Below are 72,089 nucleotides of genomic sequence, written 5' to 3'. Positions count from 1 at the left end.
AAAACGGGTCTCCCCTTCAATCTTTTCAACGATTAGCCACGGGACTTGTCCCTTCCACTCGTTCAATGTTTTTTTGTGTGTGTTTAAGTTTGGACCCGACGTGTCGCGTTTTTGTTTAGCTTTTCCGACTGTGTCGGCAACTGAACATACAACATCGTATTAGATCTTTTCTATAATGTCTTTCTAAACATTTAACTTCGGCTCACTTTGCGTACAATATGTTAAAAGCGTGTTTTTGGACGCTTTGCAGTTTTTTAGGACGTTCTCTGGGCGCCGCAATTGTTTTTTGACAGATAGACTGTATACGCCGCTTTTATTGGAGAAAAAAAAACTCCGATAACCATCCTATATAAGCACAGCAAAGATCTTTAATACGCGAAAAGAACTCAATAAAAATCGATACGAACCGATGTTAAAATAATATTCGTAACTTGATTTTGTAATTCTTAATGGTATGACAAGATTTTCAAATAAATACGTAACGGACTTGAAAATAATTCGTAATTACGAAAATACGACCCTTATCAGCTCTGGCAATATATTGCTTACTTGTACCAAAATTATAACTCGCCAATTACCCGATAATCCCTTATATTCCAGTTTTAAAGCAAATTCTGGTAAATGTTGAAGAATAACACAAAACACAAACATTCACCAATATTCTTAAATATCAAATACATTTTGGCATTTGTTACTATTTAAAGATGTGATGAAATAACTTCCAATCGAGCGTTTTTTTCCCCACTGAACATGCGTAAATCGCCTGATGTGATGTTCCCGTTTTATACAACACAAATACACCCACACTTTGCACGCGACATTCTACATGTCTGTATAATTTTCGCGCGCTTTTTATTGAGAAAAAGAATAAAGCACTTTTTTTATTGTCGCGTTAGCATTACATTTCGGAAGCGTGTTTCCGAAATTCGGATAACAAATTTAATAATGCTCATTTCAGAATCGAACGAAACATTTAGTTGTGCGAAATTAATTCAACGATTATTGGTTTAAAAGCATAGAATGAATGCTCCCATGTAACAACGCTACTCTGTATAATAGACTTTTTAGTATGCCATTTTTACGTAACAATTTATTCTTACAAAATACCGCTTTGTTTTGTTTACCTTGATATCATTATTGTGGATGGCTTTTCTGAACGAAATGTAGATGTATGTTTGTAAAATTTTCGTACCGGTATGACGAAAATCGTATCGCAATACAATATGCGGATTGCGTATTGCGATATATACCGATATACCGGTATATTGTTGCAGCACTATCACCAACCATTTACAACACCACCAACACCACCCACCACTAACCACCACCCACCACCAACACTACCCACCACCACTGCCACTCACCGTTACCACCACCACCACCACCACACACCACAACCGCCATCACCCACCACCCACCACTAACCACCACCCACCACTAACCACCACCCACCACCACCACCACCCACCATCACCACCACCATCACCAACCACCAACCCCACCACCGCTACCACCACCACCACCACCACCCACCATAACCACCACCCACCACCACCAACCATCACCACCACCACCGCCATCACCAACCACCACCACCACCACCCACCACAACCGCCATCACCCACCACCACCCACCACTAACCACCACCCACCACCAGCCACCCTCACCACCGCCATCACCAACCACCACCACCACCACTAACCAACACCCACCACCACCACCACCGACCACCACTGCCAATCACCGATACAACCACCAAAGCCACCCACCATCACATCTGCCACCCACCACCTACCAACTTACACCCACCACCAACCATCACCACCACCTACCACCACCACCAACAACCCCTGCCACCCACCACCAAAACACACACCACCACCCACCACAACCACCAACCACCACTGCCACACACAGCCACCACTGCCACTCATCACCACCACCCACCACCGCCACCCACCGCCACCACCACAATCCACCACCACCACCAACACCCACCACCACCACCACCCACCACCAACACTACACACCGTCCACAACTACCACCACCATATTTGACATTGCTTCTGTCTGGTCCAAAATAAGACTAAAGAAGAAATAATTTCATCGAGGGATTATATAGAAATCATTCTTGTTGATAATTAGTTTCGTTTGAAGTTATACCAAATTTTTTTTTAAATCGCTGAGGTAAACATTGGCACTCCACTGAGGTTCACTTGCTTGTCTTACATGTATAAGTTTAGAGCAAACACTTAAACAATTATTCTTTGAAACTCTAAGGCAGAGGGTTATGGCTTTTGGCCTGGATCATTGTATTGTGTACCAAGTTTCTTCAAAAATCTTCCTTTAAGTAAAGACTGGCCATACCCAAGGGTGAATAAATGTATATAGACTTACATATTTAAAAAACAATTGGTACTTTTCACTCAAACATTAATGCTTGGAGTATATATTTGTTGTTGAACATTGTATAGTGGTCCTCTTAACAACTTTGTTAAAATCATGCGTCTGGGGTTAAAATGATCCCTTCCCTCGGGGCAACCTGTTTAATTATGTGAATGTAGTGAAAACTTTGAAAATATTTTCTGAAAAATTAAAGCCCTGTGGCTTGTTGTTTGGCATGTAACGTCTTATAGTAGGCCTCTGCTACAGCTGTTGAAATCATGCCCATTGGGTCAACACTTACCACGCTCCAGAGATCAAACATATTTAAAATAACTTGTATAGTAATTATTGATAATTTTTCTACTTTTAACTGCAATAGTCAGGGGTTTTATGTTTGGTGCGCCGGTCAAAGTCACAAATGATACTTGAAGTTTGTGAGTATCGCACCTTTGTTTTCTCAATGTCTTATATTTAAATTCAGATGTTAATCTTACCTTACTGCCAGTTAATGTGTGTGCCAATTGGAGGTTGCTTGGGTACAAAATCAAATTAGGTGGTAAACAGCACTATTACATGAAATGTGGTATTTCCCTAGCAACCAGACAGTCTTGGGTCATACTTAATTTTGGCAGCTTCTTCCAAAGACACCAAGTACAGTTTTTCTTCTTTACAGGAAACAGACCTTAGAGTGTCTTAATTAAGCATTGGGCTTTTCAGCAATCAAGCTAAAATATAGACACACTCAACATTATAAATATATATGTTAAAAAGGTCAAAGAAAAAGACTAGATGGTGTTTTAACTTCTAGAATCATTAAATAATTAGAGAAAGGGTAAAAGTGGTAATGGTAAGAAAATGTCAAGTTATAACTTTAGCCAATCTCTTGGAAAAATGACATTTCTGCTAGCCAAATAATTATGGTCAGTCTTTGTCTGCTTTAAATTGTTATACATTTTCTGAATTATTTAATTGTTATACATTTTCTGAATTATTTTAAGCAGCATATTCAGAAGATCTTTGGAATACGTCTCAGGCTTACATGCACCCTGCTTAACAAAGAAAACTAGTGTGTTTTTAATACATTAGCTAGACTGGCTCATTCAAATGTATTAAATGTTGCATCACACAGATGTGTTGTCATTTAATGTGTCTATAACATTATCTCTAAACATCTTTCATTTATCTTAATATAAACAATATGAAAACAAAGAAAATCAAATCTTAATACTGTTCAGTTCATATGTGTTTATACTTGTATGATGTCCTATATTGGGAACATTTGTTCCAATTAGCATAAGGTTTTCATAGGTAAGATAACACTTTGTATTTAAATTACTAAGCATAACATTAAAAACAGTTCTTTGCTTAAGCAACATTACTTTTAATCTGTGTTAGACATTTAGTCTCCTTCACTTAAACATAAAATTGCAGCCCATGTATCAATATACACTAAAACTCACTCCATTTGGTCTTGCTCATCAATCTGTTTAACATTATCTAAATGTCAACTTTGTATCTTCCTTGCCACAGTTTGACAGATAATACAGTACAAACTCTTTAAAGGACCACCCATCATAACGACCAACTGGCTATTTCGACAACCGTTTTAAATCCCAAAGTGTTCCTTCTATATTTGATTGGTTGATACACTCACTTATTGAACCAACCTGCTTACATCTTTTATGACCACTTTAATCAGAACCAATCAAAATGTTTTATCATAATTGACACCTACCAAGCAACTAGTTACTTTCACTAAATTTGGGGTTTTGGTTCAATAGGAATTGTATACGACGTCATTGTGACCCAATTAACAAGAACAGTATTGAATTTACTGTAAGGTGTTAGATTTTTCGGCCCTTCCCCTGCGAAAAATTCAAGAACTGTTCTTGATTCAGTTCTTGAACATGTTCCAGAACAGTTCAAGAACATTAAATGGCCGTTCTTGAATTATGATTTCCAGAACTAAGTTCAAGAACTTGTTCTAGAACAGAATTTATTCTGGAACGAGTTCTTGAACATGTTCCAGAATGAGTTCTTGAACATGTTCCAGAACGCATTCTAGAAAAGTTCATGAACCAATTCCAGAACTTATAATTTTTGAACTTCGTTCAAGAACTTGTTCTAGAACAGAAATCAAAAGACCTCAGGGAGCTCAAATTTCTTAAACAATAATCAATTAGTTAGTTCTTGAATTTGTTTCAGACCAGTTTTGGAACATTAAATTGAACTTCTTTGGTTCATTTTTTTAGCCGGATTTTTTTCGAAAAAATCTCGGCTTATAGATTGATGTTGTCGGGCGGGCGGGGGGGCGGGCGGGCGGGCGGGGTGGCGGCATGCTCGAAAATGTTAAAGTTCTTATTTCATGGTATAACTTTGGTATGCTTGGACCTAGAGTCTTCAAACTTGACATGAAGGTTGGCCAGGATTAACAGATGACCACTGGTCATTTCAAGGTCATTCATTTGAAGGTCAAGGTCACTGTGACCTTCAATATAAAAAATGTTAAAGTTGTTATAACTTTGGTATGCTTGGACCTAGAGTCTTGAAACTTGACATGAAGGTTGGCCATAACTAGTTAGTAACCACTGGTCATTTCAAGGTCATTCATTTGAAGGTCAAGGTCACTGTGACCTTGAATGTAAAAATGTTAAAGTTCTTATTTCATGGTATAACTTTGGTATGCTTGGACCTAGAGTCTTCAAACTTGACATGAAGGTTGGCCAGGATTAACAGATGACCACTGGTCATTTCAAGGTCATTCATTTGAAGGTCAAGGTCACTGTGACCTTCAATATAAAAATGTTAAAGTTGTTATAACTTTGGTATGCTTGGACCTAGAGTCTTGAAACTTGACATGAAGGTTGGCCAAAACTAGTAAGTAACCACTGGACATTTCAAGGTCATTCATTTGAAGGTCAAGGTCACTGTGACCTTGAATGTAAAAATGTTAAAGTTGTTATAACTTTGGTATGCTTGGACCTAGAGTCTTGAAACTTGACATGAAGGTTGGCCAGAACTATTAAGTAACCACTGGACATTTCAAGGTCATTCATTTGAAGGTCAAGGTCACTGTGACCTTGAATGTAAAAATGTTAAAGTTCTTATAACTTTGGTAGGTAAAAATGTTAAAGTTCTTATTCCATGTTATAACTTTGGTATGCTTGTACCTAGAGTCTTCAAACTTGACATAAAGGTTGGGCAGTACTAGAAGATCACCACTGCTCATTTCAATGTCATTCATTTGAAGGTCAAGGTCACTGTGACCTTCAATGTTAAAATGTTAAAATTGTTATAACTTTGGTATGCTTGGACCTAGAATCTCAAACTTGACGTAAAGGTTTGCAAGCACACTTAGATGACCACTGGTCATTTCAAGGTCATTCATTTCAATGTCATTCATTTGAAGGTCAAGGTCACTGTGAACTTAAATGTTAAAATGTTAAAATTGTTGTAACTTTGGTATGCTTGGACCTAGAATCTCAAACTTGACGTAAAGGTTTGCAAGCACACTTAGATGACCACTGGTCATTTCAAGGTCATTCATTTCAAGCTTGGATCATATTTATGTGTCCAATCTATCTGCTAGAACTGGTGTGATAGAAACCTTTTGGAGTGATCATAAGGCTGTCTGGATTTCTGTGTAGGTATGTGAAAGCAAAACAATAAATAGTATTATTTCATCTAAGTTTATTTTCTTACATTTGATAATGAAATTGATGGAAACTTCAAACAATATGTTACTAATTTGCTAATAAAAAAATTGAGATCAAACTTTCCTAATTGTCAATTCAAGTTCATATTTGTGACCTTAAATGTTATTGTTGTTCATGTATATGCATGCATTCAAAACATAACACAAGGTTTGCTCATGCCTTGAAAAGTACTTACATTTCATTTTGACCTTTGAACAATATTTCAGTAATTTAAGTATTGCATTGACAAAAACACGAAAGGTACTTTCCTGTCATTTAAATCAAAAATCCGGCTTCAATGCGGTCATCTCCGACCGCGGAACTCTTGTTTTAACTATAGCCCATATAAAAAAACACTGCTTTTCTAGTGCAAATCTTAAATCCCCTTTGACCCAAAATGGATGTGGCAGGTAGAATTCATATACATATGAATTTTGTCGGTTAGCATTTTCATTGAAGAGCAAATGTATTACAGTAAGTTAAAGACAGCAAGCAGGCTATTATATTACGATCCAAGTTAAAAATTATGACAGATGGACAGAATGACATACCAAATCCAATGATTTTTATATGTTGCTTTATTCAAAAGGCTTATAGGTCAAGTCAGACTGCTCCATTTTTCTCTCTTCTAAGAACTTTCTGTAAGTTTTCAATTTTTTTTTGAAACTTTGCTTATCATATGAAGTGTATTTTAATACTAATGTTTCCAGTTCCTTAAATTTGGTGTGATCTAACTGGGGTTTCACATTGTCCATACATTTGATAGTTCGCTTCCCTGTTCGGGTGCAAGACACCAATTCTTCCTGAGTGAACTTGTATAAACATAAATTTTTGAATTTGTTCTGATCCCCAATAGCCTTGCCTACAATGGCTTCAACATCTTGTTCACAGATTGCCTGGCACGGCTTAGTTTCAAGTATCGAATCAGCCTCCTTTTTTGACACACTTCCCTGTCCCTCTTTCTTCTTTGCCAACTGCCCCGTCCTGTCCGCTTTTTCCACCACTTGTTCCGCCTAAGAGTTAGATGCTTTATCCTTATCCAACTCTGAGACGCTATCCTCGAGTTTCCCTAATTTTCTTCGAAGGCTACGAACATCTTCCTCCAGTCGTTTCATTTTATTTCTGAAAACATAAATTATTATCTGCAATAAGTTTGATTTTAATGATTTTATTCCTTACTCAATAATGTAAGTTGCACATGTGTTTGGTCAAAATCAGTACAAGTGCTGTCAATAAGGCTCGATGGGTCATTGTCAGCTCGGGTACTACTTACATGTACACGGAGTACTCTTAAGTATACTTACATGTACCCCGGGTATGGTAAATATACTTAAACGTACCCGGGAAATTAAACGCTGAATCGGTGGTTGTTGGCTATTTTATTGAATTAATAATATTCACATTTATGTTCCCGTCAGATACAGCGCATAGGGGGAACCGAGTTATCTCGGTTCCCGCGCATTGAGGGTTAATGGATGTTTTTCCTTCAAACTGCTACCAATTTTGTACATCAACGTATCATAACATCCACAAAATCAATCAAAATACAAAGCGATTTTAACACTAAAATATACATTATTTTCAAAAATCTGAATCATGTTTATGCCACGTATTTCGGCGGATAATTATATAACTAGTGAATAATATCGACATTGACGAAGGCAAGTTACGCTTAAATAGTAAAAAAAGTTTGCATATCTAGAAATATCAAAACTCGAACACATGTCATTTCATCACCATGGGGGCAGCCATTTTAAAATTAATAAAATAGAAAGAAACATGCTAAAAACTCACTCATCGCCTAATTGACATTCCAAACGGTTGACGATGACAAATGCATTGGATTGTAATCTCGCCGTTGATGATTGCAAACTGCACGATCAGACCTCATAAACACTCAAAAGAATAACTATGTAAGGAGCATTTCACCAATGTTTACAATCGTTGTCGAATCACATGTACTTTATTAATGCGAATAAAATAGTACGCTTACAGACTGACAGAAAGATCGATACGTTACTCCGTTCAATTCATCACGGTATACTATTCTATTGATAATATATAATAATACATCGCTTTAACAATCTAAAAGTAGAAACAATTCTTTTAAACAGAGTTTTTAATAACGAAAGTGAAAACAACGGAAGTTGGATGGATATTCTGTGAGATGCACTTCGGCTCCAGAAAAACAATACAAATTAACTAAAAAAAATCGTGTGGGGGACAATTTTCAGCTGGAAAATATTTGAAATAGGGTAAGTGATGATATCTCTACGTGGTCATTTGTGTTATTTAGTGCGATCTCTTGCTGATTAATGTTAATAGTTGTTTTACTAGATGCCACCCAACTGTCAAAATAAGTATGTGTTATCTCAAGTGTGTATACACATACCCCGTTTTCTCACCACTGCACGTGGTTTCGACCGATTTGTTTTGCACGTCTTTCTAAGGATCATAGCGAAGGCCATGCTTGCAAATGGGTAGAAGGAATCGAAATATAAAATCAATCGTTTTGCCAATTTCTTTATATTCCTTTACAATTTTATATGATTGAAATGGTTTAAAATTTGCAATTTGGTTGAGAGGTAAATAACAAAATTGTTAAGCCTTTGAAATAAAATTGTGACTCTTATTATCCACCATACCTGGATTTTTAAAAAGCAGTTACGTTTTAGTTATTTTTAGAACTATGTTTAGGATATTTATCCAAAAAAGGCAGTTGAATAAAAACTCATTTGTTGTTTTATGACAATAATTTTCTGTGAAATGTTGCTAACTTGACCTTGTATATGTATATAGCTTTGTATTTATTCAACTTAAGGTAGTGCATATCCTTCCTAGCTTTAAATTGAGATTTTGTAAATTAATGTAAAAAAGTTTTGGTTTTAAACCAAAATATGAATAAAGAACACAAAAATTGAATGTCAAAAATGTGTTTATGTTATTCTATCCGTCTTTAGCTTTAAAATGATATATAGTTTGACCATATTGTACCACATTCAATGAAGAAAAACCAAAGCGAAGTTTTAATGAATTTTATCTCCCCCCCCCCCATGAACCTTAAGCCAGGTACTCTTAAAATAAGCTTGACAATATTTGAGACATTTAGGCTAGATCACTATGTACAAATAACACTTTTGAAATCATAGCTATGGACATTTTTGTTAGATGTTTAACACTAGGGCAAACTAAACAATGAGCTTGAATAATGTATTGAAAACTCATTGTAGTTTTATATTTATCAGGCCCTGTTGACTCATATAATCTAATTCAGTGACACCGATTTCTTATTTTATTTTGAGATGAGGGAAAATGTGAAAAATCCTTAAAGAACAAAATGTAATGGGAAATTTTTTAATCAATCAATGAGACAATTTGATTGCATGTATGAATATTTTATAAACATGATATTATTTGTTCTATTTTACTCATTAGACCACTATAAATACTATTTTCATCAATTACATTTGTAATACTGACTGATTGAACAATTAAATACATGGTTTACTTAAACCAGTGAGATACTTCCAATTTACTTCTACACAGCGTTCAATTTACTTGCATAATTAAGTGCGGTCTAACAATTTGGTTTACTCTTACCGTCAAAGTCATGCGGTGTTTTACATAGTTACTGTTAGTTAAGTGAATGTAAACCTTGAAGGATATTGATTGAGCTTGAACTTTATTTGAATGCATCTGTGTTTTAGTTTTCATGTAAACTTCTTGAGCTGAACAACTTTTAAAGGTAGCTAAATGCCAGTATTTTGTGGACTTGTTAAAAAGAAAAATACTTAAACTATTTAAACAAATAGGTTTTACTTGAAACACAGAATAATAAAATGGGCGTATGTAATTCTTCTACTTTTGCTGAACGTTCGTCGACGGTTGGACACTTTTGTTGCACATCTTGTGAGGAACATAATCTTCAGAATTTGGCGGTCATTTATTGTGAGGAATGCTCAAGGTTTTTTTGTAATAAATGTATCAAACCTCATAAAAAATTGTTTATGAAACATCTAACATGTGGAAGGGGAGATATTAAGAAATGGCCAGTTTCAAAGGAGGATGCTTCTCTTTTACATAAGGGAGGAGATTTTCTTTCAAATACAGAGGATGATTTTCTTTCGAAGGAGGAGGGAGATTTTCTTTCAAATAAAGAGGATGATTTTCTTTCGAAGGAGGAGGGGAATTTTATTTCAAAGGAGTTGGAGGATTTTCTTTGGAAGTGTGACGAGCATGTGGATAAAAAACTGTCACAGTTTTGCCATGACCACAGTCAGCTGTGCTGCTCTGATTGTGTTGTAAAAATTCACAGGTATCTGACACATTTATTTCTTTAGTCATTACTGTAATAATCAAGATACATGATTTATGCATTAATTGTTTTCAAAATAACATAACTTTAAGCTCAACTTATACATCATGTACTTTCAAAAAATGGTGAAAGCGATTTTTTATAAATACTTGAGCACATGTAATTTCAATATTGGCCGGATTTTGCTTTTGAAATAATAAGTTGTGACTTGAGTGTTTTTTTGATAGAATGGATAGAATTATATGTATTAATAAAAATATGATTACAGTTCGGATTAATATCTTTTGCTGGTATCATGTATTAGAATAAAAAATCAAATTGCCATTTTAGACAGCACATCTTTGCAAGAAAGATTATTATTGTGATAATAGGAATAAAAGCCGCTCACTATTATGTTCAAATAATAAACAGAAATATTTAAGTCGTGCCCTGTCACAGGAATGATCCTTTGGTTGGTAAGAGTTGTGTTGAATCAACCATAAGGCAAACTGCAGTGTTTTGTTTTTTTTCCATTTCGGGAATGGGGCAAGGTCCCTTTGGATTGGGAAAAACTAATATGGAAGGGAGTTGAACGAAATATTGAAATTTGAAAAAAAAAAACGCCTTCCATTTGGAATTTTTGGCTCCTATTTGGGAAAAATATACACTTTTTTCCATTGGAAATGGGGAAAAGTTCCAGACCCAATTTTGAATGAAAACCCCCACTGCAAATCATTTTAAAAAGCAAAGTAAATAACACTATTAAATGCTATAATAATTCTGAATACATTTGATTTTACAGTGAGTGACTTTCAGAGCTCCAGATAAGGATTTGTGAAATTAGTAACGGTACTGCCACTGACAGAAAGAAAAGGAGTAACGCTGAAAATCAATTAGTACCTGTACTACCATATCCAAGAATACAGGTAGTAATGTACTACCCGTATTCTTGCATATTAAAGGGTGTATAACTGACTACATAAACATTTGCAGCAATTATAATAAATATATTTAGCTTCTTAAACAGTTACTTTATTAGGTTTTCCATTCTGAATTATGATGCAAATACAACAATTACTACACATAAAAACACATAACTAATACTGTTTCTTCATTTTTCTTGACAAGAAAACACAAACCAACTAGAAAGCTAAGTTTAATAAGTAAATGAACACTTATAATAATGTCACTGTCTCATCCGTTTCCCATCGTGTTTTCTAACGTTTTTAGCCACCGATGCAATGAAATCGTTTAATATCGGGGCGACAATGTCTTTTTCTGGATTTACAGATTGAATGTCAGGATGGTTAGACGACACTGTATGTAGCCATTATATGACAACAAAGTGTTGTTTTAAACCGCTTTCGGTTAAGCTGACCTTCCATTGCGCGCAGACATATTGATTTTGACGGGTTTACGAGTTAGCGGAAGTCACACGACAGAAAAGAGAATAATATCGGAACCCAGTATACAACTTTTCGGTAATTTAAATTTACGAAAAGTGACGTTAGGTTACAGACCAACAAATCACACTGAGCTGATGCGGACGTATCGGTACGGCCAGAGTGTTTTCGTAAATGCGTAAAAGGGGTATTAAAATCGTAATTGTATGTCCAGTTTATAAAAATAAATACGTACACCTTCATGAAAAAGCCGTATTTACGGCTGTACGGCCCTTATCTGGAGCTCTGACTTTAATGAAGAATTATTATTATACAAATGGGAAAAACAACATGTGTGGTGCAAATTAATCTGTCTATGTATATATATTGAAATCTCTTAATAAGTGATTACGAGTGATAAATTAAATATACAGCATTGTATGTCATATATCCTAATTGTTTTGATTTTTTGAAACATTATTTAATGTGGACAAACACAAATTCTTGATTAAATATGTTTTCCTTACACTACCAATTACTCTGTGTCTTTGTGGGGATCTTAAAAGTACTCCTACATTTGTGATTAAACCCATAAATTGCCTTCAACAACCATGTCTTTTAAGTCCTTGGTAAAAGTCACAAATGACACATTGTGATAGACAATCACACCAGCGTTACTCAAGTTCTTGCTCTTCAAACGCAGATGTTCACTATGCAAAACTAGGCATGGTTGTTACGGAACAGCATTTATTACTGACAGTGAATGTGTGTCATTCTAGTGATATTTTCAGAACACAGAGAGTGCTCTTCTATAAGCAAGTGTACATGTTTCTATAGCTTTTTTACATTTATTATCCGCTGCCATAGGCGGACGGATATTGTTTTGGCGTTGTCCGTCCGTCTTTCTGTCCGTCAGGAGCCATATCTTGGAAGTGCTTTTGCGGATTTCATTCAAACTTGGTATGAGTATATATAGGGATAACAGAATGATGTACGCCAAATTGCATTGTACACCATCCGTTAATAACGGAGTTATGGCCTTTTTTATCTTGAAAAAAATTCTTTTTTTGTGTGTCCAGAGCCATATCTTGGAAGTGCTTTGGCAGATTTCATTGAAACTTGGTATGAGTATATATATGGATAAGAAGATGATGCACGCGTAGGCATTGTACACCATCTGTTAATAACGGAGTTATGACCCTTTGTATCTTGAAAAAAAAAATTTTTAGTGTCAAATAAAACACTTTTGTGTCCAGAAACATATTGGCAGGGGATATCAATTCAACGAATTTGCTCGTTACATTATCAAATTATGTAGAAAATAGCAATAAGGTCCTAATTGTATTGGATGTGGTACCTAGTTATTAGGCAGTCTTGTGTCGACCTTTACTCTGGAAGCCTTTCTATTATCTACTTGGATGACACAGACATCTAGGATGTCTTAAACTTGGGCGTTTTCAGCAATCAAGCTAAAATATAATATGTTGTCATGTACATATAATGGGTGTTTAACATAATTTCTAACCGTCTTTTATTGTCCCCTACCGGTGATACCGGAGGGGACTTATGGTTTGCGCTCTGTGTGCCCGTCAGTAAGTCAGTTTGTCAGTCAGTCTGTCACACTTTTCTGGATCCTGCGATAACTTTAAAAAGTTCTTAAAAAGTTTTTCATGAAACTTGCAACAGGGATAGATGGCAATATGGAGATTATGCACATCATTTAATTTTGTTCCTATGTCAAAGATTATGGTTGCTATGGCAACAAATATATATATATATATATATAAAATAATTATGACAATGGTGGAGTTTCAACGGTAGGGGACCCTATTGCTTGACAATAGTCGTGTTTATCTTAATATATCTAAAGTGAAAGGCTTTTACCTCAAAGTAAACACCTAAGTTGTGGTAGTCCCCTACCAGGATCTATATTACAGGAATGCCCATCGTCCCTCTGCAATAAGTCACTCCATCAGTCTGTCTGTTATAGTTGTGTAAAACTTTCCTCAAATGATGTGCAGAAGCCATGAGTCATTGATGCTGACTCAATGTCAGGGTCGTACTTTAAGGTTAAAGGTGTGCGCCTACATTTCTTTTCGGCTCAGTATCTCCTATACTTCTGGTATATTTTCATGAAGCTTATTGGCTTAAATGTTTATGTCTTATATGATGTGCAGAAGGCATTAGTTATTGGCTTCAATCATTTAGGTTTTACAATAATGTCAAAAGTTTGAGCTTCTATTTTCATGTCTGGTCAATATCTCCTATACCCATGGAAGGATTTTTAGATGGGCGCTTTAGCGCCCGTCTAAAGTGCTTAGTGTGAAATTCAGGTCGATACGACTAGGTATGATTAACCCAATACCCGCTTGCGTATCCGCGCAAGAAAGAGTTGTATAATTTATGCAAGAGGTTTGAGTTCTCCAATTATGTGTATTCACAAATGGCAACATTATATTAATATCGTGTTACATTCAATATTTTCGAACAATGTTTTATAGAAAAGAATCAATAAACAATGATCGTATTGTACGTGTCGCGGAGGAGATTGTTTATGAATGATTAAAATAGTCCACTTTCTGCTGCGTGTGCGTGACGTAGTATTTTCGCTCAGCTCATTCATAAATCTGAGGCTGGCGATAAACAAAGGGGAGTCCGTGTGAGAATAACGCAGTAGTATAAGGTTACGCTTGTTTATATTCACAGGTCTCAATTAATAATACGTTGACCACGAGTTCAACAATTATTACAGGGATACGATAGACAACATAAAAAAATGTTTCATTATCGCTGAAACTGTTAAAAAAACATTTAAATATAACAATAATATTCTCTAAATAACTTAATTCAAAACAAAAGTTTAATTATAGTGTTTTTTACTTGTTAGTCGCATATTTACCGCATTATAATGTGTGTTATAATAGGCAAACCATACATTAGTAAAATTCAATCTGCCTTTGCACATAGAAGGAATGGGTCAATTAGGTGCTGCGTTTCCTTTGCTTACTTCAGTTAGAGGTCAATTATTTAAGTAATAGCATTCACAAGGCTCCGACTTCAAAGGAATTGCGGAGCTTTCTTACATAATAAAAGTCGTAGTCGCATGGTATTTGCGTTTTGCATCCTATTTGGTCACGTGGTTTTTTTTCCCGGTTGTTTTGGCATTCATGATATATGAGGCTATTAATAGATGCGTCTGTCGATAAACAAAGGAAAGTTTACGGGTTATAACAACGCAATAGGTTACGCTCTCGCATACAACTCAATGACGTAGTACAGGTCGTAAAATGAGAGATTCGGGAAAAAGTTGACGCTTATTTATATCAAAGACCCATATTATCTATAGGTCTTTGTTTATATTCTCAATAACTTCAGCGATACGATAGACAAAAAAAAGTTTCATAATTGCTAAACCCGAATATAACAATTTATAATAATAATACGAATGCAATAGCAGAAGGTTAGTAGAAGGTTAAGCTTGTTTATATTCACAGTTCTCAATACATAGACAGTTGGATATGAGTTCATGAATTACTACAGGCATACTATAGGCAACCTCGAAAATGCTTTTTAATCGCTAAAACCGAAAACAACCTAATATATTATATTAAATATATTTATAACAATAAATGTCTTTTAAAAATGTAGTCGGCGTATACGCTGACTTTGAAATAAAGTTAGCAATTTACTTTTCTAAATAATTAAATACAATTAAACAAAAGTTTAACTATTGTGTTGTGTTTTTCACTTGTAAGCTGCATATTCACCGCATGAAATGTGTGTTAGCATTGTCAAACCACACATTAGTGTGAGTAAAATAAAAAATATACTACGGGAGAGCACTTCATATGTGTCCTCATATGCCTTGTTATGAGTATCTTTCTTCACTATCGAAATATATCGTATGTTTATATTTGATTTAAACGCAGTTTTCTTTCGACACATTTAAATCACACGTCAATAGCGCCGTCATGCGAAAATGGGTCTTATGCGTTTCGGCAAGTGTTTGTTAAACCCAACATGTGCTTTTGCGCAGTCAGGCCATAGGCGACGCTGTTCGCTTTAAAATCACTCAATATGTTATGTTTCTCCTTACCAGAAGGAGTGATAGCTGAGTGGGCTATTTATATGATGGGCGCATATGGAATAAGACCCATTTTCACATGACGAGGGTCATTACAAATCTCATTGCGAATTGAAAATGCCACATTTAAGGACAATGCTTTTTGATACAAAATTGAATTGAAAATAGCAAACTTGTTAATAATGGCAGCCTATCCACACATTAAGGAATGATTTCCAGACGTGCTGACCAAGTACGGCAAACATTGTGGTATGATAATTAAACGATTTTCTCTTATCGTGACACTATACTATTTCGCTAATGATTGTTTTCTCATCTTGGAGGCGAAAGTGAAATTCTGCGAGATGGATTGTAACGCGTAATTGTAACAGGGCCACAATTTGTGTCGTTTGCGCATACAGAGAGTAGTCCGGAATTCCTTACACTGAACAGTGCTACATCCTTTGAATTGAGCACCTACGCAGTGATGTAGCAAAAATTCAGAGGTTGTATCTCGAATCAGCTTATTAAATATTCGAAAATATTCATGCGTGTCTGTTGGCGTTATGTAAAAGTCACACAGATGAAAACTGAAACAGCTACGCCTAAAAGCGCATGAGTGCTCTATACCTATGTTTATGTTAGCGTTGTTGACACCGTGTGAACTGCTCGGGTAATAAGTAAAGCATAAACAGCAATGTTTATATACGTTTATTCCTCCATATACAAGATACGAAGATTGTTGTATATTTTGAATTTGTATATGGTGTCAAAAATCAAAAGTTTTGTACACGGAACTTTCATTATGAATTTATATTCTTGGTGAGATAGTCATTTGATATTAGAAAAAAATATTCCTTTAATATGATGGTGACTGCAAATTTTCTTTATATTAAGTTATCTTTACCATTTTCATCATACTTTCTATGCTTTCAGAACTTCCAAAAAGCATGTTGTTTTTATTTTGTCTTAGTTATTTCTATGAAATAATAAGGATGATAAAAAATGCACACAAAACTCGACCAGTGCGCTATGACACACACTTTATAAAGTTGAATGGCGTGTGTTCATTTCAAACTTGCGATTGATTTTCAAAAATGAATTGCGTGTTAAATTATGCAATAGCGAACATCTTCAGTGCCTTCAGCGCTTTGATAATAACTTGGCTACAATTTTTAGGTCATTAAGATGATGCGAAGGCGGAATGAGTCAGTCACGCCTGTATAAGGTTAAGGTTATACTGCAAGGTCAACAGTTTTAGCTTCTATATTTGAGCCTGGTCTGTATCTCCTATACCCAAGATGCTCAATTAACTTGACTAAAATGTTTAGGCCATAGAGACAATGTGCAGAAGAAATGGTAGAGTCCCAACAGCTGAAGGTCAAGGTTGTACTTTTAAGATACAAAGTTTTAGTATTGTTTACATGTTCATTCTATAACTACTTTACCCATTGAAGGATTTTTATCAAGTTTTGCAACAAGAATTAGGTTATTCGGACAATATACAAAAGGCATGCGTTAATAACACTTTCTCAAAACAAAGGTCACTACTTCAAGGTCATAACAATCGTTGTGGAGGATATTGCTGTCTCTTGGGCTGCCTTTTTTATGCCCCAGGTAGGGTGGCATATAGCCGTTGAACTGTCCGTCAGAATGTCAGTCTGTCTGTCAGTCCGAAAAAAAACTTTAACATTGGCCATAACTTTTGCAGTATTGAAGATAGCAGCTTGATTTTTAGCATACATGTGTATCTCATGGAGCTGCACATTTTGTGTGGTAAAATTTCAAGGTCAAGATAATCCTTCAAGGTCTAGGGTTGAAAATACAAATCCAAGGGAAGTAATAAGCTTGATGGGAGATAATTATCTGACCTGCCACAGGGCTTTACAAATCCACTCGCCTGCTCATAATTACGAGTAAAAATCGGCTCCGGGCGAGTGAATATTCCGGCCGTGCTTCTCCTGCAGGGCAAGTGGCATTTCTGGCCGAAAAGATTCAAATTTCAAGTTTTAACACATCTTTTCCAAACAAAACAACGTTTAATTAAAAATAAACCACCAATTTACCGGATGTTGAGTATTGCACACTGCGCTATAAATAGTCCTGTTCCTGTTACGCGCCGAAACCGGTATGTTCCGTGAATGTATCCTATACAGTACGGTTTACAATACGGTATTTTGATACTGCTAAAAAATCGTCTAAATTCTTCACATCTTGAGATTTAGAGAGTGGCTGATGGCAAGTTTTATGGACGAAAATGACAAAGAGAAAACTGCCTTGTGTACACACAGAGGCTTGTTTGAGTTTAACAAAATGCCGTTCAGACTCTCTAAATGATCCTTAAGTGTAATCATAATAAATGTGACCATGAGGACAAAATGAAAAACAAAAAAGTTAAAAGTGTGTTAAAACAGATTATAAACTGTATTGAAGTTCATGAGTTTACAGTTCTATATGATAACCAAAAGAAAATCACAATAAAACATATTAGTTACTGATTTATTGCATTTAAAAAAAATTGCAGGGCAAGTACATATTTCAGCAGGGCAAGTAAAAATTCTTAACTACTCGCCCTGCAGGGCAAGTTGCGGAAATAACATTTGTCAACCCCTGCTGCCAAATTATATATTTTTTCAAATAAATCAAAGCGGCGCAGTAGGGGGCATTGTGTTTCTGACAAACACATCGTGGTAAAAGGTCATGGTCATCCTTCAAGGTCTAAGGCAAAAAATAAAATCCAAGGGAAGTAATAAGCTTTAAAGGGAGATAATTATTATATATATAATAATATGAAACCATACAACTGAAGCAAAATCAAAATGACATTTTATGGTCAAGCCAAGCACACAATGACACTTTATGGCATACACGTATTTTAGGTACTTTAAGGTTATCTGTGAATTTACAGTCACGGTAGTGGCTTATAAATATTTGCTACTAAAACAGAGATTTGTTAAAGACAATTATTTTCAAGGGAAAGAATTTATATAATTATAAATCTCATATTATATATTTCCTTACTAAGAATTTAAGTTCTCTTTACAGTTACTGTACATATTTTGTATTTTGTTTATTTATAACTTAAATGATTGATTTGTCAAAGTTTGTTTTAAATGATATATATAACTATCATTTCTTTCCTGTACTAATTTGTGAATGGTTGGTTTCATTACTTACCTGTGGAAGTTATACATAGATACATGATAAACTGTGGCTATGATCTCTTTGAAACACCACAGGCCTTGGTAGTCAGCGATGTCTTACTTGGTCATTTTTAACTGTCTACAGTGCCATCCCCCCCCATGCGGTAGGGTGACATATAGCAGTTTAACTGTCAGTCCGTCTGTCTGTCAGTTGTCGGTCCGAAAACTAACATTGGTCCTAACTTTTGCAATATTGAAGATAGCAACTTGATATTTGGCATGCATGTGTATATCATGAAGCTGTACATTTTGAGTGGTGAAAGGTCAAGGTCATCCTTCAATGTTAAAGGTCAAAAACCAAAGTCCAAGGGAAGTAATAAGCTTTAAAGGGAGATGATTCCTATACCTGCCAAATGATAAATAGAAATTTTATTTCAAAGCGGCGCAGAAGGGAGCATTGTGTTTCTGACGAACACATCTCTTGTTGTTATATTGTTTATATCAGATTTCAACAGTCTGGTAAATGCATAAAAAATAAGGCAATCAAATCTGAATACTGTTCATTTACTGATGATAGGTGATTTACTTGTAGGATGTCCCATTACGTACAATTGTTCCAATGGATTTTATATTCAAAATGGCATGATTTTTTAATTGTAAAAATAGCATTTTAATTTAAATTACTTAACATAGCAATTACAAAAAGTTGTTTGTTTAAGCAAAATTAACTTAAATTTGTGATAAAAAGACAATTGGTGTCCTTCACTTACAACATGCTTTTAACATTGTACATACATTTCAGTCCATTAATAAATATGCATTCAAACTCACTGCATTTAGTCATGCTTACCAATCTGTTTAATTAACATGATCTAATTTTCAATTTTGGTATCTTCTTTCCCCTGCGAAATGTTGTTCTGCAGTTCACGAATAATTCGTGAACAGTTCATGAACTGTTCATGAACTGAGTTCATGAATTGTTCACGAATAGTTCGTGAACAGAAAATGAGCCACGTCTGTGAAAAGTTATTGAAATTTTAGTTCATGAACTGTTCATGAACACTAATGACATGAAGTGTTCATGAAATATTCTTGAAACCTAATGGCATGAAGTGTTCATGAACTATTCTTGAACCCTTATGGCATGAAGTGTTCATGAACTATTCTTGAACCTGTGTGGCATGAAGTGTTCATAAACTATTCTTTAACCATTATGGCATGAAATGTTCATGAACTATTCATGAACATCAATGGCATGAAGTGTTCTTGAACAGTTCATGAACAACACAATTCTTGAAAAATTCTTCAGGGTTTTGCTGTTCACGAACAGTTCATGAACATTTTCCTTCTATTTTTCAATGGCTCATTTCTGTTCACGAACTGTAAGTGAATAGTTCATGAACCAAAGTTCTTCAAGAGTTCATGAACTGAGGTGGCATGAAGTGTTCATGAACTATTCATGAACAAGAATTTGTCAATTTATGCAAAGGTTATCATAAGTGTTACTAAAGCTCAACAAACAGGTTAGGGTAAGAAGAAACAAGTCTTGTATTAGCACTTAACATATTGATAGCAACATATAACAATAATTTAAATATAACACTAATAACTGAGATACAAGTGGTTTGATAATACTCTTTAAATTTCATAATACAACTTTGCACTATATGTTCATGAATAATTCATGTATTGAAAAGATTATGAATAGTCTCATTTTCAGTTCAAGAATCATTTACTAATCAATGGTTTCCCTGAAATGGTTACACTTACAGTGCCAAAGAACTTGAAATGGAACCAATGGCTGATCAGTTCAGCCGGTAATTTATTAAAGACTTACATTTTCAAATATAACATAAACCATGTGCCTTCCGTTTCAACTTCCTGTGCATACAATATTCTTTCTTTGTAAAAACAGCAATGCAATGTAAATTGAGTTTTTGATATCATCTTAAACTGTTCTTGAAATAAGATGTTTTTAAAACGTTCTTAAACTTGTCTTTTAAGTCTTCCAAGAACAATGACAGATCCTTTTAAGAACATATTGGATTCTTAAAAAGTCCATCATACGTTCAAAAACATTGTGTAGACCTGTTTAAGAACATCAGAAGGAAACATGTTGTTCAAAAAAGTTCTTAAAGTGTTCAAGAATAGTTTAAGAATAATTCAAGAACAGGAAAGGTCCTTAAAAAGTTATTGAAGTGTTCCTGAAGGCAGTTCTTGAACAGTTCTTGTACAAATGTTCTTAAAATTCTCTAGAACAGGTCAAGAACTCTAACTTACAGTGGTGAAATTACTATGCACATTCATACTAACTTCACAGGTTTCACAAATCTACAAGATTTGTATGCTAGACATTTCAATATTACTTCCAAAAATATGTATGAAACATCTAGCACAAAGGAATTCATGAATTATTCATGATGGATCCTTAAAGTCTGTCTCAGAAAAGTTATTAGAAATACTTGTGCATGAAATGTTCATCACTAAGTATTTATGGTTAGATGAAGAACTGTTCATGAACTTTGAAATGTTCAACAATAATTCATAAACAGTTCATGAACATGTCTTAAGAACAGTTCATGTCCAAAAGTTCATGAACCAAGCTCAGGAACTTTTTCAGAACCGTTCATGAACAGTTCTTGATTGGCTTGAATTGTTCATGAAATCATGAACAACATTTCGCCGGGGTTGCCACTATTTGAAATATAATATGTTGAATACCCACGTGATCCAATAGTCCCATTACAGTTTACATTATTATAATTATGACCTCAATAGTGCCGTCACAGAGTGCCTCACCTGAGTCCAATCAAGGCAAAAGAAAAGCTCTAAAAGGAATTTTAATCTCAATATAATCACTGTAATTTATTGAAACATAAACTTACTTTATTTACTGTGCTTTTTATGTCATATAACAGTGATGCAACCAGGGCTTTTTTCCTTCTTTGAGACTGGCCGTGGAAGGACATTTTGACACAGACAATTCACAAATCTAACACGGCCGAGATTTTTTACAAAAATGGCCGTTTCAAACTCTACAAATGGACATTTTGAGCTCAAAATTGTCACAAACGGCCATTTCACAATCTATAAATACATTTGATTTCACTGTTTTTTATTCCGAATTCGCAAATTATGTTTACTTATTGTTAAACTGTCATTGCTTGTTTTAATCGATTACAAACCTGAATAGATTAAAATTTTGAATTTGGTGCAACCAATGTATTCCAGCTGATCAACCTCACCATTAAACAAACAAAATGGCTTCGCGTAACTCGCATTTCTATGTTAAAAAGATTTAAAATACATCAAATAATCCCGATTTATTGCAATTCGGGATTACAATAAAGAAACAGACAATTTCTACAGAAGGGTTAGTGTTTTTACAATACACTATTTAAACAGACATGGTTTATATAATAGGAAAGTCATTTGAAATTTTGATAAAAGTACATGACATGCATGATTGATGTAGTATAACCGAGAGCGATCCCGACTTGTTATTCTCGATTTCTATACCTTATAAGTTAACAAGTGTAAATATTGGTTAATCCTTTCCCCGATAGATGCGTATAAGCCCGAGTCTATCGATTCCCCGATACATGCGTTTATTACCCTCTCTATCGATTACCGCATACATGCAAAAATTTCCCTGTCTATCCATTACCCGATAATCCCGTATATTCCCAATGTCCATTTTCAAATGCAAATTCTGATTAATATTGACGACAAAAGTGCTCAAGAAAACTCATTAACACAGACATCCAACATTTTTCTAAAGTATCAAATGAATTTTGGCATATGTTTCTATTTAAAGATTTGATGAAATAGGTGTCCAATCGGGACAAGGATAGTCCAACACGCGTAAATAACTTAATGTGGTGTGTGCGCATTGTGTACAGTTCATGTCCTTTTACAAATTGTAGCAGTAAATAAATACATGTATATGCCCATGATATTTTCGTGTCCAGTGTTGGTCTTGACAAAAAGCGCGCGAAAATTGGCGTGGGTGTATTTATTTATACACAAAAACTGCGTAGCGCCGACAACATTGTAAAAGCTTCGTAGTAAATTTCCATTTGAGTATCGGGGTATCTCGCAAATGATTTTGACATTTTCCTGAATAAAATAAAAGTAATAAACACTGTATCATTTTCATAATTTAGTTCCTTCAATATTGCAACAATTATTGTACTGTATCTGATTGCACGCAAAGTGCCGTGTACAGTTCATATTCTTTTAAATCGACCAATTAACAGCGTCATCTATATTTAGATTTTATGCAACATGTACAAGTCATTTTCTGGAAATTGGGATAAAGTAAAAGTGATTTTTCGAAAATAAAGCAACATTTTTTTTCCAATTAATTTGTCATAATTATAAATGTTTTGTGTTGTTTGTGTATGTTTGTTTGGTTCTCATTTGTTTTTAGCAAATCTTATGAAAACTAATATCGTAATGGTTAATGTTTAAAGCAAGTCCCGTTTCCGAGATCATATACGAGAATTACTTCGACATGTTAACTGACGTATACAATTATTGTTTTGACAGACGCAACATGTTCATCAAAAGTTTGTGTTTTTGTAATACACAGGATATTGGATTATCGCTGCTTGATTGAGCAATAAAACAAGAATTTGTTTGAGGCAGAAAAAAATCTGGCAGAATTAAATCTGGGGAGAACCAAAATGTGAGAATAGAATTCTGTGCAGAATAAAATCTGTTTAATATTAAATTTTGTACATAAAAAATTTTCTGTACAAAAAATGTATGCAGGAAGAAAAAGCAAAATAAACAGAACATCAATAAATAACATTTTTTTTTAATGAGATTATAAAATATAAACAATAAAATGTACACCATGAAATATACTGACAGTACCAATATTTTTGTTGTTGTTGAATTGATCACATTATGACAGGGTAAAAATTAAAAAATCTAACACTCCCTATTTTTAGTCTCAAATTAAACAAGATGATTTCATTTATTTCCTGGAGTAGTCTATTAATTTTTGGAGTGTCATGGCCTTGTTGAAGGAGGTGTCATCTGGAACTGTTTTGCTGTGGTCTTTGCACCGCATCCAGACATAACCTATCGGAAAAAAATAAATGTTTATACATTTACATATTTATATCATTCCTAAACAAGAGCACCGCATAACAGGTGCCAACGCTCGGCTGCGGGTGCAGTTTTGAATAAATAAAAGCTTGTCAGATTTTTTTTTTTTTAGAGGCCACAGTGACCTTGACCTTTGACCTAGTGACCCAAAAATGGGTGTGTGTGTAGAACTCATCACGGTGCATCTACATATGAAGTTTCAAAGTTGTAGGTGGAAGCACTTTGATTTTAGAGCAAAATGTCAAGGTTTAAGCATGTCGGACGGCTGACGCCGGACGACGAGCTAGCTATGACAATTCCTGGGGTTTTCTCCGAAAACAGCCAAGCTAAAAAACTGATACATTGTGAAACCAATTTATTCTAACTTCTCAGTTTCAAAACTTCTGTGATTTACAACAGTAATGCCATACCTGTAATAAAGACATCAAACATCAAGTGCCAGCCCAGCAAAATTCACGTATAGCACAAACATCCAATTGAATTTCAAACTATTGTTTGATTCTAGTATTAATTAGACCCAAAGTTAAAATGTGATCCCAATAGTTTTTCAGTATTTAGTAAATGTTACTTTGACCTTGATCCGACTTTAACTGAAAACAACTAAACTTTCTACGTTTGCATGATTGTTTGATTTTGTTGGATTATTGGCTGTTGTCAACAGCATATCAACAATATGCTGTCATATCATTGCGGTAAGTTAACCAACTCACAGTATCGAATAGCTGGTTTACCAGGACCAAGTGCTTATACCAAATAGTGAAACTAATGTCAGTAAGTTGAGTAACAGACAACTCAGAGGAAGGGGGAGAATGGCTGTAAAAAGGATAAAGCAAACACACAATTTGTGTCCAATACCTCCATCCAACCCTTCCCCAAAAAGTGTGTAAAATGCACATTTAATGCGCATAAAACGCAGCGGTATTGGCACCGTATTATTCACTTTTCCAAGTGCATTTTTCTGTGCAAAAAAGTGTGTTTTTTCTCCATTTTTCTCTCAAAAAATACACTTTTCAAGTGTATTAATGCACTTAAGTGTATTTTTAAGTGTATTTAAGTGTACTAAAGTGCACTAATACGCTTCAGTTTTATTTGTTCCCCAGACACTGCACTTCAAGTGTATTTAAGTGCATTTTAACTGCGTTAATTAAGTGCATTAATACACTCAAGTGTATTTTTTTATACTAAAAAATATGCTAAAGCGTATTTTTGAGTGTATTAGTGCACTTAAAATACACTCAAGTGTATTTTATAAAAAAATACGCTCGATAAGCGTATTATTGCACTTGAAATACACTCAAGTGTATTTTATAAAAAAATACGCTCAAGTGTATTTTTAAGCGTATTAATGCACTTAAAATACACTCAAGTGTATTTTTTATACAAAAAATACGCTTGAGTGTATTTTTAAGTGTATTAGTGCACTTAAAATACACTCAAGTGTATTTTATTAAAAAAATACGCTCAAGTGTATTTTTAAGCGTATTAGTGCACTTAAAATTCACCCAAGTGTATCTTTTTAAAACGAGTATTTTTTAGATTGATAAAGATACACTTAAGTGTATTTTTTGTAAAAATGAGTATTTTAAAGATACAACAAGTACAGGAAATAAACTTTGTAAATAAACATATTTATTAACATTAAATAAAATATCTACATTCAACGAAATCACAGCATACAATCAGGCATTTTTAAGAGCATTTTTCCCTGTCCCCAATTACTTTTTGGGTTACATTCATTTTTACAATGAAAAATAACATGTCAATAATATACATTCTTAAACAATATCACAAAAATTGCAATGTGAAATCAAATATGTTGAAAGACATTGGGTTAAAGTATTAACAAATATGAAAGACATAGATTACCAAATTGTCAAATAGCGAACAAGTAAAAACGTTCTTTCTCAGTCCTCCTAACAAGGTTTTGAATATAGTAATAAATAATATTTCTTGCCAAACTTGTAACGCGGCGCACACAACAAATGTTAGTTTCTCGAGCTACAAAAAAATCCCTGTCTTCATGAATAAAAAAAAAACATTGTTAACTGTCACTTGGATAATAAAAATTCCCCCTTTTCACAAATGATGTAATATAATGATCATTTATAAGACTGTAAACAGTAAGTGATCTGAAAAATATTTGTAGGTTGTGTATTGAATTTCTATACGGGTAACTGGTACTTCAAATTTTTATGATGAAGAAAAAGTACCGATGATTGCATTTCTCTCAGCAGCGGGGAGGCTTGGTCTTGGTGACCCAGTTGTAGTTGTTGCTCCCTTCAAGGAGCAAGTCACAAGCTGGTGGGGAGTGAATAGTCGGCACATGGCATGTGCGATGGCCTTCACCTCCCTGGTTTCATGCTGGATTTCAGCTTTAATGATACTCTGGAACCAAAAAAAGAAAAGGAGTTTTGACAAAATATTTACAATTGGTAATTTTCCAAAGCTTGTAATTTACTTTCATCACATTTCAAACTCTAAAAATATTTGTCACATTGGTCAGAATTGTGACGCTTTTAAAATGCAGTTTTACCTCTCAACAAATCCAGCTTTCTTGTTCAAGGACAGGGCGAGGTTTGCCCACTTCAGTTCCCCTCAAGTTGGCCAGCTCGTGCAGGGTAAAAGCCTGGTGTAAAAGTCCATACATCAGGTAGTATGATAACCCCTTTTGCTCTTGGGGCAAGAGTTTAACCTTCAACATTAAAATATGAGGGAGAGATATGTTCAGTAATAACCAGAAATATCTATAAATAACAATAAAGATGACAATAATCATAAAATACAACCACAACAATCCACTGTACACAACATTTACACTTTGGCATGTGTATGTTTATCTATATTTGCTTCAAATTGTGTTGTTTTTCCTTTAAATTGCAATACATTAACTTATCAATTTACATTTCCCAGTGACAATACATAAATATAATAATGATCATAATTAATTCAATAAACTAAATAAAAAAAAGGATGAAGAAATGACAATACAAACCTGTAAAACTGTTCTTCAGTATTCAAAAAAAAAACAGTTGAACCTCTTTTCCAACAAACTTATTGTTGATTTCCAAATTGTAGTAAAAACACATTGTTTTCATCACACAAAACATCATGCTGACAGTATTTCAATACATTTTACAGAACAATTATATGTCTCAATTTTAATTTAATTAAGCTCAATATTCAATTGCTGAAACCAGCTTCTTTTTCAAAAGTTGTTGTTTTCAAATAATTTCCTGTGCAAAAATTTGAACCAATCAAAAGTCTTATACCTCATTCCAGCCTTATGTCTGGGCAACCCCTATCAGTAGCCTTATCTGCCCCTAGATAATCAGTACCCTGTTTAACTCTAAATGCCTGACAGATTGTTATCTGTTTATTGTTAGTGGTGTAATTTGGAGAGTTCTGTTGTTTTCGTTAGATATTTTCAGACACCACGAGGAATGCTTATATAGATTATACAGTACATCACTCAATGTATGAGCACGGATGGCCGAATGGTCTAAACGTTAGACTTTTACTCCAGGGGTCAATGGTTCGAGCCCAGGTGAGGGTAACTTTGTTTTCTTAACATAAAGTTAAGCCTCAGTGACCTCAAACCTCATCAAAAGGTAGAGGTCCATGCAAGGTATCATAATGCCAAATATGAAAGAGATCGGTTTATTTCAACGATTGATACAGCCTGTATTTTGTTAAAAGCATTAAACAGGTATATAATAAATAGGTTTAAACTAAACTCCAATGTACATCATCGTTATAAAGTTTGCTTTTACTTGTCCTCATTCAACCATCATGGGATCACCAGTTCACAATTGTGTCACAAAAATGTCACAATTTTGTAAATGCCCATGATATTTTACAAAAACATTGTGTTTTTTTTCATATATATAACCAATGTTTAGTCCATTTTCACAAAACTTGGTCAGAATGTATACACTGAAAATACCTAAGCGAATATGAGTCAAATTTGTACAAATGCAAGGCCACCTGGTCAAATCTTAGAAAAAAACAACAACATTTGTTCATTCTGGAACAAAATGCCTTGATACCATTCTATAAGTCACATGTTTTTCACTAAATCTTGATGAAGTCAAAGCGCTAAAGGCACTGAAGTTGTTCCCTATGCACACTTTAAGACGCAACTCATTTTTAGCTCCACTGGCCAAAGGCCAGCGGGGCTTATGTCATGGTCTTGTGTCCGTCGTGTGTGCGTGCGTCCGTGCGTGCGTGCGTTAACTTTTTCTTTAAACATCTTCTTCTCCTAATCTACTGGTCCAATTCTGATGAAATTTCTCAGGAATGTTCCTGTGGTAAACCTCTTTCAAATTTGTTCAAATTATGCCCCTGGGGTCAAATTTGACTTTGCCCCTGGGGGAAAAAAAATTGAAAATTTGCTTATATAAGGCCTATTTTGTGCAAACTTTATCAATCTTCTTGTCAAGAACCATTGGGGCTAGGGCTACCAAACTTGGTATGTAATGACATCTTATATCCTTTTACCAAGTTTGTTCAAATTATGCCCCTGGGGTGAAATTTTACCCTGCCCCGGGGGGTCACACAATTGAAAATTTGCTTATATAAGGCCTATTTTGTGCAAACTTTAAAAATCTTCTTGTCCATAACCGTATGGCGTTGGGCTACCAAATTTGGTATGTAGTGACATCTTATAGTCCTCTACCAAGTTTGTTCAAATAATGCCCCTGGGGTCAAATTTGACCCTGCCCCGGGGGGGGGTAAAAAATTGAAAATTTGCTATATACGGCCTATTCTGTGAAAACATTAAAAATCTTCTTGTCCATAACCATTGGGCCTAGGGCTACCAAATTTGCTATGTAGTGACATCTTATAGTTTTCTACCAAGTTTGTTCAAACTATGCCCCTGGGATCAAACTTGACCCTGCCCCGGGGGGTAAATTAATTGAAAATTTGCTTATATAAGGCCTATTTTGTAAAAACTTTAAAAATCTTCTTGTCCATAACCATCGGGCCTAGGGCTACCAAATTTGGTATGTATTGACATCTAATAGTCCTCTACCAAGTTTGTTCAAATTATGTCCCTGGGGTCAAATTTGACCCCGCCCTGGGGGGTCAAAAAATCGAAAATTTGCTTATGTAAGTTCTATTTTGTGCAAACTTTAAAAATCTTCTAGTCCATAACCGTAGGGCATAGGGCTATCAAATTTGGAATGTAATTACATCTTATAGTCCTCTACCAAATTTGTTCAAATTAAGCACCTGGAATCAAATTTGACCGTTCCCCAGGGGTCACACAATTGAACATATGCTTATATTGGGCCCATTTTGTGCAAACTATAAAAATCTTCTTGTCCATAACCATTTGGCCTATTTCTATCACATTTGGTAGGTAGTGACATCTAATAGTTCTCTACTTAGTTTTTTTCAAATTATGCCCCTGGGAACAAATTTGACCTTGCCCCAGGGGTCACAAAAATGAACATATGCTTAAATAAGGCCTTTTTTGTGCAAACTTCAAAAATCTTCTTGTTCTTAATTATAGAGCGTAGGGCTACTAAATTTGGTATGCAGTTATATCAAATAGTCCTGTACCAAATTTGTTCAAATTATTCCCCTGGGCTCAAATTTGACCCGGCCCTGGGGGTCACAAAACTGAACATATGATGTTTACTAGTGGAGATTACTGCGGCCGCTTGGCTGTGACCAACAACAACATCAGCATCTTGTAAACATGCGATTAAACCCTGTCATTTAGTGCCATTTTAGGTCAGATGGTGCCTGCTTACAAAGGCGTTGAAGTATGAACATGTGTTATGAATGTTTTTCTTATAAACTTTAAAAAGTCGGGTTTTATTTAAATATGTCGAAAGTGACCATATATCCGGATGAAAATATTTTGGATGACATGTTAATTTCATGTGTTTTTTAGCTCCACTGGCCAAAGGCCAGAGGGGCTTATGTCATGGTCCTGTGTCCGTCTAGTGTGCGTCCGTACGTTAACTTTTCCTTTAAACATCTTCTTTTCCTAAACTACTGGTCTAATTCTGCTGAAATTTCCTATGAATGTTCTTGTGGTGAACTTCTTCCAAATTTGTTCAGATTATGCCCCTGGGGTCAAACTCGACCCTGCCCTGGGGGTCACAAAATTACAATGTCCTTATATAAGGCCTATTTTGTGAAAACTTTCAATATCCTCTGGTCTATAACCATTGAGCTTAGGGCTATCAAATTTGGTATGTAGAGACATCTTATAGTCCCCTACCAAATTTGTTCAAATTATGCCCCTGGAATCAAATTTGACCCTGCCCCGGGGATCACAAAAATGAACATATGCTTATATAGGGTCTACTTTGTGCAAACTTTAAAAATCTTCTTGTCCATAACCGTAGGGCCTACGGCTACCAAATTTGGTATGTAGTTTAATATAATAGTTTTCTACTTAGTTTGTTCAAATTATACCCCTGGGGTTTAATTTGACCTTGTTCCGGGGGTCACAAAAATGAACATACTCTTTATATAACCGTGGCCCGCGAGATCTTTCCGCATTTTACACTGGTAGATTCTGCCTAAGCATTTTGAAAACGAGCGATATAATTGGCTGTAGTTTCTTCCAATCTTCAAATTAAAATTGATTTCTTAAAATGTGTTTGGTATTTCTGAGCTGATTCGTTTGCACGTTGCGAAACGAAAATTAAAGGTATGCTACAGCGACAATATCAAGTTGCTTTGAACAAGATTGAATTATAGTATAGTTGCATTTAACCAAAAAATTTACGGAAAAATCCGACGTTTTACCTGCGAAATCGGTCATAAATAACACTCTTTATAATACCTGGACGGAAATTACCGGAAATTCTTCCGGAAACTAGCGAGGAATTCATCGGTACGGTGACGTCACTCTAAGGACAACTCCAAACAAAGCAAAATGGCGGACAGCGACAGCAGCCGATCAAGCGATAAAAATAGTTACATTTCCGAGTCGTTTACTGAAGATGAGATGTCTGATGTTGAAGAAAATGCACAGCCATATCAGTTTGAACCGATATTGAGAAGGAATGAGGAAGATCTCGGCGATAGACGACCTGAATTGCCAGGCGAACAAGTGCCTGAAGTGGAAATCCGACGAGGCAACTCGAATTGGTACGTTAAATTACCGGTGATTATGCGTTTTTCTTACTTGCCGAACTTACACTTGGTAGCAAGTTAATTATCGAAACATCAACTGCAATCTTGATCCGTTATAAAAGCGTACCTCGTTTGATAGTTATGTTAAAATAGAAGTAGAAGGTGTATCACCGTGATTTAAAGTTTTTAATTTATTTTTATATTTGGTGTTACTTTTACTCTCTTATTATTTGAATGCAATACAGTAACGTATTGTATTGGTACAACATTTTATTAACAACTGCTTGTGAAACAACATCCAAAACTAATATTGATTTCACAGTGATTTATTTGTGTGTATGATTTTGATTTCAGGTGTCTTTGTTCAAACTGCCCAGCCATGGACAGTGAGGTGGAGTCAGTGTGCTGCAGAGAGGTGGAGAATGTCGACATGAAACGTGACAGCTTCAACAGTGAATCACAAGAAGCCCTCCAGTGCATCACAGAACACCCAGGCTTCCGGACAGTCTGTCTTAACAGTATGTCCTGGAAACGGCCTACTACCAGTATGTCCAGCAGTATGGGCAGATGCATCACCAGGCTAATGAGTAAGTTTTTATAATTGTTGTTCCATTAACAACAAACATTTGCTTAAGCTTATTTTGATATCATTCGTTGGAATCCGTTGGTGGAGGGAGACGGAAAACTACAACGGGCGAGGCATGGTCAGGGGTGATAACCCCCAAAAGGGTAAGGGTAAGGGTTAGGGTTAGGGGTCGGGTTAGGGTTAGGGTTAGGGTTGGGTTTAGGCTAACCCAAACCCTAACCCGACCCCTAACACTAACCCAAACCCTAACCCTAACCCTCTAACCCCCCCCCCTTGCGCAATACCATACCATGCCTCGCCCGTTGTAGTTTTCCGTCTCCCGTTGGTGGATCGTAAATAGGATCATACAAATTGTATAGCTTTAATACTCTTAAGTAACAATTACTATATTTGTTTTTCTATTTTTTTTTCAGGCGCATGCGGTATGTTGGTTATGGGCAGCTTGCAATGCGTTGCTGGGGTTTTCTTGGAAAGGAAGTACGTGTTGTACTCCCAGCTCAAAAGAATAATGGACCAGTTTCCATCTGACCAATACAGAGGCTTCCAATTGCAAACTTAAGAATGAGAACATCATTATCCTGTAAAATTGTATGATTTTGTGAATATTTATTTGAATTAAAATTGTAGAGTATTTTTATTGTTATTTTTGTCAGAAACAACAACCACAAATAATGCAATTGTTTGTAATGCAATGTAATCAACACAGGATTATTTGCGCTCGATTGGTCATTGTCGTCTCGGGTACTACTTACATGTACCCCGGGTACTCTTAAGTATACTAACATGTACCCCGGGTACGGTAAATATACTAAAACGTACCTTGGAAATTTAAAGCTTAATCGGTCGTTGTCGGCTATTTTTTTAAATTAAATATATTCACATTTATGTCAATTCCCTGTAAAATGGCCTCTATATTATTGAAAATCATACTCACAAAGCATGTTGATACAGTTTTTTAAAAAGAGAAGTTTGTTTGAGATAATCGGTAGCGCGTTTTACGACATAGGATTTTAGGCTGAAATACAACTCGGGTACAGTCTTATATCGACCGGGTACGATTAAGTATATTTACCGTACCCGGGGTACATGTAAGTATACTTAAAAGTACCCGGGGTACACGTAAGTAGTACCCGAGCCGACAATGACCAATGGAGCATTATTTGCCTTAAAAGCCGCCACGAGTCAATATCTTGAAACTGACATTAAAGTATCAGTAGTTACATTTGTTATTATTGTGAATGCTTAGCCTTTTTATTAATTATCAGTTACCTCTTCAAAATTATATGTGTCAATAATTGGGCTTAATATGCTATGTGCAATATTTTTCCTCTGGACTAATGTCTTTTGTATTCGAAATTTCAACGCATTAAATATTGAGAAAAAATATGTATTTTTTCCAATCACCAATCGGATGCAAGTATAAGTTTTATCGGTAGCCTACTCCTTGAACCAGAAGACTGCCACGCAGGCTCAATTCTCTATACCGGGGTACTTTCTATCGTTTGCTTCAGAAATCAATTTCAAATGTAATTGTTTGATCATGCTCATCTAATGTATTTCAGAGAACTTGAGGGCTATACACTTGCAGTTATTATATTTAAACATACATACATTATTTTGGTGTCTTCTTTTATGGCCATTTTTGACCTGACAAAACCGAAATATATTAATAAATTGAAGTTTGAAATAGCTTAAGTATTCTAAAAATATCAATGAAAATAAAAAAGACTCCGTTGTGATCCTGTTGAACAAACTTGAGTATCATGTTAACACTGTATTTGTTAAATTTCCTAATAGATTCATTTTAGGATATGCATTGGACATGGACAACGTTTAAATTTTTAAACAATTTTATTCAGTTATCAAAACCTTGAAGCTCTATTTGACATCTGTGCTCATATGAATGTACACATACGGCTACAACAGTTACAACTAAGACCGAAATAATTTGTGTGTAGTATTTATCAATAAGCAAGCAAATGAAACAAACAACAATTACTATTTCTATACAGTACCTCAACAGCACTTCAGGCAATGAGCTAATAGAAAATCTTTGCACTTACAAACATTCAGAGAATTAATAGCACCTACAAACATTCAAAGAATAAGACACAAATATAATGTTTAAAAATAGCTGTGTGTGTGTGCACCAAGAATGCCTTTTGACACCACTAACACACTAGTAGCATAAACGCTTAAACCGCCTTGCCACAACTGTTTGCAGTTCCTCTTCTGTCGGTCTGCGCTTGCCAATTGTTAATGGAGGTGGAGCAGGTGTTGTCATCACTGTCGGTTGGTTCGATTCACATATTTCAAACACCATATTCATGAGCTTGTCCACATAATGAAACGTTTGGTCAACCATTGTTGGTTTCATTGAGAAATCATCCCCACTCTTGTATTTTGGAAATACAACCACATGCTTCTCTGTCCCGTCCGTATTTGTTGCCACTTCTCTGTGGACGTTTTCATTCAAATGAAGTGCTGCGATTATCTGCCTACAGGCTTGCCCATGATATGAAAAGCTCATCATCTTTGGGGCAAAGTGATTAATGGTGGCGTGGAAACTTTCCAATGTAGACGTCTGGTAGCCAGTTGACAGTTTAGCCACATCTGTGCAAAGGCGCTTGCTGAGAACTATCTCCTCAACCTTCACAGCTGCTTTGCTTCCTGAAAAAGGGGTTAAAAAGGTCACCCAAATCTTAGTTAGAATATATTTCATGTTTTCACTATTTTTACTATGTCACAACTATAGGGAAGGAGAATTTAAAAGGCATCAGCATTATCGAGTGCTTTGGCGATATATCATGGGACAAGGGAACTTCCAAGTACATGTACAATTAAGAATGAGATGCTTCAGTTATGGTTTATGTGCTATGAACATCTTCAATAAGATCTATTTACATGAAGTTTCGTGTTCGTAAATATTTTTAGAGTTTTTGTCCGGACACAATTTGGGACAGCTTACGGACAAGCTTTATCCTATAGTCTTGTACTTCAGAGATCATTTAATTTAAAATTACCTCTTTGATAAAAAAAAACCTGGTTTCAACCAATCCCTATCAGCGAGCTCCTCATGTTGACAGTCGGTGAAGGGACCATCATGGCCATGATGGATGTTCTGTATGTGCTTGGAGACAGACTTCCACTTGGACACGATCACCGCCCCATCATCATCTGAAGAGGAGGCTGCTGTCCAGTACAGATGGTTCGTGATGCTCTTTATCCACTTGAATAGATGATCACAATCCTTCTGCTTTGACAGGGCAACCAGCTTCTTCTTTACAGCTTAAACACATTCAAACAACACCACATGCAGTTTCATGTGAAATAGCTTAAAAAGAAATAAAAATGCTGTTGATTAAATTGTTTTTTTTATGTCTTACAGTGAACTAAATGTAGTGTATCCTCTCTATGTGATGACTATATCAACTTATCCCATTTAATAAGAAGTACACCATAACACAACTCCAACCTCATTCAACTAAAGCCTCTTTTCAAAAATGATTATGAATAAAAATCAGATGAAATAGTTAAAATCCTGGATACCTTTAGCCACATGCCAGACGTCATACGAATGCTTGATCTCATGATGGTTATCTCTCAACCATTTTTGTATCTGCATGTGGCGATCTGTTACTATCTCTTTTATTAGTATCCCCATCTCTTGTAAGGCAGTAATGCCTCTCTTCAACCCTTCAAGTTCCATGTGGTAGCTGGATGACACCTTGTTGCTCTGAATGTCAATTAATAACAAATTAAATTCCAATAAAAAAAAAATTCGGTATCACAAACAGAACAATTAACATGATATATATATATTAAACCACTAGTGTTTTTGTTTTCTGTGTCTTGTAAAGCATGACCTTATTCTGAAATTTGGCACTGAAATAGGGAATCACAGTAGCAAGAGATATATAATTATTGATAATTTAATCTAATCAATGAAAACCTGGTATAAATTATTGAACTTAGACCAATGTCTAACCTGCACTAAATGAAGGCCTATGACATGCCCAGTTGCCATGTCAATCAAGCTATAGGTTCCATATTTAGCGCTGTGTCCAAGGCTGTCACATCTGCCATCGCCAGCTAGTGTGACACTCCTGCCCTCTTCCCTGATGGCAGTCAATGCAGGGGATGTATGGTCTTTCCAAACAGCCTCCACAGCTGGCCACAGGAATGATCTTTGATGCTGGAAGAATGTGCTAATCGCAATGCAAAGTAGGTTCATAAAAGAAAAAAAGTCTCAGCGCTTTTGTAGGTGTGCAGCCAGCAAACAGTATTGCTGCACTAAGAAGCAGATTCCCAGCTGGAATGTCTTGCACTTTTGGCTGGGACTCCCACCGCCGTAAGTAGCCACATTCACACGTCTGCCTATGTATGAGCCTATTCGTTGGCTGATGTGTCCTGCTGCAGGCAACCGACATTGAAGGCACGTCTTGAACAGCTCAAGCAGGTTCTCTTCAAATACTAAGTACTTGTTCTGCTCTCGGACATCAGTTCTGAAATAAAACAGCATTTTGCTCAAAATCTATTGCAAAGAATTATATGTAAAAACTCATAAAATTTAACATGTTACTCAGATACCCATGTACATTTTTGTATAAATCATTCAATAATATCAATTTAGAATTCAAATTTGTTCTCTAAATGTGTAAGCAAATTAAAAAAATAAATAAACACATTATAAGAAGTTTTATTATTTAAACTACTGGAGACTGCTTTTTAACCAAGTTTTCCGACGGACAAAACTGATTATTAGATTGGCGAATGTGAGATTTTCAAATCATTTTGCACATTTGTTATCCATCATGGGACGGTGTGTAGCACGAAAGAATTACGTCAATATCTCCAAGGTCAAGGTCGCCACGACTAAAAATATATTCATTTTGAAACAAAGGGTGTTAATGATAAACAATCAGTTCAGTTTGAGTTGTCTCCCTTTGTCAGACTGGTTGTGTTACTTTGTCCCTTGTTTCAATTTTAGTTTATAAGGTGAACAACACTTAGCATGCGAATTACTTTGTTACTTCTTCTTGATCTGCTTCTGTGCTGCACGTCTGGTTTAAGTGGAAGTCAGGGTCAGCAGTTACATCATCCTCATAAGCGGCTAAAAAAAAACAGACTGGAAGGAAGTATCAATTGGGTTGCTGTAGGTGGTGGGCGGTGCCTTCCTTGGTGTTGACGTAAGTATAATGCTCTGATCCGAAGACAGTAACTTGCACTGGACACCGACTGACATGCAAAGGTTTGTGGTCTGGCACTGGACCCCAACCGAAACCATCTTTACTGCATGCTTGCCAAGAGTCTGTGTACCTGAAACAAAGCAACACAAACTGATATGATATTTGAAGGATAAGTTTCTGAGGTTTGAAAACAATAGTTATGATACTTAGGAGAATAGTGGCCATTACAACAATAGTGTTTTGACACAGTTGCACAGACATCCCTTTATTTTGGTAAATTAGGTTAATGCTTTTCTAACCAAAACAAAAGATGACAAAAAGAAGCTGGATCTTATACAATTTCCTTGAAAGTAGGGTTCTAACTTATATATAAACAACAGTATAATATCACTCCAAGTTAATATATTTTCAAATGTATGCTTATCAACTTCATATTTTAATTTTCTGATATGTCCTTACCTTTTGATGCATGCCTTTCACGTATTTTAATATTAGTTTGGCAACCCTTTGCTGACGTCTGCTTCTTTTGCGGGGCTGTTACCTGTATGAAAACTATAAGTTCTACATAAAAAGTGTTTCTTCATGCCGCTGCAATTGTTATTCACAATTAAAGTGAGATTTAAATATATATCAATCTGTAATATTTTAATCACAATATGTTGAAAAAAAACAACACCAAATTATAGAACAGGGTGGTGTTGCATTTCATTAAATCTAGCTTGAGAAATTATGCATTTCACAAAATCAACCATTACATTCTTGTTTCAGAACAATCGGAGCGTATTTGATGAATAAGATGTGAATCCTAAATATAAGTTAATAGCGACATGTTACCATTAAGAGCAAAAATGATCCATGTTACCATTTAGAGCAATAATTATCCGTGTTACCATTAAGAGCAATAATGATCAGCGTGGTCTGTTTATCTAAATATAGTATCACAATGTAGTACATGCATGATACATGATGCAATGACTGTCTGTACACAGTACAGTAGAGTGTAATTTCCAAATTAAATATTTTGCTTCATTGAATGTTTTGGACACATGTTCTTCTGAAATGTTCTCCTACCTTATACTGCACTGTATAAATATAAAGTTTTAAGAAGTGAATTTTTGTTCACCAAACATTTGTATAGATCTTGCATACACACTTATAACAGCCATATACATATTATTGTTTTCTTTCGTTTCGCTTGATTTACTCTTCTATAAACAATTGTGGCAGGACATTTACAATCAGTAAGATGTTTATAAAAGCAAACAAATACATACTAATAATTAAATAACAGCACGTACCTGCGGTTCAACGACAGGCGTATCCTCATCAAAGCTGCCGCTGTTGTTGTTTAGGTCCACCACTTCATCTTGCAGTTCTGGTTGAAAAGCTGGTTCAGTGCGCTCAATCTGTAAGGGTAATTTGGCTTTCGATTAGGAAAAAACATTAATATGAAAAGGTATCGTATTATATAATTATAATTTGTAACAATAAATAGTCTTTTTTGTCTAGGCAAATAACAGCTAGAGGCCACTATGGATTGAAGTTATAAGTAGCAACATTTTAGCCAACTTGATTTTTGTAACCAAATTTGTAAGAGATTCAGCCAAATTTTATCCAATCATTTTGGGCAACATAAATGTGTTAAGTGTTATATATATATATAACTTATTACATATGTAGCAAAACATTAATCATACATGATACTGGTAGAAAACGTGTGGCTTCACAAAATAATATATTCGAGACAAACATGCATGTATTATAAACCAACAAAAAGTTTCGGGGATATTATACATTGTAAACATAATAAGTTTTCAATGAATATAGTTTCATTTATATACCTGCACAACATTTAAAAATAGACCCGGCAAATTTTGTGTTCTTAGTTGCAACCGAAGCAAAGCAAAATTATAAGCTCCTGTAAGCACCGCATAACAAAAAATATATATATAATAATATAATAATATATATGATAATAAAAGAAAGAATATTAGATGAATAAATGAAGATTAGCAAATTTCTACCAGAGTCTGGACTGATTCAGACGCAATCTGGGTCCGTTGCACTTCCAGCTCAGATGGCTCTAGATTACTCTTGCCCACTTGTGATGGCACCATCTGCTGCTTAGCCTCTGTATGCTCATTCAGGATCTAAACTATGAATATTTGGATCTCTTAACAATTTTGTATGTCAGCATGAACTATTTTTAACTTGTAACATCTACACTTTAAAAAACAAGGACAATTTGGCTAAAGTAATTTTTGAGCCAGAGGAAGCCCTACATAATAATTGTTTTGTTATACGAACCATTTTTATATGACATCGTGCAAAACATGGACTGTTGAACTAGTAAACTACAATAAATTCTGCGATTTATGTTCCATTATTACTGGCATTAATGCAATTACTACCAAGACTACCCTAAACACTATTTCAAAATAAGCATAACAAATAATTTAACCACTTTATCGATTAACTTTTATACAATTTCAATTTAGCAACAGCTATAAAAAATAAATTATTAATTTCTATTAAAAAAGAACAAAAACAGCATTATCAACAAGTGAAACCGTAATAGCATTTACCCTCTGGACTTCTCTTTTCCTTGCAGTAGGCCTTTGCACCTCTGAAACAAGGTTACTTGTTCGAACATTTATTCCAAACAGTGTCGGTACTGCATCTGGGTCCAGGGCTGGCTTACACGGCAAACCCAGCAACCACTTCGTCCTTGTTGACGAAGAGAACGACTCTAACGTAAAATGCATAGAGCAGACTAGCTGGGTTGTCGCCATCTTTGGCCCGTTCCACTCTGGCTCTTGTGGTCTGAATTCCACGAATTTCACGAAGTTTTCTAACCTAATAAAATTTTGGACCTTTTTGACCCAAAGTAGTAATTGTTCGTGACTCTAAATGTTCGGACAATGTATTCAAAACGCTACTTTATCATAATTCTTCCTTGTTCCGCTTATCGAAATACAATTCAATCAGGCGTTTTTATAACCGGGTTAAGGTCATACAACCTGGCAGACGAATGATGTTACTCTTTCAGTGCTGGAACCGAATTCTGAAGGCCTTTGCAAACAGTTTGGATCCAGATGAGACGCCACAGAACGTGGCGTCTCATCAGGATCCAAACTGTTTGCTATTATGATAGTATTTTTTGAAAAAAAAATCGAAGAAAATGCTAATTTTAGAAATTCAGCAGACGACATTTTAGCAGACGACAAATTTCCCAGCATGCAAATACCTTTGCCTAATTGTGTAGCCAACTGTTCATGCCGGAAATAACAATTGTTTCACCCAACAGCTTAGAGAAAAGTATTTATAAAAATGTATACTATACAGCGGGATATTAAACAAGGAAGTTATATAATTCTTTTAAGCAATGGGTGCTATCCAGAATGCATAGCCTTATCCGTTCATTAATGTTAACCTATTCTATATATTCGAACCCCTTTGTTTTTGTCTCTCAATGTTTGGGTACCTGTATTGGTTGAATATTTGTGGTATCTAATTTTTTTAGAAACGAACAACATATATTATTTGCAAGTGTCCGAAAACTTAGAGTAATATTGGTAGGTGATTAATATAAAAATGTAAACTACTTAAAGGTTGTATTTTTAACGTTTTCCGCGACCTGCATGATTTGAAAAAGGATTCGGAATGTAAACGCTTTCCTGAGTATGTTCATATTTCTTTTTAAAAACAATGCCTGTATGTCAAAGCTCCGTTGTGAAACTTTAAATTGGTGTTTCAACGAATTGCTCAGTAACAAATTGTAGTTTTAATAGTCCAAAGATGTGCTGTATGTTTTCATAATGTTGGAGTTGCAAATCTTCCCTTTAATAACTGTGTTGTCATGTCTCTTTCTTCCAATTAAGGTTAGACTTTGAGCGTGTCTTTCACAATGCTTGAAGGAATCAAAACGAGATCAAGTTATTAATATAGTGTAAACTGCAAATACTTCGGATTAAAACATAACGAAACAAATAAACTCCCACTTTTTTCGCAAAATAAACCATTAAATTTAAAATTCAGTTTTGGTAACAAAGCTTCTTTTAAGTATCAATAAATCCCATGGGATGTGGACGTTGTATAAATATTGTATCTATTTGTTAAAAAGAACAAAGCTTAGATAAAACATAACACTAATTTATATGTATTAAATCGAACAGAATCATCATATAAACTACCGTATAGATCTGCCGCATATACATATTTATTTTAATACTCACGGTTTTGTGCAAACATCCTGATTTGTATAGCGTTGCGTGGGTTAGCGCACTAAGGGTTTTCTCAAGGTGGCATACCTGAATATAGTACAAAGCAATGCACAATTATTGTGTTAAATATATAATGGAAATATTAATGTAGTATTCATGTCGATATATTATTATGTTAATATAGAAAAAGATAATCAATAACACATTAAGTGAATGATTAAAGATCACAAACAATAACTAAAGATATTTTTATTTGCGAAGTCCACTAAAACATATTGTATACATATGTCTTCTTGTTGAAAGCCAATATCGGAATCTGGCCAAGTGTTAAATGGACACAGAATGCTGATATATAAGGTAAATAACGAGTTTAATCTTTGATAAAATACGATAACCCATTATGACCATAACATCATTTGGTGTTCTATACATATGCGTTAATTAATGCGAACATTTATTTTCAAACAAACTTTTTTGTGACAAACACCAATGATAACAACGAAGCAATATTAAATGAGTCATACATCATCCCGTCCACAGAGCGCTATCGTGTTACACGAGCTCGGCGTGCTGGCCTGATCACACTTGAAACACACGGGTCCAACAGAGGGCAGTCCTTTGATGGAGGTGGTATAATATGTAGTTTGATATCAGGATAAAGAGCAAATTGCAAATTCCGGTACATGCGTCATTTATAAAACATATAAAGTCAAATTAACAATGATAGCAGTGTGTATTATTCTGAAAATCAAAACAATGTTAAACAATGCAGCTTGTATTCATTCATTCAATAGTAACAACCAAGAAAATTGAGTGCATTTCATAAATTAAATAATAAGCAGTTAATACAAAATGTCATTGACACAATACATTGAGGTGATATGAATACCAGTTTGTCCACAGACGGCAGCGTTACAAAGGTTTCCTTGACAACACTGGGCGCATAGCAACTTGTTACCGTTGGATAGGTTCACACCCTCACGTTTGCCGAAAGAGCCACATAGCTTATGAAAACGTGAATAGAACATATCTACTACAATACTTCATCAAACGTGCTTATATTTAATGCATAATATTTGTGTTTTAACATTATACAACATATTATTAATCCCGTTTAAGTACATGTTATACAATACAAAGAATATAGAATTTAGCACCCCCTGGGTGCAAAAATGTACCATGTGACATTAAAATTAGAAGGCACAAAGTACATGTTTGCACCAATGGGACGATATAACACTTGAACTGCATACTATTAGTTAGAATTAAATATAAAGGAACTGAAAATCCCCTGACGTTCCCAGGACATACTTTAAATTAACAGCCGTAAGTATGCAATCACAAATGTATTCATACAACAATTATCATTAAAAAACGTTAATCTATGTAACACACATTTAAACTAATAATTGATTTATTCTTTACTTACTTGTCTATCCCGACACCCCATATTGAAAACGATGTCCCCATTTGGATTCTCGAATGCGTCAGCATAACAACTCTGAAGTTTTAAAACACAATAATGCAATACGCAATTAATATTCCATTATATAAGGCTTAATATAAGCTATTTCAATTAGTTTTCAATTTCAAATTCAAGTGTATGGTTGGATGGTTTTAATTGACTTACGTAAAGCAACAAGAAAAAACTGTAAAGAAAGAATGTGTTGTTATTTTAAAACAAAAACTGGGCTCTTACACACAGGGCATCATAATATTCCATCATATAAGGTTTAATATAAGCAATTCAAATTAGTTTTCAATTTCAAATTCAAGTGTATGGTTGGGTGGTTTTTAATTGACTTACGTAAATCAACAATAAAGAACTGTAAAGAAAGAATGTGTTGTTATTTTAAAACAAAAACTATGCTCTAACACACAGGGCATCATAATCGACCTTAATTTTTCTAAACGCATGACAAACATATGCAGTCCATGTAACATGTTGTAATGTATTAGATATTTGTAATAATAATAAAACATGGTGATTGGGCATTAATGATCAGTCGAAATTAGTGGGGTAACAAAACGATAGACGTCTTTAAAAAACATTACCTCATGTGATTCGCAGTTCACAGTATAGAGACATTCTCGTGTCAAAGGGGAATCAGTGCAAGATAGACAGATATCCCCACCTTAAAATAACACAATCTTGAAATATTTGTAGCTCAGATCTATATTTACAGAACAAGCAAAATACCATATCTTAGGCATACTCATTATACTAACATTTATTTTTTCTACACATTAACGTCAAATATCTATATGTCAATCTGCATCAAGAGCTACATCTTAAGGAATATTTGACGATATCCGCAAAAGCTCTGAGACCGCAGAAAGACATTTAAATTATATAATACTACAACCCCTGCAACACCCGCCCGACTGAAATACTTGCAAATTATGTGTTACATAACACAGAAACGAAACTAACTTAAACCACTAACGTTAAAGTTGAAATTAGACTACGTATTCGTATGAAGTCCGTCAAGTCCATTTAAAGCAACACATTGAAATGAAATACATGTAAATCAATACATATAGATGAAATTTGAAAGTGTGCAAAATTGTCATTAAATCTATAGCCTAGTAAGTAAGTAATTTTTTTATATTTTAAAACCGAAAGTAGGATTGCATTACGTTTACGTCCATTTCGACAAACGTGATTATTTTTAAGTTTTAAAGCGCAAAAAGACGATTTTCTTCATTGTAACCTCCAGCTATATTCTAATTGGCATAGATAAAATTAAATCTATAGCCTAGTTATCAAGTAATTTATTATTTTTCAAACGGTACCGCTTTTAAAACCTAAAGTTGGATTTCTAAACGTATACATCCTTTTTGACAAACACGATTATTTTTAAGTTTTAAAGCGCAAAAAGACGGATTTCTACCTTGTAACCACCAGATATATTCTCATTGGCATAGGTAAAATATTTTTCCTATTTATACTTAAATTTGATTTTCCATGTAATTCATTTCAAGGTGTGAGGCTTTAAGGAACGATATCAAATTATTTAAAGTAAATGGTTCATTAACACGTTATTATTGATATTAGAGACGTCATCGATACGTTTTATATATTTGTTTAAGATACTATGTAGAAAACGCTTTCACTGCCAATGCCGTAGTTATATTTTATTTTATGTTTAACCCTTCAATTGGCTTCAAGGATCGGGTAAGGGTTGGGGCTTCAAGGATCGTAGATGACAAAATGTGTATTGTACGCAATTCTGTTTTCAACATTGTACGTGCTTTGTTGCAAATACTCTGTAAATTATAAGTCCGACAGAATTTACCCTTTTATTGTCATAATATATTATCATTTTAAATGCGTTTTTTAATAAAATGTTTAATTGATTAATAACCTAAATTTTGATCAGATGAAATCAATGCTCATTTGCACCTAAGTGGCCATATAGAGCATGAACTTAACATAGATTATTAACAACTTGTTTTAAAGAATCTACTCTTCGAAGCTGAAGTAATCACAACCATTTTCGTAATTTGCTATAAACACACATTCCACAATTAAACGTTCGCGCGTCTTATCAAAATATTGGTTATATTACACGCAAGTAAGAATATATGAAAACTGGGCTTAATGCATGTGCGTAAAGCGTCGTCCCAGATTAGCCTGTGCAGTCCGCACAGACTAATCAGGGACGACACTTTCCGCTTTTATGGTATTTTTAGTTTCAAGGATGTCCCTCCTTACCAAAAATCAAGTTTAGGCGGAAAGTGTCGTCCCTGATTAGCCTGTGCGGACTGCACAGGCTAATCTGGGATGACACTTTACGCACATGCATTAAGCCCAGTTTTCTCAGAACGCGACTCATATTTAGTAAATTCCGACTTACGCAGAAGCGGTTTGCGTCGTTGTGCTCGGGCCGCCATGTATTCACCGATCGTTAACCCATTTATGCCTAGTCGACTCTCCAATCCTACTAAATTGGATCAATTTATTTCCAAAATTAGGGATGTCTAGTATATTAAAATCTATATTTAGAATATTTCTTACAGAAATTCCTTTAAGCAAACAGCGCAGACCCTGGGTCTACGCTGTTTGCTTAGGCCTTTTTTCTAGACTCTAAGCATAAATGGGTTAGTGACCATAACGTGTCACTCACTATGTTTTATTGCTTAAACATGCAGATTTTGTGAAAAGTTAAGATGGATATAAGCGAAATCGATTCATTAAAATGTTTGTTGAAAACTGATGTTTAATTAATAAAAAACGTAGTGTTATAAGTTTGTTCTTGTATTTTTCTGATGTCGCCAATATTTTTTACGTCGTCCGTCTATTTACAGTTTGTTTAAAATTTCTTACCAAGATTCACGTGATTTTACATTTTGTATAAAAAGTAAGTTTCAGTTTGTTTGACGTAATTAAACACTTATTGAACAATATATAGAGGCATGCTAATCTTAAATGTGGGCGGGATTAATATGGTTAAATCGGTCGGTGAACTGATATCACTAGAGCAAAATGTATTGATGTAAAAATTAAACCAGAAATCACTCGTTTGCCAAATGTGGGAATAGAAAACCTTGTATGCTCAAAAGCGCGTATATAGTACGACAATCGTCACGTATTAGATTACGTGACCTTTAAGTTAACTGCACCTGAGCCTTTATTGAACTCTATTGAACTTAGTCGAGATATGGTCAATGTTACCGTCCCAATTGTGGCTTCATAAATGTATAAGATGTAAACCGGTGCACTTGTTTACGACCGCACTTGACAACTTTTGAAATTGGTCTGAATATGATCAAGACATGTTTACCAAATTGTATTACGATTTTATCCGATAAAATATGGATTCCATAATGTCAACAAGGTATTAATCATATCTGACATGGCGGGTATCTGATAAATACGATAAATTTACCAATAGTATACCGGAGAGCTAGTTATTTGTATCACACCTATAACAAATGTAATCTCGAATAGACATTGTTGATATACAAATTCTTTCCGAATGTTATTTTAAATGATATGCACGTGTTGAATTCTAGTACATCAATTCACATCGCATGGAATACGGTTAATATGCAAGATGACGGACGCTGAAACATACTTGGACTACGCTAGCTCACTTTGAGCACTTCGTATGCATTTTTGTAAAGGGTTTATATGTTCCGATAACAATTATTTCCGCAACAAATAAAATATAATTCACTGACTTCATTGATAACATTTCATCCAGCTACATAACCTTAAAGCATTGTAACATCAAAGGGTCATCTAAAAGCGTGCATGCCAAGTTATTTTTTATAAGAGCAATCTTATAGCTTCTTTAGCTCAACACAAGAAAATATATCTACCATAATGCATTAAATTGTTACACGTTTTGCATTACAAGAGGATTTGCAAAATCCGCTACCGTGAGTTCAATGCGGGGACATTTTGTTACCATTAATGTCACGATACTTTATCTTATCAAAGAATTTCTATTTCCAGATGTGTGACGTCACTGCCCTTGTTTGACCTTTTTACCTACGAAAGACATCGTTAGTTCCTTTAAGCTTCCTTTAAAGATAATTAAATGCAAAAACAAAATAGGTTGACAAACCTGAGGTCGTACGGGTTGTTTGAGCTGTTGTTGACAAAGTGATCGTACTAACTGAAACATAAATGATACGCCCTGAAAGCCGCCTTACATAAATACGTAAAAATACGCAATAGGAGGTGAACTATTCCGTACTTCCGAGAAAACAATAAACGGTACTGGCTTAATTGGTAATCAACATTCAAACTAAAAATTCATCGTTGTATAGATTGTACAGTGTAAGTTTTCCTGCAATGGGTCTGAATAGTTAGCATCGCATGCGAGTATCGCCTATATTTGTTTTGAAAATGCGTTTGTGGTTATATGTGTTCGACAAAGCAAAGATGCGACCTCTGTTTGTTTATATCTGTGAACGTTGTCGCAGTTGGATTTCATTTCACATTGACATCGCGAAACAGAAACGTCTCATTACTCAAAGATTTAAATTTTCTTACCGGTCACAGTTGTCGGAACCACTATTGGCTGGTCAGATGTTGATGAGCCTGAAAATTAAACATTTAACCATATTATATACTAGTCAGAGTAATGTAAACTATTAGTAACGAAAAACTTCAATTTTAAGCTTTTGCCAGACGTTACTGAGATCATGATACAATCCATGATATCTAGCATCACTATTAATTAACAATACCGGACATATTACTACATACAAATTAATAGTGTGTGAATCATTCACATTGATTACCGCATTTATATATCTCCTAGTACATACGATGTGACGTTTATGCCACCCTCGCATAATTGTTTTTCTGTTTAGTAGTGCCGCATCAAATACGGTTTAAATTGTTTGAATTGTTATGGTTAGTCAGCCCCACAATCGACGAACGTCCCCTATTTATTAGTGCGAAGGTGATTTACATAACTATACATTTATATATAACATATATATTATTAGAAGTATGGATGCTTGCTAGCGATTGGCAGAAGATTGCAAAGAATACATGTTTATCAATGTTGACACAAACCTGTACAAATTGGCCCTTGATAACACATATCTACTTGGCAACATTTGTAACGCATGGGTACCTGAATGACCGGGGCAAGTCTGTAACATAGTATAAACGTGGAGAGCTTCATTACTTGCATAAACCTTTTCAGGAGAAAAGTCGACCTGACTTTTAGTCAGGCACATTACCAATATCCTACACAACGTAATACAATAAATTTAATACGACAATAATCGTGCAATAGTTATTACAATTAGAGTAACAGCAATGCACCTGTCCAAAAAACTATTGGTCTAAGTTCAATGGACTAAACATAGAAAGAAATTTCATAGCAGAAATATTAACACTTACTAAAAACATAATGATGCTTTGTTGAATAATAAAGTGTTGAAAGGCTAAGGCAAAATCAATCGATACAGTTTGTCAATGGACATTGTTCCATTACCTGCTCATGTAAGAATTGTGTGCTCCTTTTAGATATATAATTATCAATTATTAAAATATGTACACACACTACGGGTGTTTACTGCATTTTTAAATCACATGTAATACACACCTTACTGTCCTGAAAACCGAATTCGTAATTAACCGTTCCGTTCGGGTTCAACAAGTACTTAGCATAGCATTCCTGGACGCAAAAATTGATCGCATCACGTAAGTTTTGCATATTATGGTAAACCCTAAGACACAACTTCACGTTTTAGCAGTGTAATGCACATTGCAATGATATTGTTATATGTTTTATTGAATTAAGGAGTGTAAAACTGATTACAATACTTACTTGCCCAGTTGAACATGTTGTAGAGGTAACACATGGGAAACTACTAGGCATAGATGTACAGCTTAGGCAGTGTGCCCCAGTTGCTTGGAACAAATAATTCAAAATATGTAGGAGATAGTTTATAAGATAATCATAATACCAATTGCTTTTTTGAGATCGTTGATATTTGTTTTTAAGAGCGTTTTAAAACACCATCTTTTTAAAACTATAAATTGTATTATTGACTGAAACGCTTTATCTAATCATATAAAGACTTAACACGCAAACAATGTTTCTTCGTTGTATCATGTATTCGTCTAAAATGCCATTAGCTATCATGACATTGTTCTAATTGCTCTCAAAGATTACCTTAAATATTAAATATCAAGTAATACGTTGTCATGACTTTCAATAACTCACTAAACGCATTTAGGTTCTGGTTCTAGTCACAGAAAACGGGCTCGAGCGCGTTTAAAAATAAGCCTTAGGCTTTCTATGCAATCGAGCTGAAATAAAGAAGTTTAAACTAAACACATTCAATTAGCCATACTACAGAAGAAAAAAATCGTTGCCTTACAATAAAATGATTCTAGGATTTTAAATATTTCAAACAAAGTTAAGATAAAATATAGTGTGATATAAGCTGTATATTTTAAAGTTGTAATAATAATCAAACTCCAGAATCACATACACATTTACATGAGATAAATGTGTGTAGGCTTTTTTGACACAAACAAGTAATAATATAATTCAACACAATACATACAAGAGTAAATAAACGTAAAGTTGTTATTAAAGCTTGCGACACCGCCTTGGAACGGTCAATGCAAAGCTTTATTGATCTTAAAATGCAAAACTCATACTTAGCCACCATATAAAAACAAATGATGCACACTGTAAATGCTCTATAACACTTGAGTATCGCAAATTAAAAGCGGAAGTTAGAGCGATTGCGTCTTGACAATCAATGATTGGGTTGCTATACGGACGGTTTATACGTCATTCTAAAGTAAGATCGTCATTTTTTAATCATTTTAAGTTAAATCAATGGTAATTTATAACAGCGAAATAAACGTAGGTTTTGCAACTAAACAAATACCTGAATCGAAGCAAAGAAAAAACCACACAACGAGGATTACAAGGTCCATTTCTGAAAAAGATATTTACTTATCACGACATTGCAGTGTTTTGCTCTTTTATATTTGAATAAATGCTATCGAAACATATATGTGAAGATGCCAGGTTTAAAAGTAAAAATATAAAGTCACATGAACTTATATATTATGTATATGACAAACAAAAGTTTAGGAAAATATAACGCATTAAATAGATAAGAGAATGAAGAGAGATTGGACGTACCTTCAAGTGTCCTGCAGATAGTTGACTTTAATACAATTGGCATTCATAGGTAGCGTTTGCGTTAAATGTATGTCATTGCTTATCTTTAACTTGTGAACAAAGTACAGGAACGGGAAAGTGTGTAGTTCTGCACTGTAAAAAGGCCAGAGACTCAGTGAACTTGTCTCAACCCACAGCAATCAGTATCAGCTAGTTTATTCAGTGCTTGTCTATTTAACTCGACACTCAAGCGTAACATCGTAGTTGAGCATTCGTTATGATCCGATTTGGCGCATATACAAGTTGAGCAAACACAAATATAAGATTAATATACTTAACTATGCCGTTTCTAGCGGCTTCTGTGTTCACCTTGTTTATATAATTAATCTTCATTCATATATTGTTTGGTACAGTATACATATTGCGAACATATACACGAAACGACATGATGTAAGGATGAACTAACTTTAGGTCCGCATGATCACGCAAACCAGGATAAATACATCGCAGTGTCGATCCCTTTGTCAATGATTAAGGTCATCTTATGAGGGGTTATGATGCTTATCTTAGTAATTGTCGTCGGGATTAATTTTTTTCAAAATAAAATATAAAAAGAGGGTAAGAACGGGATTAAAATATATGCGATGTGTTCACATTATGTCATGTTTGATTGTACTGCATACGATCCTAAAACGGGATGGTCGTAGATATTCTGAAATACCATTATTTAAGTAAAATGAAACCTACATTCATATGCAAGATAGTTTGTTTTAAACTGTTTCACTTTATATTGAACAGTTTATGTAAAACACAAATTCATTTTAAAAGTTCTAAACTGGATTATAAAATATATTAATATTGTTTTAATTTTATTTTCCCGGAAACCGGGTCAAAAGCAAACAAAAATATACGATAGGTGCGTTTTTATTTTTAAGTGAATATGCAAGAAGTGTATTATGTCATATGAAACTATCAAACCTCTATGTTAATACACAAATGCATTAACAGCACATGCCATATTGTTTATCTTTGTCAAAAGTTCACTTTTAAACTTAAGCTTTATTCACGGTCATAAACAATAACAGCTACATAACTAAATTAAAATGGAAAGTGTTATCAACTTACTATGTGGAATAATTTAAGAATTATCTGCACTTGCGATTTGATAGGAATAAAGGCTGTGTATATAGCATATAGCATTGGGTCAAGTTGCCAGTGTCGACCCCGAAATGAAACCGCTTAATTGGTTTCCAAATACACTAACTAACCACCGCTGTACATTTAACAAACAAACGAAAGCTTCAGTTCAGTACTTTCATGACAGCATTATCTCGATTAGTTCTCCCTTTGGAGCAGGATTTTATGCGGGCTAAAGTCAATAACTCAATAACTTAATAGCATAATACCTTCATTTTAAAGCACAGTTTGTCGCTGTTTAATTGTACACACACGACATAAAATACGATTATATTTAATTATATTATATCGCTCTGAAATGTCATTGGGATGTGCGGATCTTTCGACTTCAACCGAAGTCGACGACAATGTTTCAAAAGTCGACAGGTTACGCTGGAAAGCATATGATTCATGAAACCGAAAACACACAAATTAAAGAAACAAACTTAGTTAATTTTTTGTGCTTGCATATTATTCATCATGTTACCTTCTTTTTGTTAGGCACCTTGAATGCAAAACTCGTTAACATTTTTTGTTGAGCATTAACATCTGATCTATGAATATGACTATTCTTAGCGATTTTCATACGTCAGTTATCCTCACAATTTCATACAGATTATTATAGCGTTTTGGTTCATATTAAAAGAACAATTCACGTCTAAACTGATATACAGCGATGCTTTTGAACAAACACAAATTCAACAATGAAGTTAAAAAAGCAAAAGCTGTGCCTCCATATTTATAGAAATATAATTGTACGTGACGCCTACCAGCCAGTGAATGCATCTTTATTTGTTTGTTTACTTTTTTAAAATGAAATTGCTCGATACAAACTGGTTCTATTGACGTGCGAAAGAACGATGTATATTGGTAAGCTCGTATTAATTAATATGTATACTAGTTTTGAACTCTAACATCTTATTAAAATTATCGTTTCTCTGTTTTGATCAAATAATTTTGACCTTTAGATCGAATTCAAAGTACTTGATACAAAACACAGTTTATATATAAGTTATTGATTGTGATTTCATCGGTTTTATTAAACTATTTAGATACTAGTGCATGTAAAAAATGACCCAATCGTGAAGGCTGTGTGACTTTTAATGAAGTACCGTTTACTGCAGGATTATTTAGTTGGTACAAAGTCAAACGTTACCAATCACATGCATATACATAAATATACGTATTTGCCGTATTTGCTAAATCACACTACTAACTTATATAAAATTGTATGAAAAGAAAGTTACAGCGTGATAATATTGTATGTAGAACATTGATGATTGGATGAACTATTAACGTCTATGATAAGTTTGATTAACGCTCGCTCTATTTACTTGCAAGACAACATACCTTTACGTTCGCAAACACTTAAATTGTAATTCGCAATCGTCATTAAGCTTAACACTCATAATTAAACTACGTATAGGTACAGTTACAGTTAATCTGCGTATAGTTAAGGATACATTATAAAAGGTGCATTACTATTTATTCTGTGAAATGTTTGCATGTGCTACACCATCTGTTATTGACAGATATCAGCTCAATTGTGTAAATGTGTGATTACTATGGTGTACGGATAGGTCCAAAAGTCGTATTCGTATCATTATGAATGACAGCACTGGAGGGAAATAGGAGATTGGTTTAAGTATTCTAATGAAAGCAATAAACATATGACTAGCTATTAAAGACTGTAGTACTTTTTGGTATCTTGACCCACTGGCATACAGAGAGCATACGCAAATCCAGAGCGGGCAAAGCTTGCTTATTACCGGAACAAACCCTCTTTGGAAGAAACACCCTTCACTAAATACGGCATAGCGAGAGAAACCCCCTTTCAAATTTTGCAGGGGCTCTCGTTTAGCCATTTTTGGGGCCGAAATTCTGCCCCATTCCCCCTTAAAATAGTATACTTTTTCCCCTATTTCAGCTAAAAACTCCCCCTCCCCTTTTTACCTTTATACCTATGTTGCCAGCTGATATTGTGCTAGTAACCTTTGATTTAATGTTTATAATGTAAATTACATTAAAATACAGCAATATAAAGTGTTGAATGGTTGGTAGAAAGATCTTCTAAAATTTCCATTTACGCCAAAACGATGCAAAATTCCCCCCTCTAATCACCCCAGCCCCAATCCCCCAAAGTGTAGCAAGGGCCCTGCTGGACTTTACACCTCTCAAGGTGTAGTCATTACACCTCCCAAGATATTGATTAGCTTAGGTGATCACACCTTCCAATAGATAACTTATGAGCAACAGATTGAATTTGTCATGTAACATGGCACTGATAAGATAAATGGTTGCTCAAATTATTGAATTGAGCAGCCATCATCTAAAAGTGTGTCATTTACATCACATTTCCAATCTGTGAATATAAGTTATTTATTTGTAGGTGTGATCATACCCACTAACATATTACTATATTTGCTGCATGTTATAGATAAAATTAATTAAAGTAAAGTGTTGTGGTAAAGTATACTTTATTCATTGATCCAAATGAAATTCTCTATTAACAGAGAACTTTAAAATGTTTGTTTCTTCAATCATGCTGAGATATTAAATCAATGATAAAGACTCATTGAAACACACATTAATATTGATTAAAGCAGAAACATCATTAATCAAGTGAAGTGTGCCCCATTATAGGTGTGATCACACCTTAGTAGGGCCAAACATAACAAAATGTCTGGTTCTGGTGACCAGACCTACCCTAATTTGTGCTGCAAACACTATACTTATTTTTCTGCCTCGAGTAAGAAAAAGTTTAGTACGAAAATAAAAATGATGCAAAACGTAGAAGTAATATCCTAAAAGTGTATAAATTATGACATTGAAAATTTTACGCCACGCCGCATAACTGTTTTCCCAAAATAAAAATAATTCAGAATTTGATTGGTTACTTTGGTTACTGATAATCTCGTAGCCAATAGAAATCGTTGTTTAAACTTTTCCATTCATATTGTCATGCGGAAAAAATTTAAATCTAGGTCATTAATGTTTATCAGATCATGTCACTGAAAAAAGGTGCCCAAATCTGACGACTCTTACACTTTGAAAATAAACTTGGGTCATCAGAATATACACTTTAATGGTTCTTATGACAGAAGTACAGTTGTTGTCTTTTTTTAGTTTCGTCGAACGGAACAACAACTAGCGAACCCAAAATCGATCGCAAAGTGGTAACTGTTATAACTGACTCTGTCACATCAGGAATCCAGTCAAATGGATAAATTAATTCAGCCGATAAACTTCATTTCAGAAAATAAAAAAATTCTAACCTTTACAATTTAATCCACTGTCTTCATATGTATATATAATTATATTTGTTCCCGATATTAAGAGTTGCAAACAGGTCCCATTCATAAAGCAGATAATCCAATCAACAATTGTTTCTTTTGACAAATACGGCAGCATTTCCATTTACTCCAATGAAATACCAATCACTATTTTATTGACTTTTGATTAACAGTAGCAACACTCTTTTAAAATTCCCACACAAATCAAAAGTAAAACTGAAGATTAATTCCTAAGAGTTCTTAAAATAACACTAGACTACAAGGCAGCTGTTCTGTATTCCAGATCAAAGGGCAGTCTTCGCTTGTGTATGATGATTTAATGTCCTGTTCATTTTACAAATATTAACACACAAAACTTGTCAAAATTTAAGTTTATACAAGTCCAGGAACTGGGAAAATAGAAAACACATGAGTGTGCATTTGGTTTTCCAAAATGAAATATATTGCATTTAAATTTGGAGCCTAAATAATGTGGGAAATTAACATTTTTCCACAAACTTATCAATTCTTCTGCAAACAATAGAAAAAGGAAAGGGTGATTTAACAATATAATTTTGAATAACAACCATTTAATCTACACTGAAAATAAAGATTGTATTGTTATTATTTCTATCTTCTTATGTCAAATCTGAAGAATAAAAACAGAGCATGTCACAGGAACAAGACATATTATTTTATTTTGCGTAATCTAATCAATTATGTTTATATTTTGGGAGGTGTAATGACTAGGGGTGTTACATGTGGGAGATGTAACTACTGGAAATCTTTCAGAGCGTTGTCTCACAGCTAACTTCTTTAATTTTGATCAAAACCCTACATTGTTGGTACTCATTAGAATCATCTCAATGAGACAATTTTTATGAGCACCAACAACATAGGATTTTATTCACCAATATGCTTGTAATTGCCTTGTAAAGACCCCTTTACTCCTTTATCTGAAACCCGGGTATTTACCCTCTTACCTGGGGTCATCCTCAGTTTTGCTAACATGGGGCTAATCTTGTCCTCACATTTAAAACTGGCATCAACATGGCGTATACTGCCGTTTGGTGTGTTCTCGGTTGATTTGCACTCTTCCTGTTTCAAATGGAATAGTCGTCCACGTCTAGGGGTACCCTCCATGATTGAAGTTGGCACATTCTCTGTTTGCAACGTTGTAAGAGGCGTGATCCTCTTCGGCTCCATCACCTGAGTTTTAGATGTTCGCCCGTCATCTGATGGGGGAGTTTGGGATATAGATTTTCTGGGATGAAGTACGTTCGACATTTTACCATTGTATCTTTACCAGAAACTCCATAATTAATGAGAGCCTTCTTAAGAGCACAATAAGAATGATATTTGAGAGCCAGCATGCATATTTGTTTTTATTTTAAAATGTCCCGCAAAATGTATCCGGAGAGCCGTTAAAATTATCTATACCGTGCGAAACACACTAAACAAATCTTTTGATGAAATTCTTAATGTTTGTCATTTTTAAATGTTTACACAAACATCAAATAATGTGGTTTATTCGACCATATAATTTCTCTATCGAGAAGCACTTTTCGAAGTAATAAACTATAATAAATTTGCTTATTTTTAAAGTGCAGGCTTCGATCAAGGGTCAGGCCACGGAGTGTATATTCAATATACACTCCGTGGTCAGGCACACGGGGCCCATGACCCCATCCCTAGTCGGCTGACGACAGACCTTATTTGCCCAAAATGAATCCAACTTCTTTTTGCCACAGAATATAGTTTGATTTATCTCTGCCAAAAAAACCGGATATTATAAACGGTTGTATATACTCATTTTACAACATATAATGAATATGTATGTAGACTCAGTCAGGTGCTTCTCTTAAAATGACAATATCGATCATCATTAATTACTCATCGCATCGATACAGTACATTTACCATAGCATTATATATATATATATATATATATATATATATAAACATTATATCTTTGTAAAGCGACCACTCTTACGCAAAGCATGAATGTCTGTAAAACCAGGTGACAGTTTACCACAGGATGTAAGTCATGCAAAAAGCTCATTCCAGAGCTTTTCACATGACTAGCATCCTGCAATAAGCTGTCAACTGTCTTAAATAATACTTTGAAAACATCTTAAAGACGGTCGCGCAATACAATATCAAATTGACTGTATGACGTAATAGCTGAAAAAATGCGGCAATAATAGATTGATAAACATTTACAAAAGACAAAAGAGAAAATAAAAAAAGATAAACATTCAATATAAGTTTATAAAACCTGTGTGCCCCAAATCCATCCTTCTATTACAGATTAAAGGAACGCTCTATTTTTTACAACAAGCCGGTTCATGAAGTGAATGAAAGCTGAAATTCATCAAGCACACATCTCACAACAAATACAGGTAAAGTGGCATATTTGTTATTTATTTGCTATATCATGCATCGCATCTCTTCTAAAGCAACGGTTCAGTTGAATAAAAACAGTCGATCTTTGTCAATATCGCCGTTAATTATTTTACGTACTTCATAGCTTCGGATCAGCAATATAGAGAATTCACGACAACAGTATGCCGTAGGCCTGAAGACTTTTCATAAGTCTATAAGGCCTACTGTTTTCGCAAATAGTCATATTTGGATATTTCTTTTTTAAATAGTTTTCTCCACAAATGCGATACCTGATTATCCTTATTAGTAGCGTAACTGGCTTCGTGTCAATTTATAAGCCTATGGGTTTATTTTTTCTCTAGTACTAGTATTTGAAATATCCCGTCGGGGCTGAAAGCCCAACTATTCATACACGATCTTGGTATTTGTGTACAAGTACATGTTCTTCACATCTTTAATTACGGTCTTTTGAAACAATATTAACAAATTGAGAATGTAATAATGATGAGTAAATTCTCCATTTATCAACAATCTTTTATACGTCGTCTGTCATGTTGCCGTTGTCTGCTACAAAAAAAATCAATAGATGTTCGGTATGCTTTCATTTACATGTGTCTGACGTAGTTTATAGTGGACTTTGTGATAAATGGTTGTGATTTGACTTGCATTTGGTGTTTTCGTCGTTAAAACACGACGGTCTCCGAACAGAAACGGTCCAAATATATTTGCATACAAATGTTATGTCGTACTATCCGAGGACATTTTCCGATTCCCCGATAGCGGGGTTATTTCAACCGATAGCTTGTTAATTTTGACCAAATCACTATTTTGTTGGTACTCATTAGAATTGTCTCGATGAGACGGTTCTAATGAGCACCAACAGCATGGGATTTAACGAACAATTAGCTTGTAATTGCCTCATTACGATTCCTTATCCCGATTTATTATATTTTCCGATTTATTTTTACTTTATTTTAGTTTATCTTTAGACAATCAATCGATTCAGATTGTCACTCCGCATCGGTCTGTGCAAACAACACATACTGGTCCGGAATGTTATTTTCTCAGATCTATGTGTTAAGAATAGTTTTATGGTACTTCCTTTTATAAACATTGTCACCGAAGCAGCAAGTCCTCATTTTATACAATCATTCGATTGTCACATTTAGATTGATTATTTTGTAAAAAGCTATACGTAATCAGCGTTTGTTTTTGCGGATTTCATATATGATGAAAATGACTATGTAGTGAACATCCTTTTACATTTTTCATGCGCTTGCAATCTTTTATATATTTACATCAAAATAACCATCGATAGACACTTAAAAAAATAAGCTTCAGAAGCTACCATTTCATATACTTAACTTAAACAAATTCCGGAAAGGGACCCGGACTATCCCCTTCCCTTACGTACCGAATCTGTGCCCCAAGCTAGGTTCCATGCTTGAGGTGAATATTTTTTTATGCAATCGGGGAATATATATATATATATATATATATATATATATATATATATATATATTTATTTATTTATAAAGTCTCTGCATTTTTTGAGTACGAATAGTATTTCTGCCATACAGCTTGAAATTACTTTGTGTGGTTCAAATTTACAAACCGGAGAGGAACTTGCTTAAAGTCGGACGGACGACTTAAGGCATACATTTTGTTATTGGAAATATACGTCGCAGGGTCAAAACCTTGTTAAGATTGATTTCATTATAAACCAGATACATACGAATACCATTTCATACCCTTGGAGACTCTTCTAAGGTAACACCTATTCGCAACCTCTATTCAAATCGATATAGCTCCATTGTTTTTGAACTGATTGTGTTGAAATTTAGACTAAGAATAATACAAGACATAGTTTTAGTTGATCAATTCCAATTAGTTTTACAAGAAGTATAAGGTTTTGTTGAATTATGCTTGTTTGAAATTTCAACAAAATCCATTCACAAATAAGGGAGCTATATCGATTTGAATAGACGTTTCGTGAGAAAAGTCTCCAAGTGTATATACGTACCGATTATTTGTGAGTGGTGTACAATTGGAATAGACACTTTCACTTATGAAGGAAAGCAAAATTCTGCCCTCCATTTTATAATAAGTAAAAAAAATTTGTGGATGGTATGTGAATTCAAGACAAATGCAAAGTCTTTATTTTCGCCGATAAGTAAACCCTACTGTTGGGAGGTGTTATTCGTGAATCAAGCCAAACTCATGACTGTGAAACAATAAGTTTTCGTTGGGCGCTTATTTTCGTGGGTTTCTTCGGTAGGCTGATCAACGAATTAAAGATTCAAAGAATTTCAGTGCTTTGACTTACGCTGTGTAAACGCCCTGTAAGTCAAAGCACATTAGTTCGGCGTATCATAATTCCGTTTATCATATTGCAACCCATTATATCACCCCTTTTTCTGAATATTGAAAATCCACGAATTTAGGTACCAACACAACAAATTGTATATTTTTCTTTAAAAACAACGAATTTTCGAGCAAAGCCAACGATTTTAACATTTAAGCACACACAGTAATATCATTCTTCTAACCGACGATAACTGATGGGTTGATGGAAGGACTCGAATCTCTCCACCCAGCATGAAGTCTTGCCTTCAGAATTCGTGTAATGTTGGCGTACAAGGGATCCGCCGACCTATTGACGTTCTCATCCGGATCGATTGTGTGATCATACAGTTCTTTCCCGTGTAATCTCGTCCAATCCGGAGTATGTGTGGTATACGAGAACTCGGGCCATTCCGTATAACGATGTTCGTCGGTTCTGATGGTGTAGCCCATAATATTGGTCTTAGACTGAGTTCGAGGGTATTGAGAAAACGCGGCGTTTTTCCATTTCATTGATGGGTTTGAGACTAGTGGCATGAGACTTTCCCCTTCGGTGCACGTTCTGACCGACTTTGAATTGGGTGGACATACTGGCAGTTTGGGTAGACCGGAAGCTTCCACAAGTGTGGGGAATAAATCCACCATTTCAACAAGACTCTCTGTCACGATTCCTTGATCGGTCAATCCCGGTATACGAATTATCATTGGCGCATGCGTGGCCAATTCGAAGTTGGTGAACTTACACCAGAGGCCGTGCTCTCCCAAGTGATATCCATGATCACCTATAAGTGATACGATGGTATTGTTATCCAAGTTTAATCGTTTCAGTTCATCGAGCACACTCCCAACCATTGCGTCAAGATAACTGACGGCGCTGTAGTAGGCTTTACGAAGGTCAAGGGTGGTGTTATCCGGCAGACTGGAGTTTATAGCGCCTGAGGCTTGGAGGGCCACCATATCATCGTACTGGCTTAACTCGTTAATATTCGTCCAGGCAACTGGCGGCATGTGTACAGGTGGTAAGGGGTTCTGGGGTAGGATTACGCTTTCTTGGGGATAGTGCTTTGAATATGATATTGGGGATATAAATGGCAAATGGGGTCTAATAAACCCAACGGCTAAGAAGAATGGCTGATTTTGGTACTTGCCTCCCTTTGCAAAATAGCCCAGTGTTGTGATGGCATCCTTAGCGATCCTCATGTCCTGGAGAGGGTCTGCTATCGTGTCGTTGTCTGGTACGAACTTCCAACTTCTTTCGTGACCTTCAAGTTTACCGGGATTTTCGCGATGGTATGGCAAGGACCATGATATTGGATCGTCATGTCCACTAACGTTGGGTGAGTGGAAGATCTTCCCCATTCCGACGGACATGTGGCCGTGGTTCTTGAAATATTGTGGTATCGTTGTGAAATTACCAGACACATTGCGCCAATATGCATTCAGGTCCCAGACCAGAGTTGTATCTGGTCTTCGGCTAGTTAGGAAAGATGTGCGGCTCGGAGAGCAGAGTGCTTGTTGTACGTGCGCCCTCTTAAACAAGATGCTCTTGCTTGCCAGTTGGTCGATGTTGGGTGAGTAAATTGGCGGGTCCGTTGTCGCCGGAAAGTCCGAGCCTCTGTAGCATCCTAAGTCCGGTCTAAGATCGTCAATGACAATAAACAAGACGTTTTTACAATCGTATCCACGTAATAGTGTTCCTATCACAACGGCGAGCAAATAAGCCCTGATTTCCGACATTTGTATAACCATCGTCTGTCAGCTTCAAATGGATTGTGAGGGCTATTCCTCTTATCAGTTGTCATGTCTGACCCTTTATTACGGTCATAACATTCAAATGTCAAGTGAACAAATTTCATTGGTTTAAACAGATCGTTTTATCGTATGATCAGAAACGTAGTTCCTTCATATCACAATGTAGAACATTCCTTTGTCGGTCATTCTAAATATTGCATTTTCTCTGAATTTGAAGCAATTATAATTGAGTAATGTATGTTTTGTTGCATTTATTTGAACATAAATTAAATTGCCTGATCACATTAAAAATGTGATCAGGCGGTGTCCTTTATGTTCCTCTAAATGCAACAAAACATACATCGATCCCTTTATGATTCGCGCTAAGTCAAAAGGTGTGTTCCGATTCAATGTCGATAAGGGCTTATTACTTATATTCGTCCATAAAGGACCTAACTTATATTATGACAAGGTGAAGTTACGTTCTGAAAGCACAAAACCGACTATTAATAAAATATCGTTTGATACATTTGGAAAAAATAATTGCGTAATCTCTGGTCACGTGAGTAAGGGTTCTCCATGGTTAGATTGCGCGTGTAAGCAGGCTAAAACTGAGTTTTTGAACTTTAAAATGAAATCCATTCGAGGTCTTGTCAAATTAATCGTAAAGCAAAAAGCTCATACTATAAACGTGAGGAAATAAGGTTGTCAACCCTGAGTAAAGAAAACCTAACATATTTCGGCATCACATATTTTTTTTTAAATAGGAATAATAAAGAGAATGGCCTACCCTCCGATTTAGACCATTTCAAGAATATCAGATGTAATGAACATAAACAGTAAAATCCCGATGAATTTAGTTTCGATTCGGATCAGATGCCAATTAAACAGAATATAGACAAACCGTTTACCTCGTACGAATTATCACCACCTACTTTGATCTGACCTAAAATGTAAATCATAACCTACAAGATACAATGGTCGTGCAGTTTAATCCCTAAACGGAGAGAAACCCTAGCTAATATTCAAACATTGATGTATTTTAAAAACTTTAAGGTTAATTTAGAATTTGAAACATACTTAAACTTAATATCTAATACAACTTGTTTGCATAGGGTTTTACATCGCGTCAACAATTTACAATAATTTTGCTATGCACGGCTCGTTAATGATGGTGGAAGACCCCATTTACCTAACTGTCCATCAGGGCTCGATCAAGTATCTGGGTAGAACCATCGACCAGTCAGCTCGGAGACTTCTCCTCATGAAATTCCGATACGGTCCATCCGCGTCTCGAAGGGGGGCTTTGTGATTTCAAGTCCTGGGGCCTGTCTTTATTAAGAGTTCGTAAGTTTTACGTAACTTTAGTGCAACTTTAAAGTTAAGTAAAACTTAGGAATAGCGTACGCTCGTTTTTGAACCTTGCGTAAGTTTTACGTAACTATAATTTTATTATTTTCGTAACTTTACACAATTGAAGGTGGTTACAATTATGAAGAGCGTTGTCAACAAATGGCAACATCACAGATGTTATGAACTGGGATAATACCACTGCCCGTTCAGACATTACACAATACTGAAAATGCGAATAACACAAACTTTTTGTTTTAATCAAATGAACACATTTTACACAACAGAGATGTCGGGTTGCCTGAAGGGGAATGTCAATTTCGATACACAACACACCTCTCACTAAATACCCAAAGACAACCAGTAGCGGGATAAAAAATTGCAGGCACTCTTGTATTCAAATAACGACATATTTAATACGGTGATTTTATTTTATGTGTAGCTAGTCACATCAGTAACATATCATTAATGGGACAGACACAAACATTCTACATGTATTTGAGTTTCTTCCTTCGTTCGCGTCATTTCCTTATTTGGTGTACTTGGGTTTGGTTCAATGTTGTCTACAAACTGCATGCTTACAGTTCCATAGACTTTGATAAACGATCAAAAGAAATATTGCCGAGTTATCAATCCCGATATTTTGATAAAATTACCTTTCTAAGATCTATATCTTATCAAACTGCACATAGACTTGTATTTTTCCTCTTTCCCGTACAGTATTTAAGCTTTCGAAGACTTCTTTTAATTGGTATCCTCATTTAGATTAATTTTAATCCAAATATTGTAAATTCTATAGATAGAAACTGATCACATCGGCCATCTTGGATCATCTTCCGTAAAAATTACGTTAAAGATAAGGCAGGTAATTTTTAGCGTAAGTTTACGTAACAATTACGCAAAAGTTACGTAAAACTTACGATCGAGCGGCTTTATTAAACGGATGTTACGGTTGCGTAAAACTTACGTTAAAGTTACGGAAATTATTTGCGTTAGTGGCTTTATAAAACAGGCCCTTGTACTCTGACCACTAGGCAACGAAGGCCCCGATAGACTTTGAAGACACTTTAATTTAGGTACAGTTGAAAGAGAATATCAATTTTTAACCATTTTTCGGAAATTTAATTATTTGAGACATAACTACCTTACATTTTAAATCATTTCCTACTACTAGTATATTTAACTCTATAAAGTCATCGAAAAATAAACACGTCGTATTAAACAAAGCCAACTTTCTTAACGCAGCATTTGAATAACGAAACAAAGAAGCCGAAAATACATAGGGAACACAACTATTATTAAACACACATCTCACAGCATTTAATATCGTGAATATGTTTTATAGATATCCGAAAAGTTAATTATCTGAATTATTAAATATCCTTAAATAGTTTATGTGTGATTTTTCTTTGTTCCGTTTTAATATGTTACATAATGGCCAAAGGCAATTGTGTTGCCGACATGCCAAAGAGAAATAAATAAATAAATAGATAGTAAAATTAACCAAACGTTTATGTGTGTGAACAATATGGTGCACACAATTTCTGAAAGTGACGTCTTCAAAAAGTGGTAACAGGGTGATACAATCTGACGATTTAGTCCATTTTTCTTCTTTTTTTAGTATATGATTCCTGTAGAAACAACCATTTCATATCAGTCTGTGTGAACGTCATTAAATGAGGACATATATGGAAAAGAAATCATATTGGTATAACCTTGGAGACCAAAACTTCAATGAATTTAGCGATACTACCTACCGTTATGAACCGCATTTCGATTGGTCTTGCGTCCCGTTGAATTTCTATGAGTATAGTAAAAAGAATCAGCGCTCAGTCCCGTCGCGTAAGTAAATCTCGCCTCAGGCGCGAGCTTGGGACCAATCGAAATTAGGAGCATGATTAATCAGTCCTTTGTTTGTTTGGGGTTTAACGCCGCTTTTAAACAGCTATGGACATTTTACGGCGGTCAGCGAACCTACCAAGATTTCCTAGCTTTTTCACACCAGTACTTACACTACTCATTTCCATGTCACTGACTACGTACTCACACGATCTATGAATCAGAGGTGAGTGGCACTTTTTATTGCCAGAAAGGAGTTCGACCCGACCGGGTATCGAACCGAGGACCCCCAGGTCATGGGCGCGCCACGCTACCGACTGGGCTACCCAGCCGAGTTATTTAGTTTTTAAGTTAACCCAAGTCTTCTCTGCTGACAAATTTCTCGTTTTAAAATCAGGCGAGAACTTAATAAGATGGCACTCATTCAAGACTAATTTAATCTTCAAGTATGATTTCTCGCTTGAACTATTGGCACAAGACTAAATCTTGTTGACGACGAAACCTTGCGGACGACGCGAGTGTACACACTTTTAGCAAATCTGTTTTCTCTCAGGGATTGGGCGGGTTTGAATACCGTTTTCAGCAGTAGTTTAGATATATCACTGCGGCCAGTGCAACTATCCACGCAATCTGAGTCTGATTTGAAGACAAATGTCGCTTTATGATATTTGACGACTCATTTGTCGTCAACGGAGCGTCGCCCGCTATCAAAAGGCAAACTTTATTATCAAAGAAGCAGACATTTATATAATCTTTTCAAGCTTCTGTAACAATCAAGTATAATAATTAAATTTCAACTAAGCTTTTTCCAAAATGATTTTTCCTCAGTTTGTGTCCTTTTGGAATTGGACTGCTGTTGTTTTCTTTCACTGTTAAAGATAAAAAAGAATTGTACACTTCTCTTGAAATAATTGTTTGGGAAAAAGAGACATTGGTTGGGGATTCCTTTCCTACTTTTTTTACAAATAATCTCTTGTTTTTACATGTCTGTTGCAGAATAACTTTACAAATAAAGTGCTTCAGACTGTAAATTGTCAGGCATTTCTGATGGCCAAATTTACATTTGAAATAATTCTGGATAATGAGGAATTGCTTGTAATGAGCATTTTTATACTACGGAAAGTTTGTATTATCCTATGGCATGTGTGTTTGCCTGTCCATCGGTTGGCAAACTCTTAAGTGCACTATTTATACTACGCAATGGATTTTAACCAAACCTCAGTATTATATTTAAAAAAAAAAGATAATTGAAATTGTTTCTTTAGACAAGTGTTTCAAATTAATCTGCATGTTTATTTGTTTTTCCCATGGTGTACAATTGTTTTCAGACCCTCCGACATATGCAGAGAGTGTAGGGGGCGCTGTCAGAATGTGGGATGAAGATGAAGAAGATGAAGAAAACATGGGTTACCTTACTTACACACCCATGTACACATATATGTATAACTACAGACCACCCCAGGCTACTCAGAAATAGTTCTGGTAATGGTTTTACTCATAATATTTCATTTTAAGCTCCACTGGCCAAATGCCAGCGACACTTATGTCATGGCCCCTTGACTTTTGTGTGTGCTTCCGTGCATAGGTTTGTCATTCATCTTCTCCTAAACTACTGGTCAGATTTTGATGAAACTTCAAAGAAATGTTCTTTATTTGGTCCTCTTTCAAATTCCTTCAAAGAAATCAATTCCATTACGAACTTAGGTTGCCATGGTAACAAACCCGATTTTAAAAGAAAAATATTCATCTGTTTTCATTGATATCTGACATGAATAATATTGAGGTGAACTTCTTTCAGATTCCTGGCTGCTGTTGGCATGGCTTGCTTTTGTTCTTAAGCATAAAGTGCAACTTTTAATATAAGGGAGGTAACCGTTATTTTTTTAGAGGGTTTGTGTACAGTGGCTACTTCCCTAAAAGTCTATATATATACTACAAGTGTATTACAGGGGAGTCAAATGTTACAAATTGAGACATTTTGTATACAGTGGTTATCTCCTTTCAAGTCTACTTCACTTCAACAGAAGACAGAAAAAATGCTTAAATCTGGATTTAAAACTGTATGTTTAGATAAATAAAATGGAAAACAACCACAAAAAGGCTGTTTTAAACGAATTGGGAAAATTCTCCTTTTGTTCAAATGTTTTTGAAAACCATCTGCTGCAAAGGGCAATCATATGGATTCTTCATATTTCTTTAACAAATCTGCAGTATCTCTTTACCAATTGACAAATTGTAGACTTTACCGATTGAAAGAGGTTGCAGACGAAAGCAATTTCTCCTTTACCCACAATTATTTAAAAAGTCGTCTGCAACAAACCCGTAAAATCTCGTTTGGTAAAAGCTTAACATATTTATTTATATCTATTGTCAAACAAGTTCTTATAACTTTAATTAATCAATCTTGGTTCTGCTTCCTAGATACTTGCTCTGAAATGTATATTGTGATAAATCGCAAAGGTTCATCATGGGATTCAAACCTCAAACCTTCGGATCCTGAGTCAGCTGGACCACTGTCCTTCACATTAGATCCCATGTTGTTGGTGCTCATTAGAGCTCTGCTTAGGTGATGCTACATGAATAGCTTGATGCATAGTTTAATGTCCATTACAAAATTAAGACGGACAGTATGCAACAAAATACAATGGGGTCAAGATAAGGGGTGTAAAAGGGTCTTTAGGAGTTAATCATTCCAATATTGTTCATTAAATCCTATGCTGTCTGTGTTCATTTGAATTGTCTTATCCAGGCAATTCTAAGAAATATCCACAATATATGGTTTTGATCAATATTGAAAAGTAATCAGTTTAAATAATCTCCTTATGAAAATCCCTGAAATATTATTATAGATGTACCAAATGAACACTTAATCTCATAAATTTACAATTCCACACCTTGTATATATAGACGGTTCTTAAATTAGTTCTTAGTATATTAAATTATCTGCTAAAATAGCCTGACCATAGGAAAATCATTACGATAAGTCTTGCCCTTACAAATGAATATTCATGGTAAATATTATTACATGTATACTGTAGATTTGGTAAAACTACAAACCATGGACAAAGTAAAACTAAGCAGCCACTGTTATAGATAGGGCAATATTCATAATGGCAATGGTCTGGATGTCCGTGGCTGTTAGCTTCATTTTCTCCATCTCCGGCCAGAGAGACACGCCTCCACCTACATTCAACGAGTCAATCTTTCGGCGAGACTTCGTGTTTCTGTGATAAAATTATCTGCTTTTCTTTCAATAGTCTACCTGTTTTGATAGAGAATGATGTCATGTTGGTATTCTTCCTAAAGCATATAACTTCAGATTGTCACAAGCTGAAGTTACATGCTTTTGGAAGAAAACTGATGATGTGTTATATTTTAATGTTTGAATGATATGATGTCACAGATATGTGTACTGTTTCAATGTAAATTGTACTAATAAATTAATAATATTAAACAATACATCACAAACGCTTACCAGACAGTCAGTCTGGGTAACAAAAGCTTTTCCATACCAATTTTTTTTTTTTATCTTACCATATGAATGACAGCACTGGAGGGAAATAGGAGATTGGTTTAAGTCTTTTAATGAAAGCAATAAACTTGACTTGCTATTAAAGACTCTAGTACTTTTTGGTATCTTGACCCACTGGCATACAGAAAGCATACGCAAATCCAGAGGGGGCAAAGCTTGCTGTTTACCGGAACAAACCCCCTTCGGAAGAAACAACCTTCACTTAAAACATCATAGCGGAAGAAATCCCCTTTCAAATTTTGCAAACATAGAACAAATACCCTTTCATAGCGGAACAAACCCCCTTTAAGTTTTCAAGCAGGCGAAATAAAAACCGTTTCATAGCGGAATAAACACCCTTCCTAATTGTTCCATAATTGTGCTGATGAAAGAAATGTACCGGCTGTTTATTCATAAGTTGTTAATGATGAAATGCTCTTGTGAATTTGACTTGCACTCGTTAAACTACGGTAATAAGTGTTTTATATGTGTTAAATTGTACTAAATTGATAAAAAATATGTTACAATAACACAACATAGGCAATACAAATTATACATGGGAGACAAAATTCATAAAATGCAGCAAAAACAAATAAGCGCAATCCTACAATAACAATATTTGTCTTTTTATAAAGATTGGAGTTAGTGTTTGTGCGTCGTAAGAATAGATAGGGTTGTTTACACATTAAAATAATTCATAAATAGTTGATAAAATCGTGCATGGAAGGGTGTTTATTCCTCATATGCAAAACTAGCGAGGGGGTTTGTTCCGCTATGAAAGGGGGTTTATTCTGCATATGCAAAACTAGCGAGGGTGTTTATTCCGTGTATGCAAAATGTGAAAGGGGATTTTATCCGCTGTGCCGTTTTTAGGGTAGGGGGTTTCTTCTGAAGGGGGTTTGTTCCGTACACCAAGCTTGCTTACAGGGTAGCCTCCTTTAAAATTATTAGATAAAAGTATTAACGCCATAATTATCAAGTTTATTAAAAAAAAGACAATGCAGTCCACTGAATAATCTTTTTTACTAAAAAGGATATATGGGGGATACAGAAATCAGAGCTACATGGAAGATCTAAAATTGTACGCCATATCCAAACTTAAATCCTGGAGAGTAACTTTTTTATTTATTGTGTGTGCAATTGTTAAATTCTTATATCGAAACTGTGGAGCCTTCCAGCGTCTATCAAGCCGGTACACCTCCCAGACGTCACAACCTTAGTCTTTACATTCTCTAAGTCTGGACCGGGCCCTTGTTTATTCATTTTTTGGGGCCGAAATTCTGCCCTATATAATTCTCCCTTAAAATAGTATACTTTTTTCCCCTATTTCAGCTAAAAATTATCCCCTCCCCTTTTTTTTTACCTATGTTGCCAGCTGATATTGTGCTAGTAACCTTTGATTAAATGTATATTATGTACATTACAGTAAAATATAGCAACTTTAAGTGTTGAATGGTTGGTAAAAAAATCTAAAATTCCCCTTTACGCCAAAAACGATGCCAAATTCCCCCCTCTAAGGGCCCCGGCCCAAATCCCCCAAAGTGTAGCAAGGGCCCTGCTGGACTTTACACCTCTCAAGGTGTAGTCATTACATCTCCCTAGATATTGATTAGCCTTAGGTGATCACACCTTTTAACTGATAACTTATGAGCAACAGATTGGATTTGTCATGTAAGATGACACTGATAAGATAAAGGGTTGCTCAAATTATTTAATTGAGCAGCCATCATCTAAAAGTGTGTCATTTACATTACATGTCCAATCAGTGAATATAAGTTATTTATTTGTAGATGTGATCATACCCACTAACATATTACTATCTTTGCTGCATTTTATAGATAAAACTTATTTAAGTAAAATGTTGTGGTAAAGTATACTTTATTCATTGATCCAAATGAAATACTCTATTAACAGAGAATTTTAAAATGTTTGTTTCTTCAATCATGCTGAGATATCAAATCAATGATAATGACTCATTGAAACACACATTAATATTGATAAAAGCAGACACATCATTAAACAAGTGAAGTGTGTCCCATTATAGGCGTGATCACACATTAGTAGGGCCAAACAAAATAATATGTCTGGTTCCGGTGACCAGACCTACCCTAATTTTTGCCGCCAACCCTAGACTTTTTTCCGCCTCAAGTAAGAAAATTTAAGTACGAAAATAAATATGATGCGAAACGTAGAAGTAATATCCTAAAAGTGTGTAAATTATGACATTGAAAATCTTACGCCACGCCGCATAACTGTTTTCCCAAAATAAAAAGAATTCAGAATTTGATTGGTTACTGATAATCTCGTGGCCAATAGAAATCGTTGTTTTAACTTTTCCACTCATATAGTCACGCGGAACTAATTTAAATCTAGGTCATCAATGTTTATCAGATCATGTCACTGAAAAGAGGTGCCCAAACCTGACGACCCTAACAATTTGAAAATAATCTTGGGTCATCAGAATGCTCACTTTAATGGTTCTTATGACAGAAGAACAGTTGTTGACTGTTTTTAGTTCCGTCAAACGAAACAACAACTAGCGATCCCAAAATCGATCGCAAAGTGGTAACAATACTGTGATAGCTGACTCTGTCACATCAGGAATCCAGTCAATTGGATAAATTAATTCAGCCGATGAACTTCATTTTAGAAAATAATAAACTTCTAACCTTTACAATTTAATCCACTGCCTTCATATGTATATAAATTATATTTGTTCCCGATATTAAAAGTTGCAAACAGGTCCCATTCATAAAGCAGATAATCCGATCAACAATTGTTTCTTTGTCAAATATGGCGGCATTTCCATTTACTCCAATGAAATATCAATCACTACTTATTGAGTTTTGATTAACGGTAACAACACTCTTTTAAAATTCCCACACAAATCAAAAGTACAACTGAAGGTAAATTCCTAACAGTTTTTAAAATAACACTGGACTACAAGGCAGCTGTTCTGTATTCCAGATCAAAGAGTCGTCTTCGCTCGTGTCAGATGACGTAACGTCCTGTTCATTTTGCAAATATTAACAAACAAAACTTGTCAAAATTGAAGTTTATACAAGTCCAGGAACTAGGACAATAGATAATACACGAGTGTGTATGTGGTTTTCCCAAATAAAATATATATCATTTTAATTGGAGCCTAAAATATGTGGGAAATTAACATTTTTCCACAAACTTATAAATTCTTCTGCAAACAATAGAAAAAGGAAAGGGTGATTTAACAATATAATTTTGAATAACAAACATTTATCCTAAACTGAATATAAAAATCAAAGTTAAAACGATTGTATTTTATTATTTCTATCTTCCTATGTAAAATCTGAAAAAACAAATGGAAATTGCAGTATTACACAAGAATTAACTATACAAATACAGCATAAAAGCAATAGTCTCTCACTGCTTGAATAAAAAATAAAAAAAAACACAAAAAACGACCTATTTTTTGGAGCATGTCACAGGAACCAGACATGTTATTTTATTTGGCCTAATCTAATCAATTATGTTTATATATTGGGAGGTGTAATGTCTAGGGGTGTTACATGTGGGAGATGTAACTACTGGAATTCTTTCAGAGCGTTCTCTCACAGCTAACTTCTTTAATTTTGATCAAAACCCTACATTGTTGGTACTCATTTGAATCATCTCAATGAGACAATTCTTATTAGCAACAACAACATGGGCTTTTATTTACAATTAGCTTGTAATTGCCTTGTAAAGAGCCCTTTACTCCTTTATCTGGAACCCTGGTCTTTGCCCTCTTACCTGGGGTCATCCTCAGTATGGCCAACATGGGGCTAATCTTGTCCTCACATCTAAAACTGGCATCAACATGGCGTATACTGCCGTTTGGTATGTTCTCGGTTGATTTGCACTCTTCCTGTTTCAAATGGAATAGTCGTCCACGTTTAGGGGTACCCTCCATGATTGAAGTTGGCACATTCTCTGTTTGCAACGCTTTTAAAGGCGTGGCCCTCTTCGGCTCCGTCACCTGAGTTTAGATGTTCGCCCGTCATCTGTTGGGGGGAGTTTGGGATATAGATCTCCTGGGAAGAAGTACGTTCGACATTTTACCAGTGTAATTTTACCAGAAACTCCAGAATTAATGGGAGCCTTATTAAAAGCACAATAAGAATGATATCTGAGAGCCAGCATGCATATTTGTTTTTATTTTAACATGTCCCTCAAAATGTAGCCGGAGAGCCGTTAAAATTATCTATACCGTGCGAAACACACACTTAACAAACCTTCGGATCAAATTCTTTTGCAATTAGATATTAATTATTAAAATATTTGTCATTTTTAAATGTTTACACAAACATCATATTAATGTGGTTAATTCGACTATATAATTTCTCTATCGCGAAGCACTTTTCGAAGTAATAAACCATAATATTTTTTTTATTTTTAAAGTGCAGGCTGCGATCAAGGGTCAGGCACACGGGGCCCATGACTCCATCCCTAGTCGGCTGACGACCGACCTTATTTACCCAAAATGAATCCAACTTCTTTTTGCCACATAATATGGTTTGATTTATCTCTGCCAAAAAAAACCCGGATATTATTAACGGTTGTTTATGCTCATTTCACAACATATAATGAATATGTATGTAGACTCAGTCAGGGGCTTCTCTTAAAATGACAATATCGATCATCATTAATTACTCATCGCATCGATACAGTAC

General features: G+C 35.0%; 3 protein-coding genes across 8 annotated transcripts; all 3 read right to left on the bottom strand.

The window, feature by feature from the left end:
• Window positions 1–33,709: 33,709 nt before the first annotated feature.
• LOC127860702 (uncharacterized) lies at window positions 33,710–35,999 on the bottom strand. 2 transcript variants are annotated; one of them, XM_052398948.1, is made up of 4 exons: window positions 35,754–35,999; window positions 35,315–35,501; window positions 34,808–35,053; window positions 33,710–34,435 (listed from the first exon to the last, which is right to left on the bottom strand). In XM_052398948.1, the coding sequence occupies exons 1-4, from the start codon at window positions 35,997–35,999 to the stop codon at window positions 33,945–33,947; spliced, it is 1,170 nt and encodes a 389-aa protein (XP_052254908.1). In that variant the 3' UTR covers window positions 33,710–33,944. The 2 variants fall into 2 exon arrangements, with proteins under 2 accessions (XP_052254908.1, XP_052254909.1); XM_052398949.1 differs by having other exon boundaries at window positions 34,299–34,435; window positions 34,789–35,053.
• A 124-nt stretch (window positions 36,000–36,123) lies between these two features.
• On the bottom strand, window positions 36,124–49,938 carry LOC127860703 (uncharacterized). Of its 5 annotated transcripts, XM_052398955.1 has the most exons (14): window positions 49,817–49,938; window positions 49,557–49,607; window positions 48,479–48,561; window positions 47,716–47,795; window positions 47,185–47,232; window positions 46,754–46,804; window positions 43,233–43,312; window positions 42,607–42,678; window positions 42,067–42,181; window positions 41,702–41,793; window positions 41,190–41,264; window positions 39,540–39,777; window positions 38,979–39,109; window positions 38,343–38,360 (listed from the first exon to the last, which is right to left on the bottom strand). In XM_052398955.1, exons 4-12 carry the CDS (start codon window positions 47,768–47,770, stop codon window positions 39,652–39,654), a joined length of 714 nt encoding a protein of 237 aa, XP_052254915.1. In that variant the 5' UTR covers window positions 47,771–47,795; window positions 48,479–48,561; window positions 49,557–49,607; window positions 49,817–49,938; the 3' UTR covers window positions 38,343–38,360; window positions 38,979–39,109; window positions 39,540–39,651. The 5 variants fall into 5 exon arrangements, with proteins under 5 accessions (XP_052254911.1, XP_052254910.1, XP_052254914.1 ...); XM_052398956.1 differs by lacking the exons at window positions 38,343–38,360; window positions 38,979–39,109; window positions 39,540–39,777 and adding an exon at window positions 40,038–40,864; XM_052398951.1 differs by lacking the exons at window positions 41,702–41,793; window positions 42,067–42,181; window positions 42,607–42,678; ... (5 more) ...; window positions 49,557–49,607; window positions 49,817–49,938 and adding exons at window positions 36,124–36,270; window positions 36,791–37,084; window positions 37,414–37,495 and having other exon boundaries at window positions 38,253–38,360; window positions 38,979–39,104; window positions 39,540–39,810.
• A 4,943-nt stretch (window positions 49,939–54,881) lies between these two features.
• LOC127860910 (iduronate 2-sulfatase-like) lies at window positions 54,882–60,329 on the bottom strand. Its single transcript, XM_052399222.1, has 3 exons — window positions 59,177–60,329; window positions 55,227–55,478; window positions 54,882–54,892 (listed from the first exon to the last, which is right to left on the bottom strand). Exons 1-3 carry the CDS (start codon window positions 60,327–60,329, stop codon window positions 54,882–54,884), a joined length of 1,416 nt encoding a protein of 471 aa, XP_052255182.1.
• Window positions 60,330–72,089: the final 11,760 nt, after the last annotated feature.

This window comes from Dreissena polymorpha, chromosome 15, assembly GCF_020536995.1.
Source record: "Dreissena polymorpha isolate Duluth1 chromosome 15, UMN_Dpol_1.0, whole genome shotgun sequence".
NCBI classification, from domain to species: domain Eukaryota; kingdom Metazoa; phylum Mollusca; class Bivalvia; order Myida; family Dreissenidae; genus Dreissena; species Dreissena polymorpha.
This window is presented reverse-complemented; position numbering and strand designations above follow the sequence as displayed.

Excerpts from the sequence above, each read along its gene's own strand:
- LOC127860702 (XM_052398948.1), bottom strand. The coding sequence starts at position 35,999 with ATGAACCTACTTTGCATTGCGATTAGCACATTCTTCCAGCATCAAAGA. Across the intron at positions 35,502-35,753 it reads TAGGCCTTCATTTAGTGCAG|AGCAACAAGGTGTCATCCAG; the intron begins GTTAGACATTGG and ends ATTGACATTCAG. Across the intron at positions 34,436-34,807 it reads TAGGGATTGGTTGAAACCAG|GAAGCAAAGCAGCTGTGAAG; the intron begins GTTTTTTTTTAT and ends CCCCTTTTTCAG.
- LOC127860703 (XM_052398951.1), bottom strand. The coding sequence starts at position 39,746 with ATGGCGACAACCCAGCTAGTCTGCTCTATGCATTTTACGTTAGAGTCG. Across the intron at positions 39,105-39,539 it reads GGAAAAGAGAAGTCCAGAGG|ATCCTGAATGAGCATACAGA; the intron begins GTAAATGCTATT and ends TTCATAGTTTAG. Across the intron at positions 38,361-38,978 it reads CTGAATCAGTCCAGACTCTG|ATTGAGCGCACTGAACCAGC; the intron begins GTAGAAATTTGC and ends TTACCCTTACAG.
- LOC127860910 (XM_052399222.1), bottom strand. The coding sequence starts at position 60,329 with ATGGGGAAGATCTTCCACTCACCCAACGTTAGTGGACATGACGATCCA. Across the intron at positions 55,479-59,176 it reads CAACCCATCAGTTATCGTCG|ATGACGGGCGAACATCTAAA; the intron begins GTTAGAAGAATG and ends CTCCCCCATCAG.